Source organism: Topomyia yanbarensis, chromosome 1 (assembly GCF_030247195.1).
Source record: "Topomyia yanbarensis strain Yona2022 chromosome 1, ASM3024719v1, whole genome shotgun sequence".
NCBI classification, from domain to species: domain Eukaryota; kingdom Metazoa; phylum Arthropoda; class Insecta; order Diptera; family Culicidae; genus Topomyia; species Topomyia yanbarensis.
This window is the reverse complement of record NC_080670.1, coordinates 36,764,708-36,836,796: the sequence shown is the minus strand read 5'-3', so window position 1 is coordinate 36,836,796 and position 72,089 is coordinate 36,764,708. Positions and strand designations below refer to the sequence as shown.

At 38.4% G+C, this 72,089-nt stretch overlaps 1 protein-coding gene across 1 annotated transcript; it reads right to left on the bottom strand.

Annotated features, from left to right (window-relative positions):
• Nucleotides 1-45,874: 45,874 nt before the first annotated feature.
• On the bottom strand, nt 45,875-59,740 carry LOC131694870 (uncharacterized). Its single transcript, XM_058983382.1, has 2 exons — nt 59,332-59,740; nt 45,875-46,239 (listed from the first exon to the last, which is right to left on the bottom strand). Exons 1-2 carry the CDS (start codon nt 59,738-59,740, stop codon nt 45,875-45,877), a joined length of 774 nt encoding a protein of 257 aa, XP_058839365.1.
• Nucleotides 59,741-72,089: the final 12,349 nt, after the last annotated feature.

Sequence of the window (72,089 nt, the reverse complement as noted above, 5' to 3'; positions counted from 1 at the left end):
CCTTTCTGTTGCCATAAGTTTTCTTTCGGTTCGGTCATAGTTAATTTAATAGGTTTTTTCGAAGTAAAAAGAGTCCCTAAGTGTTCTAATAGGCAGATCCGAGGTGAAGCTCGGATTTTTCTCACTTTTCATCGTGCGCCAAAGAATCAGGATGCTCGTTCGTTCACTTCAAGGGCCCCGGTCGCCATGCTTAATTTTGCAAGTACTAAACTAATACACTCAAAAGTGTCAAATGTTCCCACCTTTCTCCCATCTTGGGTGCAACCCACGCTGGTTTCAATGTGGTATAAATAGGTATGGTAGATCACACGATTCGCTAACGTTGGTAGTAGGGTTGTGGTACCGGTAATACCAGTACCGAAAATCCCGGGAATACCGACCCATTTTTGGTACCGTAATACCGGTACTAACCAAAGGCCAGTACCGGTATTTTCGGTACTACACAATTTTTTATGACAAATATGTTAACTCTGCAGGAGGATCTGTTTCAAAATATCGGTCTGCAAGATAACGTTTAATTATATTAATTTGCCTTCTAGAGAAATCGTTGAGATAACACCTTTGTGTGGAAATGAGGTGGGGCCATCATAATAGTAGTTCTAGAAGTTAAAGTTTTATTAGCGACATTCTGATTGGTTTCCATTACTCACTGGATGGCGCGTAATAAGACTATGGTCTAAGTCATGTCTGTATTTGGTTTGCTCTTAAACCTTTATCTATAAAAGAACGAACAGCGATTTAGTAGCTTACAGTTCTAGACTTGGTGAACTGCTTCAAATGGGGCGATTTGTAATTATTGGTGATCGGAAAATTCAGCCTCCATGGTTTACAGGAAAGCAAGGAGCCTTGATATGCATTAGAGAATAGTAGGCAAACGACATAAAGGTCGAAACCAATTTTCAGAAAAGCAAGAGAGGAAGTGCGATTAACCTGCTCGGATTTACTACCATTCTCGCTTTGATTTACTGTTGTTAATAGGGTTTCATACATTTACCATCTGTTCAAATCGACGAAAGTCGCACCACTTAGCAGTTATTGATTTCAAAATGGCCTAGATTTCGAAATAAAAGAAATATATATGAAAAATATCTTCTGTGAAATAAGTCTTGCCATTCCGAAGCAATTAAAAACAATAAACATGTTTTTTGATCAGCACAAATCAATCATCTGAGAATAAGATTACCAGTTTGAGCATTCAATTTCAGTTTGAAGCTTTTTTCGAAATTTTTAAAAAAAATATTCGAGTACCGGTACTTTACCGGTACTACCGGTACTGAGGGCTTCAGTACCGTAATACCGGTTCTCGCCAAAAAGGGTCGGTACTGCGAACCCTAGTTGGTAGCCACAAATCTTAAGGCTTTTTTCAATAAGACATCTACAATGAGTGACTCCCATTATTTAATTTTTCTTCTGTTAATAATTCGGTCGCTTTAACAACGCTCCCTCTATATAGTCCACTCTTGCAAATCTCATCTGAATCATAGAAGACACAAAACATACGCCATCCCGCGACGAAAAAGCATTCTAATCAATCATTTTTAGCTTACCTGCGTTTAGCGTGTACTGTGAAATACTCTGTCAAAATGAAATCGATTACAGGGATGCCAGGTGCACAGATTCTGTATTACACAGATTTTCAATGTGCTGCACAGATTTTTAAAACTGCTTGGAATTGTTATTATAGCGCACTTCCCGCCAAACTGCTACTGAAAACTGCGAGCTGTCAAAACAAATACGGCCAATTTCTTTACTCGGATGAAAACCGGTTTTCGTTGAAAACCGGTTTTCGGCTAATTGGTAACCAGCAACCCGAAAACTGGTTTTCAGCGAAAACCGATTTTCACCCAGTGAAGAAATTGACGTTTGAATTGGGAGGAAAACAAATCGTTTACACGGCAAATTGGGAGGAAAACAGGAGAAATTTTTTCAATAATAATCGTGGTCATGTTAGACGGTTCTATTTGAGTTGATGGTTGCAAGGAGATTTCTTTCAAATACCTGGAACCGCATGATCCATCAGACTTTCATTCACTTCCATTTCATATGCAACGTTAAATTCGTCTTCGAAGCAGATGCTATTCTCGTTTTCCATAAGATGAACATCATTGGTTGCACATTCGGGTGCAGAGTGTTTCAAATTCGTGAAATCAATATGAATTAAGGCTTACCCTTGGGATTTATTTTGTGGATTGAGAAAACCTGAATCCCGGAAATTCAGAGAGCAAATAACACTATTTTTGCTGAGAGAAGAATTGCAACAAAATTTTACCATCTACTTCTCTGTACTTCAAAAATGTTAATCCAGTTTGGTTATCTATGGTAAATGGTTTACTATGATAAATGGTTTTCTACTTTAAATTACCTATTTACAGCATTTATCCGGAAGAATGATTAAGATGACGGGGCATTTCTGGAGCTGGAACAATCAGATACCGCACTCTACAAGTCTCTAGGTCAAATGTGTGTACTTTGCATTATTATTTCCTTTATTTCTACAAAACAATCTTGAGAATGACGTCATGAGGGTTTTTTCCTAATGTTTCCACCTTGTACTATTACACCGTGGATCTATCCCAGTCAAAAAGGGCAAGTTGCTGGCTAAGGGGGGGGGCTATTTGCCAACTCGGATGCGTTAATTGTCCTTCAATTTGCCAGCAAATTGCTGGTAATTGGGGAGTTATTTTAAATGCAACATTTGAGCGATTTGCCGCTGTCATTTTTTGCCGTCCTACCCGCCCTTAAATCGCCCCAAATCGCCCAGAGAACGCGTCATTTAATCGCCCTTAATTGCCTAATATGAAAATTACAAATATTACTTATTTTCGGATTCATTATCTACTCACATAAACTTATCAGTACACTAGGTAATAACCACCAAACCATAGGAAGAATCAATGGTGAAATTGGTATTGCACAACAATACTTACCACAATCTGACAATCATTATGACTTTAGGTCAGAGATCTTGTTACACTATACTTACAAACGATTCCACAATTTCCCACATTCGTTGGCTAAATGACGTGCACTAGACAAAAACAAAATACAAGCGAGAACACGGCAATTGTTTAAAAAAAACAATTTTAAGTTTAAACCAAACATGAACCGCCATGTTTGAAAAACGCAAAAATAACTAAGTTCATTTCAGGCACTAGAAAATTCGTCTAAGTGTTGAAATTGCCTTTAAATCGCATTCGCAAATTGCATTTGTTCCTAGGGGCAATTAGCCCAGGCGAGTTGAGTCAAACGTCAAACTGTTTAAATCGCCTGACCATGTTCGTCCGCCTTTTTTTTCGGGAGAGGAGTGGACCATATTGTTAACTTAAAACATTTTCAAGAATGCTTGCCCGGAAAAAGTAACTGCAATAAAAAACTGTCCTTCTAAAAGACATATAGGGTGAACAACCTAATTTGGACCCCTACATATTTTGAACCATGAAAATATATTTGCCTCCTGCACTGTCAGGTTTCTCTGCATGTGTTTGGTTTGATACAGCAATTACATTCCTTGGGTTGTCTACTGAGTTTCAATATAATTAGTTCATCTCAAATTGTTTAAAATTAAACAGAATCCACAGTTTTAAAAATATCACCGAAAACGTTTCATGCTGAAAAGAAATGTCATTTTCGAGTTTATGTCAATGTATAAAACAACCATTGACAGTTTTCTTTCAAGAATAGTAATTTTGGAGTGCATGTATTGCATAAAAAAATCATAGGCAGGCAAATATTATTGACGTTAACGTAATTTCACTTCCTCTAGGGGTCCAAAATTGGTTGATTCCTAGTTGATTCCCAAATGTGACCATTTGTTTGATTATATTCAATAAGTTCCACTTTCAAATGCTATCAATCAAATGGTAGTCTTATTAACTAGAAAAATTCTACCTTCAAAAATAAAACTGTGTCAGTTATTTGGACCAATCAAGTAAATGAAACGTTGTGAAAATGGAAAGTCTTGCTTGAAGTCAAACGGATGAATGTGGAAGTAACCCAGATATTTCCAAAAAGCAAAATTTCCCAAAAAGGCCTCCCATCAAGAGATAAACTCTCAATTGAATCATAAGTGAAACTTTCGATTTTCACTCCATCAAAAAAAAGAAATCCGTCTTCCTTAAATTAATCAATATTCTATCGGTGATTTGCGACATCCGTGGCGAAAAGCGGAGTGCAAAACATGAGCTTAGTGAAACATTTCACACCCCGTGTCCATCGCTTTAGCTACCGTGCCGTGGAGTTCACCAGGCAGGCCTTTGGCGCAACCTCGCCACGCAATTTGTTGATTGTCTTGTTCGAACTGGGGGAGCTTCAAAATCATGCCCAAATGATGAAGGTGAAACTGGCGCAAACTTTCTTTTCATTGTACAACTTTCGTCATATAACTGGTACTGGACAGAGGGGAGGAAACCTCTCCCGGTGCCACCGCTATTCCACAAATCCGAGTTGGTGTTTTTATTTTATTTCTATTTTGAAAACATTGCCTCACGAATTTCCCCGCCAGTCCGTAGCCACTCGGGACTCTCCCTTTCGATGGATGACCGATTGTCCGTTTTATTCGTATGACTTTGCTCGAGGGATTGTCCGGCACTTGTGGCCGGTAGAATATTAATGGCTTATTATGGTCGATTGCCTGCTGGATACGATTTATTTTTGAAGAATTGATTGTTCATGTAAGCGGCTTTCAGTAGCATGGAATGTGATTTCTTTTAGGCCGAAGCATCTCACCTCTCGTTCGGTTCGTTGTCAAATTTATTCAACACTCGTCCCTTCTTACAAAACAAGAAATCGCTTAGGACTGACTACGTGACCAATAAACAATAATCTGAGATACTCACCGGAATCCGACGCCTATTATCATGAAGTGGAAATGGTGTCCGAAAATGATTCGCCACTCAAGCTGAGCGGCACTGCACCGAGATAGCTCCGGTAAATACCTCTCGGTTGATATGTCGATGAAAGTGAACCGATCCGGAAATTGATGACTCTTCATATAAGGAGCGATATCCGACCGATCAGAAGCAAACCCTCGAAAGAAGAGATTTGTGTTCGAATTATGGCCAGGGAACACCACACGAGAGAATGCAAAACGGCAAACAGGTTTGCTGTCCCGCAATCCCGCACACTATACGCTGGCTGCTGCCTCCCGTTGGGATCGAGAAATTTGTGAATCAAATGAACCACACCTTTCCCCGGATGGATTGGATGGTGGCCGAGACGCAGCAATCGCGTGAATGAAAGGCCATAGAAAATAATTATCCCCACAAAACGGGGACGGCCAGACGTCGAAAAATCCAAGCTCGGACATTCGACAAAACGCTTGACCCACATGTTTGCTGGTTCAGCTTGGACCGAATATTAAAAGACTAATGAACGTCCCAGGTGAAGGCGGTGGTTTACGCCCCAGTATCACCAGTGCCACTTTCTCGGCACCACTTGAGTGTCAAACCGGGCAGCTACGGACCAGGTTCTTGACTATGGGGTCCACGGCAAAGCTTTCGGGTGTTCAAGCTTTCGAGAATGTCAGTTGGACTTTCACTTTTTGCGCTGGCATTTCCTAATGAAATGCTTGTTTGGTGTGCGTTGGTCAGCTAATGGACCGGTGAACTGATGCAGCTTCTGGTGAGGGAAGCAATGCAAATCATTGATGGTACAGTTCAGTGCGGAAACTATAATTTCAGGGATTTTCGAGTGACATCACTGCTGCATGTACATATATGTTAATATTCCTCTTTTTCATCGTTCATATCTTGGAACCACCTTGCGCACTATTCAGTGGGAACAGTGTTCAACTTATTGGCCTCACTTGATTATATACAAAACATTGATCCGAATCGAGTTATACAGTACAGTGCATCGAGTGCATCGCATCATTTCAACTCAGCGATCGCCCCCTAGCTAAATTCCTTCTGAGCTATGAAAAATAGGTATTCCATATGTCTGTTATTCAAAGCGTAAGTAGCATAATTGGAAATAAGATTACATGTAGCAGAATTCAGCAATAAATAAAAAAAAACTAAAATTGTAACCATTCCGTGAACTGTCGTAAATCGAATCAACTCAACAGTTGCCTGCATCTACTGGAATCGTAATTTTCATCTGTATGCAGGGTGGAGCTAGGTCCCTTTCGGAGGCAATGTCTATTAGGAAACCTTATTCGGCACTCAATTAGAGACTTGCCATTCGAATGACTGAAAAGAGAAATTTCATTAGTACCATTTGTACGGAACTCATCCATCAGCAGCTGCGGGACAGCAGTTCGTCTACCGCACTATGGGATTAACATCAATAAAAGACGGTCACAATTTAAATATTATATATTAAGAAAAAAGTGTTGGATGATTTTATTACATATAAGGATGAGTCTAATGGATTTCAATTTGAATTATTGCAGCTCAAAAATGTGTGATATTACAGAACATAGAATCAAAGTAGAAACGTCCGTCTTCGTGCTATAACATAATATATTTATTATTTATTTATTTTGTCAACCAGATGCAGACTACAAAAATGATTTTTCAATGTTTATTTACATGAAGCGAAGCACTTCTGCTGGAAAAATTCCATCTTCCGGGGTTTTTATTTTTGGGCTATAACCGGGTTTTCTCTCAAATCATTTTACCTTTTCATTTTTTATTTGGACTATATGCAGTCACATTTTCTTTTTTACATTTTAAACGACATTCAATTAGCTAGAGATTACTGGATAGGGGAAGTTATGTAAATTTAGAGCCATAGTTACTCAAGTAAGAGCACGGATGTGAAGTATACAGATCTGAAAACTATAGGTCGCAGGGTCATTAGAACAGGCTTAATATCTTACGAGCCTAACTTTTGTCTTCTGCTGGTGGAGGTCGAGCTTAGGCAGCTTAACTATGAATCACTCAAGTCCACCAACATGCCTCCTGGTAAAGACAGACTGTCCCTGTCCCTTTTTCATAACTTTTCCTACCCAGTAGTCTCTAGCTCAGTGGTTTTCAAATTCTTTTTAAATACAACAGATAGGAAGTTACTTTGTTCCGCAAAAATATGAAATTCGACACCGCAAACATCTCGACGAAAAATTCTAAGAATGTAGGAGAATAACTAAAAAAGTTATCATGAAAAATCTAATTTTAAGAGGTCTACCATATAACATGTCCCATAACTCAAAAACTATTAAGGTTTGGTATATAATGTCTTCAGCATTTTTTTATAGTAATATTTTCTACAACTTTGCCGAAGAAACAAAGTTTCTATGTTAATTAGTTCAGGAAATGAATTTCGTATATCACTTATAGGTCAATTAATCACTGAACAATATATTCCTACCATAAAAGCAAGAACTTCTCAGAACAAACAATAGTCCTAAAGTAAACGGTTTAGACGCTATTAATTTTGAGCACGAAACCGACGTTTCAAAACACTATGCTACACCACTGGCCACAGGCGACCTACCCAGCACTCGGGAAATGTGGCGGAGGACCCGTGTTGGATTTTAGGTTCTAGCTTTATTGAGCCATAGGCGACCTCTCCAACACCGGGACGTGTGGCAGAGGGCCCACCCCTGTTGTGGTCGTAGAGGGTATCATATGCTCATATGCTGTCGAATAGGCCGGCACGAAGTTCAGAACGATTTCCTCTCTTACGGGGTCGTTGGCCAAGATTTCCCGAATTGAAGGTGGATTGTTGTATCTAACCCGTAGGTTTTGGAACTTTGGACAGTTTGATAATATATGATCGAGTGACTTTCGGGTTCCGAATGGGGTTCATATGGAGGATTGAGCGTTGGAGACACTATTGGCTGCGAGATCTTGGTGTCCCTAATTCGCAGTCTGGATAGGATCTACTTTTCTTCGGCCGTCGTCGTCGGCACATTTTTTTAAATTTTTGATATTATTGGGAGAACTGCCAGTGGCTTGGGATATTTATGTTTAGGGCTTCTGTGGAGTGTCTGGTGGTGTCCGCAGCTGGGACTAGCTTCGCTAGGGTCCTTCTGGCTCTGCGACCCTGCGCTGCCAGGTAGTCTGCGTCGACGTTTTCTTGGATAGTGCCCGAGGATCTAGTGGTAAGTGGTTCGACGTCCAGTTCCATTGATCGGACAAACGGGTGTCGGAATTGGCCAGCTTCGAGTGCGCGGAGTACCGAGTGAGAGTTATATCCGTTGGTTCCATCGTTTAGTATTTTGTTGCTTTCGGATAATACTTAGGAGGAAAATTAAATAGAATTGTATAAGAGGTGGGCCCAACTCCGGTCTCTTTCACTATCAGGCGTCCTTTTCTGTAGTTCTGTAGTTAGCATACATTCTGTGGGCCATTGTTTTAATCCTTGGGCCGATGACCCTAATCGCAAAGGAGGGTCCCCTCTCAATAATAACGATTGCGGTTAGCCGCGGTCACACCGATGCTTGCCAAGGAGGGAAGACATCTGCCTGCATCCAAACCAGCAACGCCCGCTAATCCGTCCACCTACTATCTACATCACCATCGTACCGTTCTGTATCCTCGTATCCCTTGATTTGGTAGCTGACCCAGCAATAACAGCAATAGATACGCTTCTACCGTTACTGCCATCTGCATCGTGTCACCTATTTCGCTATTTCCCGGCAACGACGGAAATTGCAGTTTGCATATACAGCTTACCCGTCGCTGTTTTTCGGAGTTTTCGAATCTGTCCTGTGGTGAATGTTGGGCTCCCATTGTTCATAATTATTACTCCGATATCTTGTACTATCTTCATAATGTTGTTCCCACGGCGGTTGGGTCGCTGTGCTTCCAAGGCAGGGTGGTGGGCATTCATGTCGCTTCGCCTATTATGAGGCATGGAAACGGGATTTGACGGATCGGGTTTTCTAGTTTCGTACCCACCCTTCTGACCTCTTTCGGTGTGTAGACGTATATTAAGGTTCAAGGGGTGTATTGTATTCGTATTCTCCGCGCGACTGCCAGAATTTAGGCATTCAGTTAAATGTTTTCCCCGTGAATATTTGATCGGATGGCCAGGCCAATCGTTTGGAAAATATTTCCTCAAGTACATACTTCCCAGACTTGTCGGTTTCCAAGCCAGGCGGAAATGTATCTGTTTTCCGGAACATGCATAATTGCGTATTTTTGAACATATATTTACTCAACAATAAAAAAATGTGAATGTCAAAATATAATTAAAATGGCGGTCTCATAATTAATCTCTAGCAGCAGCTTGCCGCGGACAACCCAAACTCCATGCATTCAGTTCGTAGTTTACACCTGTGGGAAAAAGTGGAATACCTACTACCTCATTTGGAAGGTTTGTCTGCACTGACTACTATGGTGATTGTAAGGTGAAATTTTAGGATATATTTGACATTTTCTAAAAAAAGTGCTCGATTTTTCGATGTTTTTAAGCTGTAAGTGCGTTAATAACATTGTAAAATGTGATTTTTTTATAGATTATAGACAGATTTTATAGATTTTTTGTAATCGTGTACGGAGTTGTGAAAAACATAGTTTTCATAAAATGGGTTTTAATATACACCCAAAACGTACCCGGTAAGATTCGCTTACATTAATTCAATAAATACGAGCGAAAATTGCAAGCGTTCTGGTAATGTGCGAAAATTGCAAGAAACTTCCTTGCATGCAATGCAAGAAACAGAAAAACCGAATTTTGCCTATGTATTAGCGATGTATGTGTATTGGTGACCAATATGCGTTAGAAAAAAAGACTGTTGGCATTGAAAAATGAACCCCGCACAAACAGATCGCTAAGCAATACTTTATCCACCCAACCATACTACCAGATAGTAATAAGTGGATAAAAGTCATATATAAACAGATGATTTCACGATTAATGAAAAAAGTAAAACACGCAGCCAGGTTTGAACTCAGGCCCTTGCGCATCATAGCGCTAACTATAAGCACTGTTCTGTCCTTACACATAAGAACAGGACGTTCAAACTCGTACAATTGTCACATCCGCAATTTGATACCGTCTCGTGTGTAATGAATAAACCACAAAACTGTGTTTGATGATGTTGGTGAGGAATAAATAAAAAGTAGACGGAAAATAAAAACTCGCCGTGCGTTGCTATACCAACCAGCATAGGCATGTGAATGTGGTGGTAATCCTTTGACAGTGTGTTGAAGAAACGTATGTACGTATAGCGAGAGATGAAGTGATTTTATACGCTTGCAACAATTGCAAGCGGCTTTAACTGCAAAATTGCAAGCGATGCTAACATTATTTGCAAGTGATTGTCGCTTGCAATCATTGCAAGAGATTTTTGTTTTGGGTGTAGAAAGAAAGAAACCAATTTACGGAAAATTTAGGGGCATGAAATGTTAACCAGCTATACTGTCCATAAAAGCATAAGATTCCCATATGGAAATGAGTTATCTGTTGGATTGTATTCTGTATCACCACTGAATCACTTTGCACAAATAAGATTACCAGGTTTGTTTAGAAAATATCGAAAAAAAAACATACCAAAACATGGTTGTCCCATCCATAAGGCTCAATGAATGTGCAAATCTTGAACAGCGTTTTTCTCGGCTTGCTGTTTTTCAATATGGGACTCTTATGCGTTTATGGGCTTTATACCCTGAAACTTTGAAAAAAGATAATAATTCATACGACTGAAGCAAAGAAAAAATCTATTTTTTGAAGCCTACTGATGAGGGACACCTTGTTTATTTTTAGACATAGCAATAAATTTCTAATTCATTTCTCTAATTCCAATGTAATCTTCTATTGCTTATTACGTAGGAAAAAAATACTGCATTTTTAAAAAAATGTATTTGCCCCATTTTTGAGGATCTGTCTCAGTGTGCCTCCTCGTTGCCAATTAATGCATGGAATATCCCATTCCAGCAGCCATCTTCCTTCCTTGCGGGCTCGTCACATTGGAAGAAGTTAAAACAGAGCTGGGTTAAATCTTTGACTATTACTTTCGATAAGCAAATTCCAATCAGATGTGGTTTGATAATAGTGATGTGAGTCGCTGATCACCCAAAGCAATAGTTTGACCTGTTCGCTAATAATTGACTGCACAGTCTGTCTAAATATAATATCAATTGAGATCAAGGGATGTAGGTACCAATTGTTTTCGTGCACTCCAGTTAGACCGCAATAACTCAACCTTTATAATGCCAATCATTTTGAGCTGATAAATCTGACACCGTTTTGACCAGCCACAAGTCCCAGTGTGTACGGGTGTGGCAAGTCAAGACATTAAATTTCTCCCATTAGCTATCCGGGAAACGACCTTGAACTGAGGCGCTTCGGGCAGGCGTAAAATTAACTGCCCCCATCGGAAAGAGGACAATCTCGAAAGGAATTTCGATGACGACGACGACGACGGCTGACGCTGTACCGCCAGGAGAGAGTTTTGTGGCTACGTCGCGCTGCTTTCTTCTCCGCGGTCAATCTCGTCGGCGCCGAAAGTGGGAAGCTCATACGTATGTATGTACGTACGAACGTATTGACCGACTGCCTATGGAGTGCTCGCGAAACAATCAGCATACCCACTCGATTGAAGTGGGATTTTATGATGTTTTCTTAATTTTGCTTGATTGAAAGCGTGTTGTTTCGCCTGTCGCTATTTCGGATGTTGATACACTTGTGGCAGCTGCGGTACGTGACCTGGATAGTTAAGATTACTTTTCATAAGGATTATCGCTGTTGTTCAAGACAACCCTAAGCTCCTTTATTCTATGTTTGCATCGTACTTATCAACCGGCTTATCGTCAAGATAAATGCCCCTTCAAATCAAGTGTAATCAGAGGTAATCATCCTATTTCATGCCGTGCTTGTTCAGGTATGCACTTGTAACGAGCAGCTATTGGAAAAAGAACTAATTGCACTTCGGTCGGCAATCAGTTTATTGCAGTCAGCAGCCGCCATCAAATCCAAATCCCACTCAAACACTCCAGCCTCACATGGCTAGCTTCGGGGGATAAGACTGTGACCACACTTTCATCAGATAACTGCATAGCAAAAACCATCGGTTACGGCTTTAAACGCGACCAAGTCACGTTCAGCGGCCATTGCCTCAATCTAAAGTCGGCCTTTGGGACTGTGTAAAAATAGTTAACCATTTCACTTCCCGCCCCACACCCAGTGATCGATCGGTCCAGCGAAGAATAATTTAATATCTGGTGATTTATTTATATGGAACTAATTTAGTTAAGACTTGGCGTGCGCGGTTGCGGAAAATTGATGGGCAGTCGTTTTGTCGCATTTACTGGAACACGGGCACTTCCTAGCTAACCACAAACCGGTAGGACGTGACCGGTCCGCTTGCGAAAAGTACAGCCGTGGGCAATAACATACATATGTGGTTCAAACACGTGACTAAGTGTCCAATTATCTACAGAAGCTGATTGTTTTAACTGTTAAAAGATGCTGCGCCGTCCCTGGCCTAAACTCTATTGGGAGTATAGAAAACTCCACAGATCCGCTTCATAGTTTATTTGCTGAATGTTCATGAATTAAAAATTAATTGCGGTGACTTCTCTGATCACCGGTGTTTCAGATTTTGTGGATGTAAACAAAAATATTATTGTATGTTTATAAAATGCTTATTAAAAATTAAATCCCCTTTTTACAAGGAATAATTCTCCCTTTAAGGTTGAACAGAGAAGACGCAACAATCGAAAACTAAAAAAGCAGTTTTTTCCACACCGTGTGTTAGATCTTCATAAAAATCAATCAGCAGTACTGTAACAACATTCTACATAAGCTGATTGATTTTTATGAAGATCTAAGACACGATGTGGAAGAAAACTGCTTTTTTAGTTTTCGATTGTTGCGTCTTCTCTGTCCAACCTTAAACAAATGATCATCTCCGTATGCCCTCTTCATTCCTATTCAGTGGTTATGTATCTAATTTGTAATGAAAAAACAAACCATTTTGTCTTAATTTTGTTCTTTCATTTCGGTTCAACGGACCACAACGTCAGATGGAGACAAATTAATTTCAATTTGGTTTGATTGACCCTCTTTATAATAAAGAAATAGTCTCCCACCAAAAACAAGTTAGTACCAAACAATGTTCTGAATAAAAGCGCTCCTCTTTCACCGGTAACCCAATATTCTAAAAAAAGAAAGAAAATTAAATGCTTGATTACTTTCCAATGCATTCTCCCGAGCTGCGTTCGCTCACTGCTGCTTTCATCCGGTGTTGCATTTCTACCCTCTGCCGGTCTGGCCTGACACCACCATAATCACTTTCGCGAATGTAGGTGAAATGCAAATGCATCGCCGTTTAGTGATACAAAATAACAATATTTCCCAGATTGGACCATTACCGCGGGTAAATTGCCCCCCTCGCGACCGAAACTGAAGTAAGCAATGCCGGAAAGCCGAGCGATAGCAGTGCAGTTCCCATGCCGAAAAAAAAAATTAAAAGTGAACACCTCATTGCGGAACTTGACTGCAAAAAAATATTTTTGCGCTCACCGGAGTCATTGACTCCCATCTTCGCTATCTCATTGGCCGGACAGTGAGAGTATAGGCAGAGTGCGCCGTATAGTGTTGCCAAAAGTTTGGATTCTTCAAAGACGATAAATAAGACTGAAATGAATTCTCTTGTGGAATAGATTATTTCTCGACAAACATATGATTACGGCTTAAAATCCAACTGTCAAAATTCTCTTTGAAAGAAAATTCCGGAAATACCGTTACTGGCTAATCACAGTTTGCAGCAGTTAATGAAAGAGAACACTTTTCTCTTTTGTTTACTACCAATTTTGACAGTTGGCTTTTAAGCCGTAATCATATGTTTGTCGAGATTTTGAAGTGTATAGGAATAACTGTTTTCAAAAGCAAATATTAGCATTTTTCAATTTTCATTGTAATCCAATAATTCAGATAATTGTTTTCTAACATTTTCAGGTAAATGTTTGTTTTGGTTTGGATGTCAAAGATTAGCGTTTCAGAAAAAAGTAAAATGGTTAGATTCATAATGAAAACGAAACTGATCGATTTGAAAAAAAAATATAAAGAATAATTTGCTGTGTATGAAATGTGTAAAAATAAACGTAGAATAATACGTATTTGAGAAACTAAGTTGTATAAAATTACCAGTATTTCAAATGTTACGCAACCGATGTGTGCAGAATCGTCATTTGAATGGTACAATTCTCGGCCAAAAGCCAACTGTCAAAATATATTTTAAGGAGAAATTGTTACTTGTCGAGCACTGTTCACAGCCGGCGAAGAAAGAGAAAACTACTCTTTTTTCTGCTATCATCAGTTGTTCTTGGTGAGTAACGGCTCGTCTGGAATCTTCTCTCCTTAGTCCAACATTATTGCGGATCAGATTGCCACGAAAATAAAAACGACCGGGTAGTATTTTTTAGCTCAAGCAACAGATGCACATGTGGCAACACTGACTCACTTCGCGAATGCATTATTTTGCTCGCGGTAGAAAAGCACTTTGCCGCGGAATTCATATGCGACCAAATATGGAAAATTTGCGCGCTTATGCTGCGGCTGACAACGAAAGTTCCGGTTATGCTATAACTGTGGTTTGTGGCAGTGGACGCAACATTGAACTGGTTAGGAGACTTTCAATATTTCACATACATTATAGATTTTACAAATTTAGCATATTTCATGTGTATTTCACAGATTTCATAATTTTGACAGATGCTACTGATATCGTAGATTTCAGACATTCCAAAGATTTTACAAATTTCACCGATTTCACGAATTTTACAGGCCGTTCCAATTCAAGTTGACCTATATGAATACTAAGTTGATTCCTCACTAGATACGACTGGAACTAACGAACGAGTAATCCGTTGATTCCTCGTTTGACTAATTTGGCACTAATCTGGATGTCGTAATTGATTTTGTCAAATGCGGTGACAGATCGATGTGAATCGTATCGGGTTACAAACCATGCTCGATTACTTCAGAGTCGAGGGATGTATAACCATACCAGTCAACACAGATTGACAAGGTAAATAAATAAATTATTGGGGCATTTGTTACTTAAAATTTTACTTTGATTTATTGATATTGAAATAAGAAGAATTGAAAAAGTGGAAATTAAGAAAGTACCTTGAAATACTCGTTTTTGAACAAAACGAAAATTCGAATCGAGTGCCACGATTTTCGCTATACTATTCCTTAAATGAAAACTACATTAACTTAAAACGAGCATTTGAAACAATTGATCGCCGTAAACTGATTTGTGTTTTGGAGAAATATGGTGTCAGAGGAAATTCTCTTGAGTGGTTTCGCAGTTACTTAGAAAGGCGTACGCAAGTTACAAGGCATAACCGCGCTTCATCATCGGAAGCCGAAATTAACCTTGGTGTTCCACAGGGTAGTGTACTAGGTCCACTTTTGTTTATCCAATACACTAACGATATGAGAAACATTTTGTAAAAATCCTGTTTGCCGATGACACAGTTTTGTTTATCATCGGTAATAGTTTCGATGAGTGCAACAGGCTAATGAACCTTGAGCTGACGAAGTTTAGTGATTGGTTGAAGTGGAAAAAACTCAAACTGAACATTTCCAAGACCAAATATATGATTGTAACTACGCGGCAGATAAATGAAAGTACAACAGCAACAGTTGAAATAGATGGAGAGATAGTTGAACGAGTTGCAACTTTCAAATATCTTTGGGTCACATTGGACGAAAAACTAAGTTTTAATGAGCACGTGAACTGTACAATCCGGAAAGCTGCCAGAAAGTTTGGCGTTCTTTGTAGGATTAATAGGTTTCTGACATTTGACTCAAAGATAACTGTTTACAAGACCATAATAGCTCCCCATTTTGATTACTGTGCTTCTATTCTGTTCTTAGCATCCAAGAAACAGCGTAAGCGAATGCAGATCTTACAAAACAAAGTAATGCGACTGTTACAACGATGTGACAGACTAACTCCGCGACATTTGATGCTCAATTGTTTACAATGGATGTCAGCTCAGCAACGTATTGAATATAACACACTTGTTTTCATCTTCAGAGTAATATAGCGCATTGCGCACATAATAAGTGCGACTAAAAGTGCGGAAACGTAAATAAAACTGCGCTTTTACATTGAATTCTCCTGGTGTCTATTACGTATTATGTATTATCCAACGAGGAAAAAGTGCGCCTCATACATTAAAACGATACAATGTAAAAGCGCACTTTTATAAGAAAAATCGCACTTTTATGGAGTCCAGTTTTAAATGCCATCAATAATAAATGGAATGACGCCGCATTGCTTGTGTAGCACTTTCGTGAACAGCGTTGCCAATATTCCAGATTTATCTGGAATCTTCCAGATTTTTCCTAACTGAACAGACATTTGTTGAAGCCAGACATTTTGCCAGATTTTTTAAATTTTGACAGATTTTTCCCGATATTCTGAATTCTACGTTACACTCCAGAGGGAATGCCATTATGCCAGATTTACCTGGCACAGCTAGAGTTTTTTTAAGCTTCTAGCGAAAAGATAAACCTCTTATTGTACCAGATTTTCAAATTATAGAGATTGTTACACACATTTTTTGGAAATCTGGGTCATATTTTTCAAAACAAAAATCGATTAATGTTCTATGAAGACCAAAATGTAAGCCAAATCTCGATGACTTTGAGGTCGCTGTCAAATGACAGATTTTTCCAGACATTTTTATTTGAACTGGAAGTTTTTCTTTGAAAAATACTGGCAACCCTAGTTGTGTTCGGAAGAGATGTGCACCGGTATGAAACCAGACAAGCCAGCAATCTGAGATTGTTGAGCGCTAAGAAACCTTGTACGCAGAACTCCTTATTTTATAAAGACTACAATTTATTCAACCCATTACCAGAATACGCCAAGCGGACTAATAACCTAAGAGAATTTAAGCAGGCCTGCAAGATATTTGTGAAGCAGAGGCTTTTGGATTTATAAGAGAGAAGGATGGGCATACACGGAAGTGAAGTAAGATTGAAAATATCTGCTCGTAAACCTTCCACACTACAAACGATGTGTATGAGGTGGGCCATCCCAAGAAAAAAAAATAAAAATAAATAAACTGTTCTTGGTTTTAAAAATTCACGAAAATTTGCTCAAATAGAATATGCATCATGGATGTTAAAAGATATCGATTAATAATCTTAAGCTTTGTGGTGATGTAATGAATGTTTGTGTGCGAGTTCGGTTGAAGGTTTTCTATCGTTTTTTTGAAGCCACCATTAAACAAAACCTATGATGGTAAAATTGTGTAAATTTCAGTGGTTTTAAAGTGGTTGTTGCATATGTACGAAATCGGTAAACATGCAGAAAACCAACAAAATTCTATCAGTTGACCTCGAAGCCATAGAAATTTGACATATATTTTAGTCGTCATAGAACGTGCATCAATTGTGATTTATGTTGAATTTGGGAAAATATAATTAAAATTTCCATAAAGTACCGTCGTTTTAGCATAGAGAACAGACCTATAAGCTAGAACAAATTTTCCTGAAAACCTTCAAATGAAAATCATCATCGCATATAGGTCCGCATGCATGAATCACCATTGTATGCAAGTTTGCACGCAACGCCCGTATAGCGTTTGCTGGTCGATCGCAGCGGCGGCTGCGTGGCAAGTTGCTACTTGCTGGTTGCATTTCAAAACGACAGTTTTATTTCTTACACACGTTGAAAACATAACTTGTATGTCAGTTCTCAATGGTTTTAGTGACAGTATAATTTGTATGTAGTGTGAATGTACCAATAGTCGCATTCTTAAGGAAAACTTTTGCTAAAAAATTGATGAATAGACATATGGGCAATATTAATCAGACTTCCTAAATGAACATCGTACACAATGTTTGCTCCGGTTCTGTGCTCATATTCAACCCACACTTCGTGAATGAACTCATACACGCTATTTCTTACACAAAACACGTGCACATGTTCGCCTGCACAACCGAACCCCATGTACGTACACGGTGTGCGTACACATAGGTTCGTGGCACCAATTTTCTCTTTCACCCTCTCATCATCACTAGCGTTCACTGGTTACCATATTCACAGATTTTTCTGTAATGTCACAGATTTTTTTCATAATTTTTGATCACCGATTCTTTTTCACAGATGGCAGATTTGTGGCTTTTTAATGAAAATTTCACAGATTTTTGAAAATACACTCAGGTTTTTTTAGGCAGATTTCGAAATTTACGCGGATTTTTTTTAAATTTACGCGGTATCCATTAACGAGGTTCCCATTAACGCGGATTCTCAAATTTACACGGTCTTTATTTACGCGGATTTTAAAATTTATGTGGTTTTCATTTACGCGGATTTTGAAATTTACGCGGTTTTCATTTACGCGGATTTTAAAATTTACGCGGTTTTCATTTACGCGGCCTGTATACTCCGCGTATAAAAAACCTGAGTATATTGTGATTTTTCACAGATTTTTTGGAAATTTCCGCAGATTTTTTTCCTTTTTTAGTCATCACAGATGGTGAAAACATTTTTTTTACCGAAACACAGATTTCAATATGCATCCCTGCCCGGTGTACGTACACGGATGTTTGAACTAGCGTCTGTACATCGTCCGCTTGGGTTTGATGTTCGAGGCGAACCTGTACATCGAGACGAAACATGTTTGAGGTTGAACGCGTGCACGAAATTTTGCACACAGATTCAAACTTGTCGATGTTCATGGTAAATCTGATATTAATACATTAATCAAAAGCTTTCAATGCCTACTTCATAGGAAAAATATAAAGATGGTTTATTAACCAATTTATGCATTCAAAATCGCTTGTACCACTATGGGAACACATGTACAGTGGTGCAATCGCTAATTTCGGTTCCTATTGGTGCAAATCCCATTGATTTCTTATGGGACTTGCAACTATAGGTACATTAGATCGACATAAATCAAAATAAATCTGAACTTGAAAAAGGGAAGTGGCTGTTTATGAGAAAGCAAGATCCAAAACCAGGGATCTATGAAACACAGCACGAGAGCCTAACACGAGCTGAGCGGCCGCTTTGAATGAACCAAAAGCAATAAGCACTAACACCACTCGTGCTAGGTATTCTTCGTGCTCGAGCTGTACGATTTGGAGAGCTCGCACAACGGGTTAGCACGATGAGCTAGGACGGTGCAGTAGAGTAAGCTAATGAACGAAAGAATAGGACAAAGCAAAAAACATACGTTGGTAAATGTGCGACAAGTCGCTGCAAAAAACGATAGAAGCATTGTTACTCATACTAACGCGTTGTATTTTTTTTTCTATTTGCTATAGCTGAGCTACAGCTCGGACCAGCGTGCTAGCTATCACCGTGCTAGCAAAAGCTCTCGCTCATCGGTGCTCGTGCTACTTGCTGGCTCAATGAACTTAGCTATGACACATTATGAGCCAGTGCACAGGAATAGCACACGGTGCAGCAGAATATAATTATAATTGATATTCTGGTTTCAGTTGAAAACAGGAAAATCAAACCATCGATAATCGTATTTTACTCTGGTTCTAAACAATGAAAATACGTCGGAATTAGTGCACATTATTCCTGCAATGATGTGCTATAATGTGCACTACTGCCGACGCCATGGATAAGCACTGAACTAGAGAAAAAACGAATTTCACTGGTTGGATTTTCCACTTTTCAACTGTAATGATAAAATTTATTCCAAACTTGTGAAAATTCGCGCGTCCACAGGTATCGTGTTCAACTAGAATGGCATTCACAGTTCTTTTTGAGTTCAAATTGAAATATTTCAACGATAAAAAATATGATGGCACCTTTTACAACCGATGGTTCAACCACCCCAAACTCGACGAGCGATACCAATTTATTTTCTTTTTTGTATTGAATATTACGTCACCACAAAATGCTGTACATCATCGGTCAACTATCACATTAAACACATTACATTAAAGTTCAGAAATATTTCGACTACAAGTTGACAAAATTGTTCTCACACGCTATGGAACAAAGCATACGACGAAAAAAATCTATTGTAATGCAAAAAAATTTCGGAATGAAAAATAATTCACCATATTGTCTAAATTATTAATTTTGTTTAACTTGAATTTGTTGTTTCTTAACATTGTCGTGTATCGCAGAGCAGAACGCAGCCATACAAATGACAGCATCATTTGGTTTAAGCTTACCAAATATTTTAGGCCGATTTAAAAGTTAATTTGGTTTAAAAACAGTTAGTACGCCTTCGAACTTGCAGCTATAAAAGCATCGGTATTTCATGATTTGATGTTTAAAAAAGTACCCGGGCAGCCTGTCGGTCACATACTGGCAAAATGGACCGAAATTTACCGCTAAAATTGTGGACAAATACAAACGCTTCAATTTATCTGCTCGTAAATGTTCTCTCCACTTCCTGAGTAGATTATTGATACGGCGGCAATTCGGTTCCACCCCGAACACTACGCCGTTGACCGTTTGTCTGGTCAGTACACAGCGCCGGTATCACGTACACAGTTTAATGAGCCGTAAAACAAGACAAACATGAGCTATTAACCGTTTCATACTTTCCTTTTCCAAGTGTGCTGAGTACAGTTAGGATGTAAGTACCTATACGCTCTCGGCAATACTATGACGGAGTACCGTGAACTCAAGGTCGGTTGCGGAAACATTTGCATTAAAGGTTTAATTGAAGGGCTTATTTGATTATTTTGGAAAATAGCATGTTTCCCACGAAACTAAAATAACGAGTAGTTTGTCAAATTTGTCGGAAGCGGAAGTGATTTACAAGAGTCGAAGTGATTTAACGAGAGAGTCGAAATATAAACATAGCATAACATCGTCTTTAACAAAACTTATGTAGAAACGAGGCTTGTGGTGTAGATGCACTCAAGCACTACACATTACGATCTGCTAACGATCCACACTTTGTCGAGGCTCAATTACACACAAATTTACTACATCAAGAGCAACTAGCGGCACCTCATCAAGCTGCTGGGGCATGACAGAGGAAATGACAGCATCATTGAAAATAATTGAATCATTTAGGATGTAATGCAGGGTTATTATAACACCTATTTATTATCGGTATTAATTAATTACACTCGTATTAATCTATAAAGGCTGAGGCTGGGTAGAGCTTACTGGTTACGCATTATTATCCATCGCACGCTGGGTAACTATGGGCTGCCTACAGATGGTCGGAACATTACTCAGTTCACTCACCGACTAAGCTTTATTGGAGGGTGGTTGATTTTCAAATTTGATTTACAACTTGCAATCATATTTTTAATTTATTTTCACAATTTTTTTCGTAGTTTCACCATCAATTTAGTTGATGATCCTTTAGGACAAGTTGTCGAAAAATTCTGAGCTTTTCAGTGGGTGCTTACTGCTTCACGTCACGAGAAAAACAACAACACGTGCTGGCGTAATATTTTCGGACCACTTCCTGCATCGTCCCATGCTTCTCCTTCTTGGGCAAAATCTCAGTTCCAGCCTAAAAAACACTATCCCACTTCAACGGGGAGTGTGCTACGATGCTGGGGGTTTCAGCTTCAAGATTTCGTTTTCGGTAAAGTAACGGAACACTCTTATTTCCGCCCGCTTTCGATGTCTTACTGACTTACAAACGCTTTTCGCTGGCAGCTCACTTGAAATGCGCATTGACCCCGTTTACCTCACGTTGTTTTTTTGTTTTTTTTTACTGTCCGTATGCTTACTCTTCAGTCCGTACCGCGTCGATTGGCACATCCATCGGGATGTTCGGAAGTTCCGTAATGACAACCTGCCCGTACCATCAAGTAACACCCATTATTAGCGAGCGATGATCTTCGAGCATGCTGTAATTATTGAAGCACACGTAGTCTCGTGCTGTCACTCAGCGATTTTATCGGGTTGCTTGATTGATGGCCCACACCGAAATCGACATCGCCGCAACGGCGCTATCGGCTTCCACACACATTAATGGGCTCTTCCTAACCTCGAAATTTACTGTCTTTCCCCGAGAAACGGCAACAGAAGAAAGTTGAAACATTAAAAGAAGAAAAAAATTAAAAGCGAAATCGATACAAGTTGTGTTTTTTTCTCCTGCCTCATTTGGGTATTCATTTCGATCCCAGCATCACGGTGCCGATCATCATTAGTGTGTTGTTTGATTCCAATGATTACGAATTGATTAGTATCGAATAGGCCAGAACTGAACAGGTGCCGGCTGTGGTTGCGGAAACGGGAAAACATCTTGTCTAATTATAGGCCGTCATCGAAAATAATAACTCACATGTTAAGTTTATTGAAAATTGGATTTATAATTTCTTATGTCAAAGTTTACACTAATGGTTTCTATTTTAACAAAATAATCTTAATTTCATATATTTTTAAGATGTTATTTTGTACGACATACAGTCATGTGGTACATTAAAACAGAAATGCAGTAAAATTTATGGACTTTTTTTTCGATAAATTAGTTCAAAAACTGAAAGTTGGCATTGTAAGGGAATACGTAGCCGCCGGTTGATGCCAATCGAGCTGACATTTCTTTAGAACAAGTAAAGTAATTTCTTTGTTTACTTAGTGTTTATTTGACCAGCTAGGGAACTAATCCAATGGGTATTTTATGCGCGTGGGGAATACGTATGGTCTGGACTGAGTGAATGATGACTTTTGAATTATGTGTTTTTATGGAATATTCATTCGTCACGTTGTAGGCGGGTTGAGGATTCACAATTCATATGAAGAATTCAAAGCCTTAGTTTGAAGTCGTTTTCTTTAGAAACCGAGCATTTCAAATTTAATTTAACAATCGATAAATCTATCAGAAATGTTCGGCAACCGGCTGCCTGGAGCAATAAATACATGATAGCACTTCTGAGAGTTGTATAGATCGTATCACTAATAAAGCTGAATCCACATTTGTGCAATTCATTACCCCACCCTATGAACAAAAACTCCGTAGTAAACATGGAGTTGCAGAGGTACACAGTCTCAATAACAACTTTTGTTACACTAACATTCCTTTCCTTCCCCGATGACTGTAAGTACGTGACCGGCGCCGTTATTGGCATTTCAAAGTATAGAAATCTCGGAACGTGCATATTGAGAATGTATAGCTTCTCCCAAGCCCTATTCGTTGATTCTCTGTGAAATTTCGCCTGTTTTGGTCAATCACGGAGTTGCAAAAAAGTGCACGTGGTCCAAAAATGAGTTGTCTTCGATTCCTCAGTTTCGAGTTCGGGACGAAAATGTCAAATTTGAGTACTTTTTACGCTAAGACCAAATATGAAAATAGCCTTTCCGTATTTTCAATAATAGTAACAAATGCATTCATCAGTATCTAAAATTCAACTTACCTGCAAACAGAGCTTAAAAAAATTGATATCCCTGTGTGAACTTGAAAGAAAACAAAATTCAATTCATGCCCACTGCGATGAATGAAATTTTTGGTTCGTTTCCCTCGTCATTCGTTCTCCCGACGCAGCGCATTCAAGTTCGGACATGTTCTGTTTCAGAAGCAAAATGAATTTTGTTTTTATGGTTGCTCCGAAAGGGATTATTGAGCAAAAGTGCACCAGATGCTAACTTCTGCCTTCAAACTGTCCACATCATAACAAATGAATGCTTTGGTTGGTGAATGAATTTATATTTATTCTGCACTCAAGCATTCGACTTTGCATGAAATTTCAATCAGTTGGAAAGTGAATGAATGAGGGAGGCGTTGAATCTGAATGTCGGTTTCGGTAAATGCAAGCAGAAATAGGTAGCTGATTTTGAAATTTCGTAGCACTGCCTGCATCTCTAGAAGTTCAGTCCATTTTCCACTTACATTACTGGTAACTCGAATCTCTTGCTAATGGAGCCACAAAATAATAAAGTATGTTAACATACAACAACAATAATTATTATAAACAACGTGTTGCGGGAAAACTGTGACGACTTTACCCCTCGATATCAAGAGCCAAACTATTGAGCCACCGTGCTGAAGTTTGTACTGTCAGACGAACAAGCAGGTAGAATAAGGTTGAACTCAACATGGCAGTATATGTCAACTAACCTTTAGGCAGAATATTTCAGTTTGTATTCACTCGAAATACTAAACATTAATTTCAGTTCAATTATAAATATACCAATTAGACAGTTCTTGAGCTAGGAGTTCACTCTGTTGGCGAGCATTTGGAATTTAATTAGGAGACTGAATGTGAGTAAATGCTAAATTAATTGCCCACGATTGTTTATAATAAAAATATAATTTCCAGCTTTGAGCTATTACATCAAAATTGGTGTTTTGCTACAGGACCTCCAAAATCATTGCCCCTCGCTAACAGAAACTCAAAGATTCACGGCCAAAATTATGCAAAAATCTTTCGTTCGCCAGACTCGTTCGATGACGAGAGCAGCACGTGAGGTATCTAACCTCCAAATCGAGATCCCACTGGATGATGCAGCATTATTGTTCGAACCATCCACGATCGAGACAGAGCGCGGCGACGAAAATGATTGTGCTGGCTGTGAAAAGCCCAATAATGCGGATCTGTATATGGTCCGATGTGTGAAATGCGAATTATATTACCACTTCTCGTGTGCGAACGTTACCACCGCTACCGTACACAACAAACCCTTTGTGTGTCGTACGTGTATACCTCTGAAACCGAGATCCATTCGTTCCGTCGGTTCACACATTAGCAGTACCCGTTCGGCGAGAATCGCTTTGGAGTTGCAGCAGATGGACGAAGAGTTTAAGCTGCAGGAGGAAATCGCTCAGGAGAAACTGAAGCAACTAGAAAGGAAAAAGCTGTACCTCTCCAAGAAGTACGAATTACTCCAGCAACAGGAGGATAACGATGAGAAGCTGAGTGTCCGTAGCAACAATAGTCAACCATCACCACATAGAGTTGAGAATTGGGTCAAGTCGCAGATACAGATTGAGAGCGCCAGTCTGGGCATCAATAAACAGATGACCGAATCCGCTGATCCCGTCCAACCACTGGTTGAAAACACGGTTGATTTATTGAACGCCAATTTCACATCCACTCCATTGGCAAAAGCAAAAATTTCGAAAATTGTTTCTGAGCAATCGGCAAAAGAACCCGTAGTCAACGCTGCTGATGCTGATCCCAGTCAGGCCATTCCCGAATCTCCCAAAGTCGTTCTAAACGCCTTTTGTGCCAATCCGATTGCTGAGAAAAATTTCGACGGCCCCGTTGTTTAACCAGTTAGCATTGAAAGCATTCTCAACCTGTTGGAAATATCGTTGCCTCAGAATACTTACACCGATGAAAAACTGAAGATTCTTAAAGTGGCGAAGCAAACTAAAGCGGAAGGATCTTGATGTTATTTCGGAAGATAAAAACGAGGATATCAAACACTACGAACAAAGCTTACTGACACGCGTGAAACAGCTGGAAGATCATCACAGCAAGGAGCAGGCATTACAGCGCCAGCGTGAAGAAGAGTTGAAACGCCAACTGCAGCAGCAAGAAGCAGAACAGACGAAGCAGGAAAATGAATTAAAATTGCAACTGCAGAAACAACAAGAAGAACACGCGAAGCAGAAAAGTGAATTAGAACGACTGCGAAAATCGGAGCAGCAACTGACTATTCAGCTGGAGGCAACGCAGCAGGCGCAAAAGCCTGTAATCAGTCAAACAGTGGACGAATGGTACAGCAAGGAGTTGCAAACCCTGCTTCAGTCCCACGAGAAGAACCAATCGTCAGCAGCCATCAACAAAACTAAGGTCAAAGGTAATGCTTCGTCGGATCATAGTCATCCCTCAGTAAGCCCTTCTGAAGCTATGTCCTTAAACGATGAAATGAACGATAACCACTCACGTTTAGCGCACCAAGAATCACACACCGTTGTGGATAGCCCTTTGGGAGGACGTACTCGATCTATGCTCTCTTCGATACCGCCATCAAATGCTCTCTCGGTAGTGTGCCCAACAGAACCATGTCACAGCTTAGATCCATGCCCCCCTACTGTGGTAATACCCCCTCTGGGACCTACTTCTCAGCAAATTGCATCTAGACAGGTGGTGTGCAAGGAGCTACCCGTGTTTGCAGGCGACCCGGCTGATTGGCCGTTGTTTATAAGCAGTTACAACCATTCAACGCTGACGTGTGGGTACACCGATTTTGAAAATCTATTGCGGTTGCAACAATCACTTAAGGGAAGTGCAAAAGAATCAGTGAGTAGCCTACTACTCCATCCGTCGACGGTGCCACAGGTTTTGTCATCATTGAAGCTGTTGTACGGACGACCGGAGCAAATAGTTCATACGATGATTGCCAAAGTTCGAGCCACCCCAGCTCCAAAAGCGGACAAGTTGGACTCTTTGGTGACTTTCGGTTTAGTAGTCCAAAATCTTTGTGGACATTTGAAAGCGGTCGGCATGGAAAAACATCTCTCGAACCCTATTCTACTACACGAGCAGGTGGACAAACTCCCTGCGAACGTTAAGTTTAACTGGGCACTCTATCAGGAGCAAATGTCAGAAGTGGATCTTAATGTGTTCGGCGAGTATATGGCGCAAATTGCATCAGCTACAAGTGGTGTGACCATGTTTGCCGCTGCTTCCCCCAAAACATCGAAGGACGACCCTCGGTTTAGAATGAAGGAGAAAGTGTTTGTTAATACACACGCAACTATCGAGCGAGGTCATCGCAAGGACGACGACGAGTTCAAGGACAAAAACAAGAATCGTACGAGCAAAGATAATAAAGCGTGTCCAGTGTGTGACATTTTCGGTCATCTGGCAGGTAGTTGTTCCAAGTTTATTAACCTATGCCTAGACGATCGTTGGAAGCTAGTGAAGGAGAAAAAGCTTTGCAGGCGCTGTTTGGTCCCCCACTCTCGATGGCCTTGAAGGAGTGAGCCATGTGGAGTTAAGGGATGTCAGAAGAGGCACCATCGCCTGCTTCACTACGAATATCCTGCAGTCGATTCGAAACCCAGCGAGCCTGGCATGAATGCTGTCGTCACCTTGCATCGTGAACCTACGGCACCGACGCTCTTCCGTATGTTGCCAGTTACGTTGTACAGAACGAAAGGAAAAGTGAACACCTTCGCCTTTCTCGATGATGGTTCATCAGTAACACTTTTGGAGCGCACGTTGGCCACAGCTCTGGGTTTAGAAGGAAGGAAAACGTCTCTCTGCATCCACTGGACAACAGGGATCAAGAAGAATTTCGCGGAAACACTGGAAGTTGACCTAGAGATATCCGGTGTTGATCGTCCACAGCGGTTTAAAGCATCAAACGTGTACACGGTGGATAATCTAGGACTGCCAGAGCAAACGATGAACGCCGCAGAAATGGCTGAAGAGTTCAAGTACATGCAGAATCTACCAATTAAAAGTTTGCGATCGGCCGTCCCTGGGATATTGATTGGATTGAGCAATGTTCATCTTCTAGCAACACTGAAGCTGAGAGAAGGAAAGAAGGGAGATCCAATTGCTACGAAAACGCGACTCGGATGGACTGTTTACGGGAGCACAACCGGAGGAATAGCATCGCTTCCACACAGGCAGTTCCATGTTTCCGAAGATTCTGTTGAAGGAGACCTACACGATTACGTGAAAAGTTTCTTTGCAATAGAAAGCCTTGGCATCGTTGCATCACCCAGTTCGGAAAGCGTTGATGACCAGCGAGCCAACAGAATTCTGTTCGAAACAACCAGACGAACCGAAACCGGCAGGTTTGAAACCGGACTACTCTGGAAACATGACTATATTGAGTTCCCAGATAGCAAACCGATGGCGGAAAAACGCATGAAATGTTTAGAGAAGCGTTTAGCGCGAGACCCAGTACTGTACGACCAAGTCCGACAGCAAATTGCAGATTTTCAAATGAAAGGCTATGCACACAAGGCAACTGTGAAAGAGCTGATTAGTTTCGACCCTCGCAGGACCTGGTATCTACCCCTTGGGGTGGTCATCAACCCGAAAAAGCCGGGGAAAATACGGCTCATATGGGACGCGGCAGCAAAGGTTGACGGCGTATCCTTGAACACCATGTTGCTAAAAGGGCCTGACTTGTTAACACCGTTGCTGACGGTGCTATTCCAGTTCCGAGAGAGACAGGTGGCAATCTGCGCAGACATCGAAGTCATGTTCCATCAGGTTGTTCTACTGGAGAGACTCGCCAGATAAAATGTTGGAAACGATGGTGACTGATGTAGCCATATTTGGTGCGACATGTTCCCCTGTCCATTCGCAATACGTTAAAAACCTTAACGCAACTCAAAACGAAACGAGCCACCCTAAGGCAGCTGCAGCAATTCGTAACAAACACTACTTCGATGATTACCTCGACAGTGTCGATACAGCAGACGAGGCGGTGACGATAGCGTTGGAGGTAGCAGAAGTTCACACAAAAGCCGGATTCCACATCCGCAATTGGATTTCGAATGATCAAATGGTGTTGCAGAGAATCGGGACCGTTAGTCCGTCGACAGTAAAAAGCTTCGTGATCGAAAAGGAAAACGGTTTCGAACGACTGCTAGGAATGGTATGGATACCGGAAGAGGTCCCTACGAAAAAGCAGTTGCTGACCATAGTGATGAGCATTTACGATCCGAACGGTTTGGTTTCTGTATTCGTTGTTCATGGAAAGATATTAATCCAGGATGTTTGGCGATCAGGCGTGGGTTGGAACGACCCCATTCCGGACAAACTCTCTGGACGCTGGAAGCAATGGATTGCCCTGCTACATAAGATAGAAATGGTAAAGGTTCCTCGCTGCTACTTCAAGAATTACCATCCGGATAGTCTAAAATCGTTGGAGCTTCACATTTTTGTCGATACCAGTGAGCAAGCATACTCTGCGGTGGCGTACTTCCGTTTGATGGACCGCGAAAATGTACGGTGTGAATTGGTAGCATACAAAACAAAGGTCGCTCCTCTACAACCACTTTCAATTCCACGTCTCGAGCTCCAAGCGGCTGTTATAGGATCCCGTTTGCAGAAAAATATCGTTGACGGCCACTCCCTCTTAATCTCACGGGTTGTTTTCTGGACAGATTCCAAAACAACACTCCAGTGGATAAGATCTTCAGACCTTCGCCGGTATCGACCGTATGTTGCTTTTCGAGTGAACGAGATTCTGACGTTATCGAAAGCAGTGCAATGGAGATATTGCCCATCACAAATGAACGTTGCAGATGAAGCCACTAAATGGGGAAAGAAAGGGCCATCATTTGAGCCAAATGCCCAGTTTTATGTAAGTCATAGGTTCCTATACGACCATGAAGGAGAATGGCCACAAGATTGCGTCGAGACCATAGACTGTACACCGGAGGAACTGCGCCCTGCTTTTGCGTTTTTTCATTTCGTAACGAAACCAGTGGTACAGCTAGAACGGTTTTCAAAATGGGAAATACTTTTACGAACTACTGCCTACGTTCATCGTTTCATCGCTCGCAAACTGCACCGTGAACAGAAACCATGGACAGTTTGTTTAACACGCGCAGAATTGCAGAGAGCAGAAAAAAGTTTATGGCGTTGGGCGCAAGCAGATGCATATCCAGACGAGGTCGCTACACTCACTCAAAACTTGCAGCTACCGGTGAAAGACCGAAAACGGTTGGAGAATTCAAGTAGCATATTGAAGTTGTCTCCAATGATAGATGATAGCAAAGTTTTACGTGTTCGAAGTCGTACGGAGGCCGCCGAGTTCGCTGCATATGACGCTAGATATCCTATCATTCTTCCAAGACATCATCGCATAACAGAGTTGCTTGCGAACTACTACCATCGTCAGTTTCACCATGCTAACAATGAGACGATAGTCAACGAGATAAGACAGAGGTTCAACGTTCCGAGATTACGAGTTCTAGTTCGATCAATTGCGAAACGATGTAGCTGGTGTCATGTCTACAAGGCTGTTCCGGTAGCTCCCATGATGGCACCCCTTCCACGTGCTCGATTGTCTCCTTTCGTGCGCCCATTCACGTTCACGGGCGTAGTTTATTTCGGCCCGTTTCTTATTAAGATTGGACGCAGTTCTGCGAAAAGGTGGGTGGCGCTTTTTACCTGTTTGACGATTCGTGCAGTTCATTTAGAAATCGTCGCAAGTCTCTCAACGGATTCGTGTAAAAAAGCCATTCGCAGATTCGTAGCTCGCAGAGGAGCACCACAGGAGATTTACTCAGACCGGGGAACGAACTTCCAAGGTACCAGCAGAGACTTGTCGCATGAGCTGCACAAGACAATCAACAACGAGCTGAGCAGCACATTCACCGATGCGCACACGCAGTGGCGATTCAATCCACCGGCGACACCACACATGGGAGGTTGCTGGGAGAGGATGGTGAGATCAGTGAAAGCTGCATTGGGCGCAATTCCCGTTGAACGCAAATTGGATGAGGAGTCTCTGGTCACACTATTAACAGAGGCGGAGCATATGGTAAATTCACGACCTCTGACATTCGTTCCATTGGAAAATGCAGATAGTGAGGCTTTGACCCCTAACCATTTCCTGATGCTGAGTTCTAGGGGTGTACAACAACCGGTAAAGGACCCAGTAGGAGCGGAAGCCGCGATGAGATGTAGCTGGAACAGGATTCAGCATACACCGGATGGATTTTGGCGTCGTTGGGTTACAGAATACATGCCCATGATTTCAAGGAGGACAAAGTGGTTTCATGATGTGAAACCAATCAAAGAGGGTGATTTGGTGTTGGTCGTAGATGATGGCATTCGTAATCGTTGGCTTCGAGGGCGCGTATTAAAAACTTACCCAGGCAAGGATGGCAGAGTACGTCGAGTGGATGTACAAACAGCGAATGGGATATTGCGAGAGCGTGCAGTTGTCAAGCTAGCCCTGTTAGATATTGGAGGTGACGCCGAAACAGGACATCGGGCGACACGTGGGGGAGAATGTTGCGGGAAAACTGTGACGACTTTACCCCTCGATATCAAGAGCCAAACTATTGAGCCACCGTGCTGAAGTTTGTACTGTTAGACGAACAAGCAGGTAGAATAAGGTTGAACTCAACATGGCAGTATATGTCAACTAACCTTTAGGCAGAATATTTCAGTTTGTATTCACTCGAAATACTAAACATTAATTTCAGTTCAATTATAAATATACCAATTAGACAGTTCTTGAGCTAGGAGTTCACTCTGTTGGCGAGCATTTGGAATTTAATTAGGAGACTGAATGTGAGTAAATGCTAAATTAATTGCCCACGATTGTTTATAATAAAAATATAATTTCCAGCTTTGAGCTATTACATCAAAATTGGTGTTTTGCTACAGGACCTCCAAAATCATTGCCCCTCGCTAACACAACGCGTGAGAAATTTACCTTTCAGTTTCCTTAATGGCTCTTTTGCTGTTAAATAAACATTTGAATGATTTCCAGTTATTTGTTGACGTCGCACTTCCTGCGCCAGCAAGTTTTTTTACACTCAAATGCTTGATAATTTAAAGTTTACTCAAGAGTTAAGTTAATTCTACTCAAATCGATACTCGTTTTAGACAGTTTGCCCCAGTTTTTTTAAATTGAATAGTGGGAACCCATATTTTGAGTAGCTTTGAATGAGCGTGTAGATGATGCTTATATAGAGACCCAAATTATAAACATATAAGCTAGAACAAACTTTCCTGAAAAACCTGTGTAAGAATTAAATGAAAATACGTTGAAAATCACCATCGCATACAGGTTCGCATGCATGAATCATCTTTGTATCCAAGTTTGCAGGCAACGCCCGTATAGCGCTTGCTTATCGATCGTAGCACCGGCTAGTGGCAAGTTGCTACTTGCTAGTGACATTTCAAAACGACAATTTTATTTCTTACACATATTGAAAACTTGACTTGTATGTCAGTTCTCAGTGATAGAGACGCGTTGACGCAACGGTTCCAAACGAGAAGTGTAAACAAATATGATGGATTTGGGAAGTTATGTGTGGGAAGTATTGAGATTGAAATAAAAAGAATTGCAGTGCAGTCCACTGGATCTAAAAATAGATAACGAGAGAGATTTGGCCGATAGAAGAGAGGGGCGGTGACGTTTTGCTTAAAAGAGATATTTGGGGTCGATTGGGCATTGCAAGATGAAGTCATATGAGTAAAAATGCTCGAAAAAATGACAGTTCAGCGAGCTTGTTTACATGGTGTTAGAATTCGAACCAAGTTTCTTTTACTGGGTGGATTCAAACATTTTTGAACTGTCAGAAAAGTGAGGTTATACATTTTCATGCAATGTTCTATGGGTCCATTAAAACGCTGCTGCAAATTTCGTTAATTGTATCTTTCATATAGCCAAGCAAAACCAAATTATTTAAGTTATATTTGAATCGAATAATTCGACCAACTAAAGCACAACAAAACAACAATCGAAAAGTCACTTTAGGCTTAAGCACAGAGAACAGACATCCATGATCGAACAAAATATTTTAAAAACGTGTGTAAACATTTGAATTGATATACGATAAACACTAGCGCCGCCACATCAGCTTATCCCAACTATCCATCAAATCCATTCTGGAATCGGTTGGAAATCCTGAATGGATTCAGTATGGAATCTTGCTCAAAGAAAACAACCGATTCCGACTCAATCGGTTTATACATTTGAGCTGGAATTCCGAACCGGTTCCGGACTAGTTTGACTGGGTAGAGTAATAACCCCTGTCAATTCAGACGAACTCAGCCACAAAAAAACATGACGACAGTAGCGCACCTGGTTTGAATATCCCAACTAGTTGGCTTAAGCATGATGTTTGCAGAAAATTTCCTTGTTGCCAAAACTTTTATTTTCACGAGTTAACATGACATCACTCTCTTTACATACACTCTGACTTTAGTGTGTGTTGATTTCTTGAAGTTATCCTGATACGAAGAGATAGGTGGAACGAAAAATAGACAAATAATTCATTCCATTATGGTAGACCAGCAGTGCTCCCAAGGAAAGTTTGGTTGGCTTGAGAATTTTGGGTTTATGAAGCACTAGCTACTACCCATCGCGCGTTGCTGCGACTTTCAACGAAATTAAAGAAAAACACAATTTGTTCCGAAGCGCCATCTAGCGGGCAGATAATCCCCAACTAGGGTAACCAACCTAATTTGGACCCCTACATATTTTGAACCCTGTTAATGTATTTGCCTCCTACACTGCCAAGTTTCTCTGCATTTGTTTGGTTTGATGCAGCAATTACATTCCTTGGGTTGTCTATTAAGTTTCAATATCATTAGTTCATCTCTAATTGTTTAAAATTAAACAGAATCCACAGTTTTCAAAAATATCACCGAAAACGTTTCATGTTTCAACGATAGCCAAGGGGAACCGGTGGAAATGATACATTTTCAAATTGGATTTAAATGTGCAAATATAATATTTTTTATCGATTTAATTAGTTTGTCAGATTTGGTATTATGCATTTTACGTGTTTGAAAAGGTTTCTTCGTAATGTTTTATCTAAAAAATCTTAAACAAATGGTGTCCACAATTTGTCTTAAAAATTGATATCAACTTATTTTGGACACCTCTCGATTTTCTTTCTTGACAGCTATTTGTTTATCGAGTTAGAATAATCAAAAAGTGAAAAATTTCGTAACGGTAGGTCGCCTGCTCTTTTTGGTCTAATTATTTAAAAATATTCAAACCAATGGATGTCGAAAACCAAACGATTGAGGAACATTTCATTGAAGACCGTAATATGACCAAAGAGGAGACTTCTGAAATCCATGTTGAAGAACATTTGTAGTTCGAATTTATTGAATTCGACTATATGTTGACAAATCTAAGAGGCATATCACAGCTAAATAATAATAATAAGAGTGTGCGTGCTGAATTCTTAGAATCACCTGAAACACTCACACGAACAGGAACATCACGATTCAAGCGACGTAGTCCTGCTGTTTTAACCCATTCATGCCCATGTTGTTTGTGGACAACAACGTTTTTAAACAGCGATAATTTTTGGTTGAGGCAAGATTTGCTCACAAAAACAAGTAAGGCTAATAAATGTGACTTTTGGCTTTCATTTGAGTATTAACAGTTACAAGGATCAGCTCTAGAACTGAAGTTATTGCAATTAGTCTATTTGAACTCCGATGGAGCAGTGCTGCCAGGGACAGTTTACGTTGACGACGGAAAATGAATTTTTCATATAACTTCGTTATGATGCAATATTAGTAAAAACTGATAAAACTTACCAATTTAGACTATTTTTAGCTACAATTTCCAAACCATTGGAGCATTGGAAGGTAAAAATTTCGCAGCTTCTAGCACTGCAAGAGAAGCACCTACCTTTATGAAAAAAGTTTTTTCGAGTTTCTTGACCCCCCCCCCCCCAGCGTTTTCAATAAAAAATAGTTTTGAAACCCTACATGCACTAGAGAAAAGTTGGGCATGAAAGGGTTAACATTGCGCCGAACAGTTGAATACCACAAGGCGTAAACTGAAGAAAAAAGAAAAGTAAAGGAAACAAAGAAAAACTGAGCTTAGAAAGAATAACAAGAAACCACCTCGTAAAAATTAAATTAAATAATTAAAAATAATATTTTGTCGAGCGGGAGCAAATTTCGATTTTCGAAGATTCCTGACGAACTTTGAACCTTGATTTATCATCCACTTGAGGATGTTACTCCATAATACTGCTGCTGATGAGTTGTTACACGTAATATATTATTGGTAACTCTATTGCATAACATTTAATGCTACTGTGTTAAGTCTGCAGTAACCTAATCGTTCCGAAAGTTTTTCTATTTCTCAAAATTATAGAACTAAAAAAATACTTCATGCAGTCAGCCTTCCATATAAAGATTAATGTACCATATTTGATTGGCAGTCACTGATTTGCTTATGTTTTTCTTTCATGCATTAAATATACTGCAAAGAGAACGAGTCAGTAGGTCAGTTTAGTAGAAAAAAAACTTCACTGTTTCCAAAATATATTCAGTCACATTCAGTGTGTCCAAAATATGCTTGGAACACTGTTCAAATTAGTGTGGAAGGGTCCGTAAGTGAAAAATTCATGCTGTGAAGAAATGTCATTTTCGAGTTTATGTCAAGGTATAAAACATCCATTGACAGTTTTCTTTCAAGAACAGTAATTTTGGAGCAGACTCGTGCATGTATTGCATTAAAAAACATAGGCAAGCAAATATTTTTTGACGTTCACGTAATTTTTCTTCCTCTAGGGGTCCACAATGGGTTGGTTACCCTAATAGCACACAAACAAGCTCCATAACAAATGTCTATTACGTATAGTTTGACGGTAATCGGTTAAGCCGTTTGGGAGTCCATAAATCATATACATACAAACATTGACTTTTGTATATATAGATAGACAGATAGAAGTGCCAAAACCTTAAGATATTTAGTGGTATCCAACGGAAAAACAGATCGAAGCATAATTTAAATGGAAGCAATTAGGCAATCTATGTGAGAATTCTGATCAGCTGATTATTGTTTATTTCTTCGGATGTCACCCGGGTGGGCGCAATATCCGACAAACGAATCGGACCAACGAAAGATGTTCGTTGGACGAGATTTTCTGCTCGCGGGAGCTGAAAAAAATAATATCGTAAAACCCACCGCTCGATTGTCTGAAAAAGGTTTTGTTGATTGCCTAATTATGCGAAAACGTTATTTTTTATATTATTGCTTCCGTTTAACTCAATATCAATTTGCTTTTTTTTCCTTTTCACGACATCGTAAAAAAATTTGGTGACTGCAGTGCTCATGAGCAAAAGATCTGTGAACCAAAAGTAGTGAAAATCCAATATTTTTCCAAGTGAACTAATTTACGATCTGTCATGATCGTAGATCTTTGTCCGTAGCTCATTTGTTGCTCTATCATGAAGTACGCCTAAATGCATACTTTACCGAAAGTGTCTATCTCTATATGAAAGCTTTCGTTGAATCGAAAGCTTTTTTTAAGAAAAAAATACAAACGCTGGTTTTTCTCATCGCCTTTGAGCAGTGTTTATTACAAAACAATTTCCATTAAATGACACGTTCATCCTTGTTACCTGCCTGATTTCTTTAGGTATCGCAGATTGATTGCGTCAGTCATAATTCGTTCCGGGTGATGAAAGTGCCGTTGAAAGTAATGGTTATGGTCGTCGTCGCTCGTGACGGAAGCAATCGCCGTCAATCAACGAAATTTGCTCCCGCTCGACAAAATACGTTCAGTGACACAGAAAATCAATTACCATCCGCTCTCTTTAGAATGATTACGCACCCTGTCATAAATGCAACACTCTCCCACCCCTTCAAAAGTAGGGGCATTGCCTCGCGTCCGTCGGGGCAGTCAAGTCAGCTTCGCGCGTTTTCGCAGAGTGAAATTACTACCATTTCTCTTTCCGGTTTCACTCGCTGTACAACGACAAGGTTTCGACAAATTAGTTGTGATACGTTACGGGCTATCAGGATAATCAACTCATCTGTCGTTGCCTTCGGTTGGTGTATCGTGCCATTGAGGAAACATTCATAAATGACGTAACGCAAGAGCTACTCAAAATTTACTCCCCTCTCGATCATGTAAAAATTGTCACAAATTACTTAATCTGTTCCTGCTGTAGTACGTAACGGATGTTAAAAAAGATTCTTTTTTCTTCAGTGAAAACATGTTACGTAACGTTCTGACTTATTACCTCTCCACAATATGTCACATTTTGTCATAGTGTAACGTAATGTATGAATCGTCCACAATGGCTTCTGACAGTATCCAAAATTTCCTTTCGAAGCATCGAATGAATCGATTATTTAATATGGTTGGAAATTGTTCATTTGTAAATAATTGTCAAAAATCTATAAATTCTATACGAGAACATACGAAAGCTAAAAATGGCAATGATTAGTTTCATGTCAAACATTGCATTTTCACGTGCTGCATGTGAAAATAAATTCTCTGCAATCAGCAATCAGTTCTTAGCTTAATTAATTACAATGAATTTTCTAGTTCATGTTTTAGTTGGGCCGCACTGACAATTCTATGCTGTGTCCTGAGTGTGCAGAAATGCCGTTTTAATTGTGGCAGTGTAATTAGGGATGTCCGATTAGTTCTCGATTAATCGAACTAATAAACAGGCATTCCAAACGACCAAAGGCGTAGCTAGAGATTTGGTCTGCGATGGTGGAGGGGTTGTGGTGAAAAAAATCATTGATTTTTCGAAAATATCTTAATTTTGTGAAAGATTGAATTATTGAAAATTCAGAAACAAAATTAGACTAACAGATGATTTTTATAATTTATTTTATATTATGTCAATTAAGTCACAGTATGAAAATACTAAGAGAACCTTTAAAGTAGAATTCGAAAAATTTTCTAACGGTCAAGATCACATAATTTCGTAAGTATCAACTTTGGAGTTTTAACAATTTTAAAGAAGCATTCTACATAAAAAGCGTATGTAATAATTTTGGCGATTAAATCTCGTAGAAGTAATTATGAAGAACTAGCTAATACCCACCGCGCGTTGCTGCGACTTTTAACGAAATAGGAGGAAAACACAATTTGTTCCGAAGCGCCATCTGGTGGGCAGATAATTCCTAACCAATAGCACACAAACACGCTCCATAACAAATGCCTACTATGTATAAATTTTTACGACAATCGGTTAAGCCGTTTGGGAGTCCATAAATCATATACTTACGAACATTTATCTATATATATATATATATATATATATATATATATATATATATATATATATATATATATATATATATATATATATATATATATATATATATATATATATATATATATATATATATATATATATATATATATATATATATATATATATATATATATATATATATATATATATATATATATATATATATATATATATATATATATATATATATATATATATATATATATATATATATATATATATATATATATATATATATATATATATATATATATATATATATATATAGATAGATAGATAGATAGATAGATTAACTCTTCAAAAAACCCTGAGTACGCCACTGAAAACGACATTCGATAAAAATTCTCATTTCGTTGTTGTTTTGATTTTCATTATAGACACTCATTCTCGACAGTGCGAATCAAGCTCAGACTAAACCAGTACCCAGCGCGAATACCCATGGACGGTCTCCCACCCTGTGGTGGGATAAAGAGTGCTCAGAGCTGTACGCGGAAAAGTCAACTGCATATAAGACCTTCCGGGAAGACGGGTTACCCGCTAGCTATGAACAGTACGCGTCGTTAGAAAGGCGAATGAAGAGTCTAATGAAAGCCAAAAAGCGCAGTTATTTGCGCCGGTTCGTCGACGGGTTAACGAGAGAAACTGCGATGAGCACTCTTTGGGGTACGGCTCGACGTATGCGTAACCGAAACAGTACCAACGAGAACGTGGAATATTCAAACCGTAGGATATTCGCTTTCGCCAAGAAGATCTGTCCGGACTCTGTCCCGGTACAGAAAACGTGCCGCGCCGCGTCTCCTTACGATACCGCGAACGAAACACCTTTTTCGATGGTGGAGTTCTCACTTGCTCTCTTGTCACGCAACAATAACGCCCCAGGGTTAGACAGAATCAAATTCAACTTGCTGAAGAATCTGCCTGACACTGCAAAAAGGCGCTTGTTAAATATTCTTGAGGGTAACATTGTCCCTCATAACTGGAGGGAAGTGAAGGTCATCGCCATACAAAAACCAGGAAAACCAGCCTCCGACCACAACTCGTATCGGCCGATTGCAATGCTGTCCTGTATTCAGAAGTTGTTCGAGAAAATGATCTTGTTTCGCCTCGACAATTGGGTTGAAGCAAATGGCTTACTGTCAGATACACAATTTGGCTTCCGCAAAGGCAAAGGGACGAACGATTGCCTTGCGTTGCTTTCTACAGAAATCCAAATGGCCTATGCTAACAAAGAGCAGATGGCATCAGTCTTCTTGGATAATAAGGGGGCTTTTGACTCAGTTTCTATCAACATTCTTTCAGAGAAGCTGCACCAGCATGGTCTTTCACCAATTTTAAATAACTTTTTGCTAAACCTGTTGTCTGAATAGCACATGCACTTTTCGCATGGCGATTTAACAACATCGCGATTTAGTTACATGGGTCTTCCCCAGGGCTCATGCCTAAGTCCCCTGCTCTACAATTTTTACGTGAATGACATTGATGGTTGTCTTGCCAATTCATGCACACTAAGGCAACTTGCAGACGACGGGGTGGTCTCTGTTACAGAGCCCGAAGCTGCCGACTTGCAAGGACCATTACAAAATACCTTGGATAATTCGTCTGCTTGGGCTCTTCAGCTGGGTATCGAGTTCTCCACGGAGAAAACTGAGTTGGTTGTTTTTTCTAGGAAGCGTGAGCCGGCACAACTCCAGCTTCTATTACTGGGTGCAACGATCAATCAGGTTTTTACATTGAAATACCTCGGGGTCTGGTTCGACTCTAAAGGTACATGGGGATGTCACATTAGGTATCTGAAACAGAAATGCCAACAAAGGATCAATTTTCTCCGAACAATAACTGGAACATGGTGGGGTGCCCACCCAGGAGACCTGATCAGGTTATACCAAACAACGATATTGTCCGTGATGGAGTACGGGTGTTTCTGTTTCCGCTCCGCTGCGAACATACACTTCATCAAACTGGAGAGAATCCAGTATCGTTGCTTGCGCATTGCCTTGGGTTGCATGCACTCGACCCATACGATGAGTCTCGAAGTGCTGGCGGGCGTTCTTCCGCTAAAAAATCGATTTTGGGAACTCTCATATCGATTGCTCATCCGATGCGACATTCTGAACCCGTTGGTGATTGAAATCTTCGAGAGGCTCGACGAGCTTAATTCTCAAACCCGATTTATGGCCTGGTACTTCGACTACATGGCACAGAGCATTAATCCTTCTTCATATACTCCCAACCTTGTTCGTTTCCTAGATACTTCTGATTCTACTGTATTCTTCGACACATCCATGAAGGAAGAGATTCGTGGAATCCCGAACCATATACGCCCGCAAGTGATCCCCAATGTATTTTATAATAAATGCCGAGAAGTCGACTGCGACAAAATGTTCTACACTGACGGATCAAATCTCGATGGGTCCACTGGCTTCGGTATATTCAACAATACTATCACCGCTTCATTCAAGCTCAATGATCCCGGTTCAGTTTACGTCGCAGAGTTAGCTGCAATTCAGTACACTCTTGGGATCATCGACACTCTGCCCACAGATCACTACTTCATCATTTCGGACAGCCTCAGCTCTATTGATGCTCTTCGTTCGATGAAGCTCAAAAAGCAATTCCCATATTTCCTGGGGAAGATACGGGAGTCCTTGTGTACGTTATCTGAAAAATCTTATCAGATTACCTTTGTTTGGGTCCCCTCTCATTGCTCTATCCCGGGCAATGAAAAGGCCGACTCATTAGCAAAGGTGGGCGCCATAAATGATGACATATACGAAAGACCAATCTGCTTCAACGAATTTTTTATTATTTGTCGTCAGAGGACACTCAACAGTTGGCAAATCTTGTGGAGCAATGGTGAACTTGGACGATGGCTACATTCCATTATCCTTAAGGTATCAACGAAGCCTTGGTTCAGGGGGATGGATGTGGGTCGGGATTTTATTCGTGTAATGTCCCGACTTATGTCCAACCACTACACCTTAGATGCGCATTTGCGGCGTATTGGGCTTGCGGAGAGTAGTCTGTACGCTTGTGACGAGGGCTATCACGACATCGAGCACGTTTTCTGGGTATGCGCCGGGTATTTGGACGCCAGGTCTCAGTTAAAGGATTCCCTTCGGGCCCGAGGTAGACCACCCAATGTCCCAGTCCGAGATATGCTGGCAAATCGTGATTTCCCCTATATGTCCCTTATTTATACTTTCATAAAAACGATAAATATCCCAATTTAGCCACCCTCTTTTTATTTCTAGTTTTTAGAAGTTTTCTCCTGCCTTGTGGAACCGATCAGCTCCAGACTGCCACTATGTAACCGCCGTCTCCCTTACCACTACGGAAACTGAAGCGAGAGCGACTCGAGGTCCGATGACTTTTGAAGGATTCCCTCCATCACCTTCTGATGATTTCAAAAGAGTTGTATCATACTGTGGCAGAAATGGGTTTCCTCTCATAATCGGCAGAATTCCCACCACATAATTTGGGGCAGCTCTGATATCAATTTGAGAGGCACCGAATTGATGGAATACTTAAGTAGTACATATCTGCACATTCTTAATGCAGGAAACCGCCCAACTTTTGCACGAGCTGGCAGAGAAGAGGTGTTAGATGTAACTCTCTGCTCTGACAGCATTACTCATGAGTTGACAAACTGGCTCGTACCAAACCAAACGAGACCAAACTGGCTCGTACCAAACGAGCTCGAACCGTCGTTTTCTGATCATAAGTACATCGTCTTTGATCATTTAAACGTCTCGCTAGATATCGTCACCTATCGTAATCCCAAATCTACGAACTGGGACCTCTGCGAAGAGGGCTTGGCGACTAGGTTTCATGGGTATCTTCCGACGATTGAATCTCCAAGTGATTTGGTTGAGGTCGTGGATAAAACAAGCTCACTCATAGTAGCAGCATACCAAGAGGCTTGTCCGCTTCGAGTTATGCGTGCTTCTAGAGGAACACCTTGGTGGAATACCGAACTTGTTCGACTCAAAAAGTTATGTAGGAGAGCTTGGAATCGCAGACGCAGGGACGGGTCGGAGGCATTTAAGTTGGCTCGCAAAGCATACAGAAATACCCTTCGATCCTCTGAGCGAAGTGATTGGAAAAGCCTCTGCACAAATGTCTCAAGTCTCAACGAGACTAGTAGATTAAATAAGTTACTTTCGAAATCGAAAGACTTTCATGTCAGTTCCATTAGAACTGCTAATGGTGAATACTCGTCTGACGAAGATGTAGTACTCAACTGTCTTTTTGACACACATTTTCCAGGTTGTACGAAGCCATCACTGACGACTGCCCCTGAGTTCTTTTCAGGCAGTTCTGATTCTTGGGCATTTGCTCGTAGAATTGTGACAACCGAATCGATCAAATGGGCGATTGAAAGTTTTGCTCCGTGTAAGTCTCCGGGAAAGGACGGAATTATTCCAGTTCTACTACAAAAAGGATATGAACACTTCAAGCATATTTTGAAAAAGGTTCTTACTTGCAGTCTTGCAACAGGATACATTCCATTAGCGTGGCGGGAAATAACTGTCAAATTCATTCCCAAGGCCGCGTCACTTATGAGGAGGTAAAGAGCTTTAGACCGATCAGTCTGACCTCCTTCCTTCTCAAATCAGTGGAACGTTTAATCGACCACTACATTCGGGATGGTAGCTTGGGCGAGCACCCGCTGCATGCAATGCAACATGCATATCAGCGGGGGAAGTTTACTACCACCCTGTTACACAATGTTGTCTACAACATTGAAAAAACTTTTTCACAAAAGCAATCAAGTTTAGGAGTTTTTCTCGATATTGAAGGTGCTTTTGACAACGTGTCTTTCGAATCCATTTTGGAAGCAGCACGAGATCATGGAGTACCTTCATATATCACGAACTGGATACACGCAGTGCTTAGCAACCGACATCTGTGCTCATCGTTAAGACAAGTAGAGATGAGGAAACTGAGTGTCTGCGGATGTCCTCAAGGTGGTGTGCTGTCACCACTTCTATGGAACTTTGTCGCCGATAGCTTGTTGAGAAAACTAAATGAGCTTGGGTTTTCGACGTATGGTTTCGCCGATGATTATCATATAATGATCACCGGTATTTGCATTAACACACTTTTTGATTTGATGCAACAAGCCTTATATGTTGTTGAGCGGTGGTGTCTTCATGTTGGACTATCAGTTAATCCAAATAAAACCTCAATGGTGCTTTTCACGCAACGAAGGATTACAACCGGAGCTCGTCCATTGCAGTTTTTTGACTCTGAAATTATTGTCGAAGATCAAGTTAAGTACGTTGGGGCAATTCTCGACTCAAAACTTAATTGGACAGCTCACATCGATTTCAGGATCAAGAAAGCTTGCATGGCCTTTGGCCAATATAGACGGGCTTTTGGAAAATCTTGGGGACTCAAACCCAAGTACATTCAGTGGATCTACACTACAATTGTTAGAGCAATACTGGCATACGGGTGCCTTGTTTGGTGGCAGAAGGGAGAAGTCATGACAATCCAATCAAAGTTAAACCATCTTCAGAGGATGGTCTTGATGGCGATGACTGGTGCGTTCTCGACAACACCTACTGCTGCTCTCGAGGCACTCTTGAACATAAAACCACTACATGTGTTTCTGAAACAAGAAGCACTTTCTTGTGCATACCGTCTTAAGGTTACTCGGCTCTGGAACAGTAACCCAATAGATCGTGTAACTAGCCACACAAGACTGTGGCCCCAAATGGTTACTTGGGATGAATATACACTTGCTCCCAGTGACCTTACACTCACATGTAGTTTTCCTTCTAAAACTTTCAATGTGAGAATTCCTCTTCGTGAGGAATGGCTGTCTGGCTGGATGGAGCGACAACTTGAAGAATACGTAGTTTGTTATACGGACGGTTCTTTGTTGGAGGGCCGCGCCGGTGCTGGTGTCTATTGTCATGAGATGAGATTAAACCAATCTCACTCGCTTGGTAGATACTGTACCGTATTCCAAGCAGAAAGCTTTGCGATTCTGTGTGGCGTACAATCCGCACTTCAACAGGGAATTTGCGGTAAAAGAATCTATTTTTGCTCTGACAGTCAGGCTGCCCTGAAAGCACTTAGTTCGGCAGATTCGAGATCGAAATTAGTAATCGCAACTCAAATCGAAAAACTTAGCATTTCAAATGCTATCTACCTTCTATGGGTACCCGGTCATTCCGGTATTACTGGAAATGAATGGGCGGACGAATTGGCTAGAGCTGGCGCTGCGACTGATTTCGTTGGTCCAGAACCAGTTCTACCACTGTCAATAAGTTGGATAAAGCACAAGATTCGCTCTTGGGCTGCATTCGAACATGCCAACCATTGGCGTAGCTTGCAAACTTGCGTTCAAACAAAGGCTTTTCTGCCGGATGTGAGTCCGAAAATGTCAAGAAATTTGTTGCATTTTTCCAAGCACAACTGCAGTATTCTGGTCAGGGCACAGACTCACAGACTGGACATCGCAAACCCAATTATCACATGGCTACTATTCAGCGCGCTGAGTATTATTCATGTGATCTTTGTGAATCCGATTACGGATACATTTGATATGCAATTGCCCTGTATTAATGCAATTGCGCATCCGGATTTTTGGTTCTCCATACATAGATGAACCTATGTAAAAAAATATTTCAACATTGTAACCTCCTAGTTTTAAAATATCCAAAATGAAAAAACAAAAGAACTTGGCACCGCCAAGCTAACGCATTTGTACCTATAAAATTAACGAAATGAATAAAAAAAAGAACAAGTATTGCGATTTTATTTAAAAATATATTTTGTTATTCACATAGGCTTCACTTTTCATGTCCGTATTATTATTTTACAATGTCATTTAGAAATATATTTATTGCTCTTTTTCATCAATTTTGTGTTTTTTTCAGAAATTTGATATTTTTTGCTTTTTTTATTCCTTGTTGCTCAGTATCAAATGTATAATTTTTTTTTATTCATATATTCAACCTCTTGAAAAATTATTTTGATAAAAACAGATGATCGAATTTTTGGGTGATGCCAGTTTAAAATGCTTAATTTTCTAGTTGCCAGTTTTGCGGTTTTTGCATCCGCGAGTCTATTACTATGAGTGTTTATAATTTTCATGACACTGATGCTGGCTCTACAGAAAGGCCTTCCATGACAGGGAGATTGCTCTACCGCTATAATGGGCACAATCGCGAGCTAATTTTATCCAGTTCCAGTCTCAATATTGAATCAGTTCCTAATTGGTTTGTTTTGTCAACGAAGAGCTTCACAAGAAGGTCGCTTGATCATCGCATTTCATTTTATCTTCCGTCTTGAGTTCAGTTATACCCGTGAAAATTATTTGATATTGGCCGGAAATTGTTACGAATCGTTTTGTTTAGTGTATGTTCGAACTATAGTTTAATTAAACCGACACACAGAGTTAAAAAAAAACAGTTAAAGTTTATTCGTCTGTTGCTCATTGACGGTTCCACCATTGTTCGTCTTATCGAAGCTAAGCTATATAGCAAACACAATGGGCTACCCAAAGTGTTCTCAAGCAATCGATGATACTGATTTGTTCACGGTGTATGGAGGAGCCTATAATAAAACGTTCCACGCAGATTGTGCAGGAATAACACGTCTCTTATTAAAGAAAGGTACAGAAACTCTTAAATTTTACAGTTTTTCTTCGAGAACTGGAGGGTTGAGTCTTCGAGGGCGAGTAAAGGCGCTATAACTTTGGCTCATTAACCAGGACAGGGTTAATAACCTTTGCCCTATCCCAGGTACCTAGGGCCAAAGAAGTGACATTAACATTAAAAAGATCGGTCCACTAGGTCCAATAGTTTTTTCCGTGATATAATTTGATCCTTCACTAACTAGATCCAGCCAGAATTCCAACTCATCTTCCGGCTGAACTTTTTTGGATTTGACAGAATCACAGCAACTACTTACAGTATGCATGACTCTTTAAATTATACTCTTGTAAGTTGGTTGTAAATAATAAACACTAAAAAGCGTGAGCGTAGCATATCCAAATAGCGATAGATAACAATCAAATAGATCATTGAAATGAATGGAAGAAATGCAGTTACAGAAATTTGAACTGCAATTGAAAGTATCCACGAAAACTTATCCAGAAAGGAAAGAGATAAAAGGAGAAAAAACTACGAGTAGTCGAGCTGACACACAGATAAAAACAACTGCTTCCATACATCATTGGTCTCAAATACTTCAAACGAAATGATCCAAAATAAAAAATTCAGGATATGAATGGAAATTTCTTTTGTTCTATCGCGAGAGCACGTATCTAACATCGTTCGTGTGTAGCAATTTACTGTGGTAAAATAAATTAACAGCTTGGAAAGTCCAAAATACGAATTACTAGGAGGTATGTACGAATATCTAACTACTGCACCATTTCAGTCCAACCTCGATAGGCCCAATTTTCGGGTGACATTTTCGGTGACCGTCGTCGTCGCCGCCGCCGACGCATCACATCTGCCGATTCATCGTATCCGAACTGATAGCCGTTCGGCTCATCGGAAGCAATGCGCACATCCACCTGACTCTGGCGGCCCTTTTGGTCACCGCTTTCGCTCAGCTTCTTGAGTCCGATAATCGACGACAGCAGCAGGGCCATCATCGACACACCGAGCGCTTTCATCGCTAGCATCGCGACACTGCCGATTCCAAGGGCGCCCATCATTTTGCTCATCATGACACCCATCATCATGATCATACCGAGGCCACCCTTGTCCTTCTTGCGGGCTTCTGTAAGGGAAAGGAAGAGAGCGAGGTGTGGGTTTAGTTTTTATCATTAAGCTACGTGAAGATGGTGTTGGAAAACATTGGAACAACGATTAAATAGTAGACACATACTGGAAAATAGTTCATTGTAGGCGTATTTGGTTCTAACACGAGGGATTCGCAAATATTGATGAGACCTAAGACTACGACGGTGGACGTCAAAATCCACAAGGAGATCTGGGCAATCAGTTCTCGATTAAAGTATATCAGCAAAGAACTGTCTTTAATCCATTCATGCCCATGTTGTTTGTGGACAACAACGTTTTTAAACAGCTATAACTTTTGATTGAGGCAAGATTTGCTCATAAAAACAAGTAAGGCTAATAAATGCGACTTTTGGCTTTCATTTGAGTATTAACAGTTACAAGGATCAGCTCTAGAACTGAAGTTATTGCAATTAGTCTATTTGAACTCCGATGGAGCAGTGCTGCCAGGGTCCGTTTACGTTGACGACGGAAAATGAATTTTTCATATATCTTCGTTATTTTGCAATATTAGTGAAAACTGATAAAACTTATCAATTTAGACGGTTTTTGGCTACGTTTTCCACGCAGTTGGACTATTGTAAGTAATCTAGGAAAATTGTAGTGAGCATTGAAAGGTAAAAATTGAGCTGCTTCTAGCACTGCAAAAAAAGCACCTACCTTTATTAAAAAAGGTTTTTCGAGTTTCTTGACCCCACCGTTTCAATGGAAAAAAAGTTTTGAAACCCTACATGCACTAGAAAAAAGTTGGGCATGAAAGGGTTAAAACATCTCGACGAACTGACAGCAGATCGAGATCGATAAGTAGACAGCGGTCCTGATAGCTTGGGAGGTATAGCGGGCTCCTCCATGGTGAATTACGAAGGGCAAAGCGAACAAATTTACGCTGAATAGCACAATACAGCGCCTTTAAGCAATGGACATCGATGAAATTTTTAGTAACGGAAAAAATGAATCCTAAAAGCTTTGAGGCCTTGGAGAAATTACATATTCTATATGATCCCTTAAGCTGAGTTAACCCCTTACAGAAATTTCTCGATTGAGAACAGTTTGCCATTTTTTTTTTAATTTCAATTATAGAGGTTTTAACCTATAGGCCATTTGCCTCTTCGGGTTAGAAAAATCTCTTAAGGAAAAATTTCTAACCCTATGTGCGGGGTTGGAAATCGAACCCAGGTGAGTTGCGTACAAGGCAATCAATTTACCAACTACGCTATGCCCGTCCCCATGCAAAATGTTGTAGTTATATGTAATTAGTTTAAATCGTTAAGATAGAACAGAAATATAAAAGGTCCTAGATGACTGCCCTGAAGAACTCCAGAGCTGACTGCGAAAGGAGATGTAGTAAGGTCTCCAATTTTTACTGTTGTTTCACGACCAGTCTAATATGACTGAAGCCAATTCCAAAAAGCACCACTGAATCTGAGTCTATTCACTTTTGCTACAGTTATTTGATGGTTAATTTTATCGAAGGCTGCGGTGAAATCAGTGTAGATAAGGTCGACCTGTTAACGTGTTTGTAATTATTGAAAAACTAAAGATGTGCACGATACTAGATTCTTGGAAGATTACACATACAGCCGTGTTGAGTTTTTTGTTATGCAGTTCGAGAAATTATATGCACATATTCCTTGTCTTGCCGTGAGTCTTTGTTTTTTTCATTTTCCAAGGTTTTTTTGAACGTGTCCACTGGAAAACAGACAGAGAATTGTGATTGTGACCACCGCCACAGCCTCCAATACCTTCTAATTGCCCTATCGACCCCCAATGTTTCCTATAAGCAATTATATGCGATAAAATCGAGAACTATTAACTCAAACAGCACGTAATCTAGCTATTCCGCTGTAATTCGAGATGTCGAATTTGGTCCCCTTTTTGAAGATTGGGAATATATACGATTTTTGCCACAAAATTGGGAAAGTTCCTGACTGTAGAGAGGTATTGGAAAGCACTGCTAATGGTACGAAAATACTATTTGGGCAGTTTTTCAGTACTACGAATGGACTTCAATCAGGTCCAGCATTCGACGATGACTTAAGCTTGGAACATGCAGTGTTGATCATGGTAGTTGTGATTGGAGGGTGAGAGCCAATAGGAGAACGGAGAGGAACGTAGTTGACACCCGCAGAAAACCAGTTCCTTGGTTAAGGTTTCATCGGACAGAGCACTGCTGAAGTGTATTCGGAACAAGTTGCATATATCGGGCAAGGGTGATGATTAGACTGCCCAGAAAAATGATGAATTTTTGAAAACTCAATCGGCCCTCCCCTGAGTCGATTCCTAGTCCCACCAGGAGTACTTGCACCAAATTTGAAGCAAATCAGACAAGTCTTACTACCGGACCAACGTACCTGAAGTTTGTATGGAATTTTTCAACAATTTACATGGAGAAAACTCCCTAGTTCGTATTTTCGCCACTAGGTGGCACTGTATGCGTCGTATTATCACTGTAAGTGAAAATAAGAAAGATAATTTAATTGTCTACAACTTTGTTGAAGACTGCTAGTAAATCCGGCTTTGTTAAAAGAAGTTATTAAACTTTTAACGAAGTGATGTCTGAGTCAGTTTTGCATGGGGCCTAGATTATTTCACAAAAATGTTTAGTTCGTGTGACTCGAGTACTGATCAGAGTTAAAAATATTCGAATTCATTGAATGAAAATTGATCATATTCAGCCGCATTCACTTTCAATATTCAGTGACGCAGCTGAAAATGTCAAACGAACAAGCCGCCCATTCATCCATGCAGATTTTCATTCGTCTCCGATTATTGCACGAAGCGACCATGCGGCAACGAATCAAATGCATCAAAGTAGGCCCTGGCGCAATGTAAGCGATGATGATTGTTGTTTCATATGCTTTACCGGCATTTGAAAACATTTTCCTAGATAATTAATGAAATGAATATATTGTACGATATTCAACTGAATGAATAACATGGATATTTGAATGAATATTTTTTCTATTCACCGTGAGTCACATCAGGTTCATTTTCAGCCGTCAAAAAAGAGCTTCGATTATTTTTAACTCTGGTACTGATACACAACCATGCACTGTTAGGCCCCATGCAAAACTGACTCAGACATCACTTCGTTAAAAGTTTAATAACTTCTTTTAACAAAGCCGGATTTACTAGCAGTCTTCGACAAAGTTGTAGACAATTAAATTATCTTTCTTATTTTCACTTACTGTGATAATACGATGCATACAGTGCTACCTAGCGGCGAAAATCCGAACTAGTGGGTTTTCTCCATGTAAATTGTTGAAAATTCCCATACAAACTTCAGCCACGTTGGTCCGGTAGTTAGACTTGTTCGATTTGCTTCAAATTTGGTGCAAGTACTCTTGGTGGGACTAGGAATCGACTCAGAGGTGGGCCGATAGGGGTCATTTTTTTCCTGTCACTCTAGATGATTCTACTCCTTCGAGTGACATGGGAATAGGCAGTCCAGTTTCCTTTCTCTTTTCATTGACGTGCACACCAAAAAAATCTGAATTTTATCGTTGACGTAATTTCAAACTTGCCACAATCTAAAAAACCATAACTGACGAAATGACGAAATATAAACGTGTTCTGTTTAATTTTACAGGAAAGATGTACTTTCCACGCGCAGTGCCATAATATTACACCCTTCAACATTTTAATCAAACGCCATATGTGGAGTAAAATTACGTGACTCGCAAAATTCAACGACATGTAAAATTAAAACCAAACGTAAAACTATGTCGTTTTTGATGCTCGTATATGTCATGGTCAGGAGACGTAAATTTACACGATTTTTTCTAGGTGTGTGGTTCCAGAAGCTTTCGGGGTCGGTTCTAAGATTATTCCATCGCCACTGTTGTTTTGTTCGTTTCTATCCTACCTAAATACAGAATAAGATCTTCCTAAAATCTGTTTAGATGACGAATTTCTGTTCAGCCAAGTTTCTCTAAACACGTACATATCGTACTCACAGTCTGAACAAGCCAGGAGATACTCAGAGATGGTACTATTCATGACACCAACGTTCTGATAGTAAATATTTAAACTAGTGTTACCAGAACTTCTCGTTATGTTTGAAAATAATGTGCTGGCAGCATTTTCGAACGGATCTTTCGGGTGCGGCGATAGGTTTGTCGAAATGGCCGTGGTGCGCTGGTGATTGAATGTGACGATTGAACTGGAGTGCTCAAAAACTAAAACAAAGCAGAGTCATGCGCATCGCGGTAAAACTTGCAGCACATTGCTGAATGCGACAACGTTAAATAGTATCCTAGAAAATGCCACAATACCCGAGCAGAAGAAAATAACTTCAGAATACCAAATTCAGGTATACTGAACCCAATACTTGAACACCACAATAAGGTATTGAGGAGCCTTGAATAAGAGGAAAAATACCTGTTATAATAACTGAGACATGTACTACGAATAACTAGCTGATAATGAATCGAGTTATTATAATACCTGAATAATAACAAAACCTTTTCATCCTTCCAATAGCAAAATTCACTGTATGGAGTTATTCAATCAGGTATTGATTTGGAATTTGTAAAACTCACTGGAATACATAAATAATACTAAAATAAAGTATTATACCTCATTGAGGTATTATGCCGGTATTGAAGAATGTTTCTTCAATACTTGCCTAATATCTCAATGAGATATTAAAAATCAATTAATACCAGGTTTTGGTATGGTACCAGAAAATAGTATGTTCGGGTTACCGGCCAGTTATTTTCTCCTGGTCGGGTAGAAGTTCACGTATATGATTTGGCTCCGCGTACTCCGACCTAACCGTGAAGAGGATAAAGTTAAAATCAAGTGCTGGAAAAAATATTCGAAACAAGCTATGTCTCAACTGGTTTCGAGAAGCATGGATTTTACGGAATTGAATGGAAATTTGGATAACAAGGCAGCTGTTCTAACTAACGTGTTAAAAGAGTGTACAAATAGTTTAGTTTCTCAAAAGTTTGTTAATTCAAATAACTCGAACAGCTGGTACTCTTTAGATCTTTTGCGCCTTAAACGTAAAAGGGATAAAAAGTACAAGAAATTTTGCAGAACTAATAGTGAACGTCTTTGGAATGGGTACACACACGCGCGAAATATTTATTCACGGGCCTTGAAGAAGACCAAATGTGAATATATTCAAAGGAAGATCGATCAACATCAAAAAAACAGCAAAGAGTTATGGAAAATCCTAAAGAATTTAATTAAACCTAAACGTAGTTCCTCGCAGTCCATAACTTTTAACGGGATAGAAGAACAATCTGAACAAATAATAGCTGAAAAATTGAACAGTTATTTCGTTAACAGTGTCCAACTGATCAATCAAAGTATTGAGCTGGTCAGTGAACCTGTGGAAATAACACAGCCGATTAATACTAACTGTAGATTTGACGGATTTCACCCAATCACTTTTGAACAATTGAAAAATATTTGTTTTTCTTTGGGAAAATCGGCTGGTATCGATAATGTCAATGCAAAAGTGATACAGGATTGCTTTCATGTCATCGGACACGATCTGCTGGATCTTGTAAATGAATCGCTACAAACTGGGCACGTGCCGACAGTTTGGAAGGAGTCACTTGTGATTCCTATTCCCAAGGTTACTGGGACGGATAAAGCCGAAGAGTACCGCCCCATTAACATGTTGCACACATTAGAGAAAATTTTAGAACTTGTTGTTAAGGGCCAGCTGATGAGTTATTTGAATAATAATAATTTGCTAATTCCGGAGCAATCGGGATACCGAGAGGGGCACTCTTGCGAAACCGCTTTGAATCTAGTGTTAGCAAAATGGAAAGAGAAAATCGAGGTTAAAGAGACTATATTTGCTGTATTTTTGGATCTGAAACGCGCTTTTGAGACAATTTCGAGACCTTTACTTTTGAAAACTTTAGAGCGATTTGGTATCGGAGGGATAGCACATAAGTGGTTTGAAAACTATCTATGTGATAGAACTCAGAAAACTAGTTTTAACGATTTTGTATCTAGTCCTCTCGGCAATTCTCTTGGAGTGCCGCAAGGTAGTGTCTTGGGTCCTATTTTATTTATTATGTATATAAATGACATTAGGCGAGTTTTACGATTTTGTGATTTAAATTTGTTTGCTGATGACACTGTTCTGTTCATTGCAGCTAAGGATATAAATGAAGCCGTGGCGCATTTGAACGAAGATTTGCATTCCCTTGCTCGTTGGTTAAAATTTAAACAATTAAAGTTAAATGTTGCTAAAACTAAATATATGATTATCTCTTCGGCTAATACTAGGCCTGACGTTAACGTTGAAATAAATGGTGAGACTATTGATCGCGTTAGTGAATTAAAATATCTTGGAATAATCATTGATGATAGATTAACCTTTAAGTCTCACATCGACAATGTCATCAAAAAGATTGCTAAAAAGTATGGTATATTGTGTCGTCTGAAAAATGATTTAACAATTAGTAGTAAAATTTTATTATATAAATCTATTGTTTCACCACATATTGACTTCTGCCCGTCCATTTTGTTTCTTGCCAATCAAACACAAATATTGAGGTTACAGCGATTGCAAAATAGAATCATGCGATTAATTTTAAAATGTAACAGATACACTTCCTCTAGTTTCATGCTAAGCGCATTACAATGGCTCTCTGTGAAGCAAAGAATTTATTACTTAACAATGGTGTTCATTTTTAAAATTATTAATGGAATGCTACCTCGATATTTGTGTGATCGAATTGAAAGAGGAAGTGATGTGCATAGGTACAACACTAGAAACGCGTCTGATGCAAGAACACCTAACTTTTTATTTAGTAGATCACAGAACTCCTTGTTGTACAAACGAATAAGTTTTTTCAATTCGATGCCTAGACATATTAAACGTGCGGCAACATTAGCGGAGTTCAAAACACTATGTATTTCACACGTAAAATCTGCTTTGTAGACAGATTTTTTGAATTTTTATATTTTGGAGTTATTTGAATAACTATGTAATACCACGAAGATTGTATTTTTTTTCTCTTCTATTATTTGCATTTAGTCACACTAAGTTATTATATTCGCTATGATGATGATGGATTTTTGTTAATTGTTTATTATAGTTTTTAAAAATAATGAGATGTCTACAGAAGTCTGAGCCACGCGCGCGATAAACAGATAGAGACTAACTTGAAATCGAACATGGTGAACAGTGCTAAGAGCTCATCGGGTTGAATTGAAGCTTTTAGACTTTTGTTGTGATCAGGGTCTGATTTGATGATGGAGTTGCTTTGCTGGCTTTGCTCGACAATAGAGTTAATCTCGGTTATTGCTGCCATAGCGGCAATAACGGAGTTGGTTCGTTGAGTGGGGGGCTTGGTGATTTCTTCTGATAAAACAAGATATCGGGTTCAATTCCTGATCAATCCAGGGTATTCCCGGAAAGGAATATCCCTGGATTGCCTTGGGTTAGTGGTACGCAACTTTCAATAAAGGGGCCTGATGTGGATGATATAACTCGATTAGACTCTGCACTGCCACTAGGCTCGTCACTTCTCACCTTAGCAGGTGGTAGTACCGATGTCTTGGTCAGGCGGGAGGAGTCTTACAGAGAATTATCAGAAATGGAAGCTATTGGGTTCAATTCCCGATTCTATCAAGTATCTTCCCGGAATGGAAATTTTCTTGATGGACCCTGGTTGTTGATGGAATATTCGAAATATATCTGGTTACGTTCTTTTGAAGGAAAGGCTATGTCTGTAAATTGAACCAGTCCGTTTTTTTTGTTAACTGGTCTTGTCATGATTTAAAATATTAATTATCTTCTAGATAACTCGTTCAGCTCACACCTTTGTGGGGGTATGAGGTGGGACCATCATCATCATCACCAGCATCTAACTCCTGATGACGTGATTACAAAGATTCAGAGAAATAAACTTAGTTGCAATGATGATACTTGAGGAACTTTTTCTCGGGTTTATCTAACGGTGTTCGTGTTGTAAGAACGCGTCCGATCAAACAACATCCTTCATACATAACCACCTCATTGAAATCAAACGAGGTTGTCCCATATTATTGAACAAAACTTTTCACGTGCCCAGGCCGGATTTCTACCGAGATGTACAAGTGTCCACATATTTTTCTATGTGTTCTTCTGCTGTCACTTTTTTCAAACAAGGAGAAATGAAGGAGAAAACAAAAGCACGTGTTCCTTTGCTTCCTTCTGAGTGGTTAGTGATGTAAACATTTACTCTTTTCCGGTCCCGCTCTCCATACTTATTTTCACCACGTGTTTACAAGCTTCGTTTCGATGTGTTGGTTTGTTGATGATGTGTTCTGTAGTCCCGGACGCCATGATTAATTTCACTAGTAACAAACAAACACACTCAAACATGACGAATGTGAACACGTATACTATAATGCATGTGGCATTTCTACATGCCAGTTCTGCAGGAAGAAACCACACCTAAGAAAACCTTACGCATAAACGCTGTTAAGGAAAATCCGACAAAATTCACTAAAACCAGCACACAGTTATCTTACGCTAAACAACAAACAACTGCAAACCAATAACGCGCCTAGTGTCTCTACGCCAAAGACCAGCCACAACACCTATGAAGCGAATGTCGTAAAGACTGATACACATTAGCGATCCATAATAATAGGGAAAAAACTAAAACATCCGACCGTTAACAGCATTAAAGTAGTACAGATGACCCAGCAAACCATCAATCGTATAACAATGTAGAAAAAGACTCGTAAAGATGTCTACAAAGAGTCAAAATCGTTATGACAGTCGATTTTAGTCTGCAGAAATTGATTAGTAATCGCATATTACTAAATACATGATTTGAATACGACCTTTCATTCGAAATCGCATGGATGTTCTAGTTAAATCGTGTTCGATCGGGGTTGGTCGTAGAGCACTGGCAAACTTATATTCCTATAGCTACAAATATTTAAAGCATGAAAAATTGTATTTTTGCTCACATTTGATCGTATTTTACTTCGATCAATGTCGGATTAAAAACTTAACAAAGTCATTGTGGTCGTTCCTATGTGTAGGAATAGTCAATAAGCAACATAAACATATCTACGACTCCGATATACATCACAATGGCTTCAAAAAGTTGGATACGACTAAAAATATATCACAACATATAAGAAACCCGATTTCGCGAACTTACTTACGACTTTTCTCATATCTTTAAAATGAGATTGCTGCATATATGTTTATCGGAATAGGGTTTCTCTACTTGAAGATAAGATATGATTACGAAATATTGTCACGCTTATAACAATTAAAATAGTTCTGTGTGGTAAGTCCTGTCCTGCAATCCAAATGTCGTAAGTTCGAATCCCACTTTAGCAGAGTATACAGTTTTCGCATTCGTGAACCGAATAAGGCGATATTTCACCTACTTCGACCAGCAATAAAAAAGCAAACATACGATGTAACATTGTTTGCTCTCCAACTTTTCCCGACAAGACAGCATTGGATCTTATCTTTTCGCGGTACAATATGAGATGATATTTTCGCGCTTAATGTAAAACTGCCGAATAACTAATGGTTTCGTAAAAATTCACAAAAATGAGTAGATACAGATCCTTAGAATGAAAATACTGCAATAATGTGGGGAAATAAATTCTATAATGTAATATATTAATGGTTTTTCTTGAACTTAATTTATCACGAGGTTCGAAGCTGCGAAATTATCACGCTTCCATACTGCATTGTCAGCAAATTCTCGCAATTTCTTGAAAGGTGAAAAGTTGGGTCCGTGCCTACTAAGGATAAAAAAGCTGTGCGATAAACTGCTTGTTGTGAGAATGAGCGAATATTTTAACCTCTGCACTTTAGCATGAGAGGGGGAGACCTCAATGGGGGGTTGGGTTTTGGCTCCGATTCACAACCGACATTCGTTTTTTTTTGGAGATGATTTATGTGCCTGTTAACTGTTCCTGGTTTTTGATCTTCTTTACTGACGAATGAGAGTTAATCGTAAATCGTGTTCCGGAATCGTATACTACACCCAAAATCCGACGGGTATGTTTCTATTACTTTTGGGTAAGATTCTATTGTGTTTTCGGTAACAGACCACGCAATTGCGCATTGCGGTATTAAACTCATATTCCCGCAAAGGTAGTAAACGGTGGAATGACGAATTTCGGTTGCTGTTCATGTATGCGCATCACACAATCAAACACTTCTTCAGTATGTGTCAACCTCGGCTCTGTTCGGATATAGGATAATTCGGTCGATTACTATGATAGTATTTGTACCGAGTCAAACCAACCGGAATCCTGGCGGATCTCTGACCAAATTCAGGCTGGAATCTGCCCCAATATTGGCAGAAACCAGCCAGAATTACGGATTTTTTACTGGGTAGGTTGGATAGTGGAATAAAAAGTTTAGGCGGTTTCCGGATCCGGCCTAGCTGCCAGATCCGGACCAGTCCCCAAACCCAGACCTCCCGGATCCAGACACGTGCCTAGATCCGAACCAGCTCCCGGATCTGGACCAGTACCCGGATCCGAACCAGTACCCGGATCCAGCCCATCCCCTTTTCCCCTTACCAAGTCCGGATCTGAACCAGACCCAGACCTGGTGCTTAGATCCAGACAAGTGTCTGGATCCGGACCCTCGGTTCGGATACATGGATCCAATCCATAGGTCTTGCTTCCCGTACATGACGGGAAGGACTGTTCATGTTTTGTGCTGTCGCTACCTTGCTGTTAACGTCCGTGATAGAAAAGAAATTTCAATTTAACACCAGCCGAAATACCCCACCACTATTCCGAGTCGTTTTTTCTGACTGTGCTTTGAAGCTAGCCGAGTGTAAGCCGATCTTCAAATACGGAATGTGTCGTGTACAGAAAATCGAATCTCGTCTTTGTCCACATAGTGTTCACTTCATTTGATGCGCAATACAATGACAAGCGAAGTGCTACACACTTCCAGACAATCCGACGCGATAATATTTATTGAATAAGAATTGATGAAACATGAGTGCGACGCAGAGAAGATTTGAATGTGTTGGTATTGCCGTTTGAGGAATTTTTTGTTGTGACCGTTTTGGCATGAAACGTCTTGCTATTAGAGCATTTTTTTTTCTTATTACCGTAAAGGTATTACGGCCGAGTTTTGGGTGTAGTTATGGATATCGCATATAATGCCAGATTGTTTCGCATATCCAATCTTAAATACATTCTCTAGAATCGCTTTCATACTAGAAATTATCGCGCCTAACGTGTATATTATTGTCATAAATCGTCAATTTCAATAGCTATGTACGTATATCGCCTCCAGTTTGGTACGCATATGCAGATTTTCTGCATTTTATGCGACTTGTTAGTGGGATATAAATACGTATAATTCAGTTGCAACTTGGATATACCATCAAAAAGGCTGGCTGGGGAGGACATGGACGAATACGATAAAGTGAAATAAGATAGACCAAATGGTCCCTAAGACGCGGCAGTTATTGGTTCACCACCAAGGAAAAGGAATATCAATACACAGCATCAACCTGCGTATCAAATAAACAGTTTGAGCTTGTTGAGCTTGTGCGACCACCCCTGGCTGCTACTCCGTTATCGATCTGGACTAGCTGAAGTTGCACAGGGAATCAGTAGGTAATTATGCTTGGGAGTAGCGAAATATCTTTCAATGTGCAACTCCTGGTAATTCTAAAGTGTTTATTGATCAATACCGGCGCCGGCCAGGCCCGAACGTAGATTGCGGAAGGAAAGGGAAGGAATGGTTAGTCCGATACTTGCTTTTGCTAGAGACCGTATATACTACTGCGCACTCCACAAGTATCACGGGAGGAGGAATTTGTTAGTATGTATAGAAGTTGAATTCTACTTCTTCTTTACCGACGCCAGAGAGGTGACTCTACTATTTGGACTAGAATATCGGATCCATCAACTCATGAACCGGGGATCAACAACTTTACTTCCCTTCCGAAGTAAGACGTGACCACAGATTTTTTCACCTCAGACAAATCTCAACGACCTCAGCTGGAATTGAACCCTGGCCAACTGGAATGAGTGGCGGTCACGCTTACCACTCAACCACCGGCGCCGTCATCCTGCGTATCAAATAAACAGACGAAAAAAATGACTTCAATACTAATTGGTCGGTGTTAAGTCAGACCGGACTAAGTCGCAAAACATCAAAAAATGAGATAATTATAGCAATGGATAAAGAATTTCGTCTGCTACATTCGACTCTTGCCAGATTTGAAATATGTAACAATAAACAAGAATTACGGCAAAAATTAATTTCCAATCATAATGTAAAGGATGCTGCGATTCAAACTTTAAACTCGTGTTTCTCGAAATCAATATTTTGTCACTTAGTCCCGTCTGACTTAACACCGACCAATTAATGTATACCCTTGGTGATAATTAGATGTTTGTCTATGGAAACATTTTTGGTCGTTAAGATGTCGATAAGGATAGAGCTGCAATAAACAAAATGACAACAACCTATTCGATTTATAAGAAAAATCGTTATTGGTCTTTTACCCTTTTCTAGTCTAATCCAAGGAGTACAGCCCAAATCCCGCAAATCGCAAGTCACATCAAATCAATAAATTCCAAATCTAATTTATCAATTTAATATGAACAACCAGAAAAGCACCAAAAAAGAGAAAACACGAAAATTGTTGTCCCAATTATCTACAATTTAATTTCTTATTGCCAAGAAAAGCAAGTTAAAGAATCTGAGCGCATGAGTAAAAGGCAAACATATATCACACGTGCGCACCAATTTGTACCGCTAGAGCTCTCATGAAGTGTTGTCGAGCAACATAACAGATTAAACTATGTACCGTCTTCCAGCAACTGGATGATTATTGAATGATCTAAATAAATTTGGAATGCCCCGTAATTTATCCGTTGGAAACTGTTTTCATGCTGGGAGCTGAGCAATTTGTTTGTGTGTGATCTGTTTCATTCATTTTTGATGGAGACGTTTGATATTTTGTACTTTCTTCCGTATTCATTATTTGCGTTAGAACTAGCACTTCGAATGGCTAAGACAAAAGACATTAAAAATATGCGACAAAATTTAACAACACCTTCACCAGGCCACCTCACGAAACCAACCATCCATTACCTTCAAAATTCTCCGTCAGCTCCCGTTGAACCGTTAGCAGCGTCGACCGCACCACATTCTGAATCTCACCCTTCTGTGCCATATTCCCCAAATTAATCTTCAGCTCGTGGCTCGCCAGATATCCTCCGATACGATCCAGCACTCCCTCCCGTTCCTCACCGATCTCGTTGACAGTTCGATCCTGTTCCTCGTCGCTGCGCTCGACTGGTACGATCTCAACACCGGGCATCAGTTTTAGGGATTTTTCCGACGTCAACCGTTTCATCACATTTCGCATTACCCTAGCACCGTAGCAGGCCAGGGTACTATCCACTCCGACGCAGTCTTTGAAGGCAAATGTCACATCCAGGCAACCGGCGAAACTCACCCAGAAAATCACATACACTAACCGAACAGCGGCTTTTCCCATTTCGACACTCGTTCTCAGTGAACGAACGCACAGCAATGTATAGTTTTCGTGGAGGCCACTTTTCGTTAACTACCACCGTTCGGCAACTTCCAACAACCGGTACCACCCGAAAATCTGCTAGCTGATCAGTTTCTCTTCCCAATCGCGCGCAACTGTTCGCTGAAGCGCCGGGAGCAGTGCATTTATACACAACAAAGGGCAACCAGATTCAATACGGATTTCGTTGCACCGGGCTTCAAGAATCAGATCAAAGCAAATTTTCCACCTGAATACCGGTGAAACGAGCGAAAGAAAGGGAAAAACTGGGTTCCGATTGGAAACGGAAAGCGGAAAACCAACCGCAAAGAAACGATTTCAGGCCTTTTAAGCTTGTATTTCTGGCTAGCTTTCCATCGATGGCCGTGCGTGGAAGTGTGGGGGCTTCAGTTTTGTCTTCCGATTGATGCAGATGTTGTCTGCACCCGCCCCTCCCCCTCCTGTTCAACTATTTGCAGAGTAAAGTCAGTGGCATTAGCAGTCCATCAGCAGTGTCAATTATAAATTTGTAGTTGATTGGAAGGTGCAGTTGATACGGAAAATGCACCTGCGTTTGATTGCTGTGATTTGCTAATTTGCATAAGATTTCCGAAAAATTACATGCAACTTTCCAAGAGAATTAAAAAATAGGATTTTATGGTCTTATTAAAAAAAGTAACAAAAAAAAATAACTTTCCAAATATGAAACCAAGCAACTAAAATATTGTAGAAACTTTGGAAAATTTGTATAATTTTGAAAACTTTGGAACAATATTACCACATTTTAAACAATTTAACAAAATTATACAAATTCTCCAAAGATTCTCAAAATCTGGAGATTTGGAAAAATTTCGTGATATTTTGTTGAACTGAGTGAAATTTCGTAAAAATTTTTAAAATAATACAAAATTTTAAATATTGTAAAATTTTGTAAAATTTTGTAAAATTTTGTAAAATTTTGTAAAATTTTGTAAAATTTTGTAAAATTTTGTAAAATTCTACAATCACAAATTTCAAAATTTTACAATTACTAATTTCAAAATTTTAGGAATTTTGTGGAATTTTATGAAATTTTATAAAACTTTGTAAAATTTGAAGACTTTTGATACATTACCTAAAATTTTGCAAAGTTTCAATGTCCTGAACAATTTTTTGTCAAATGATATGAAATTTTTAAAACTTTCGTGATATTTTCCTGGAGATTTTTTAATATTTCTTTATTTTACGAAATTTTTAAACTGTAACAAATAGTTAATGTAAAATTTAGCAAAGTTTGGTAAAATTAGAAAATAATTCATAAAATTAGTTCAAATTTCGTAAAATTACGTCAAATTAAAATAAAATGTTGTAAATAGTTTTATGAAAGTTAATTTCAATAAAATTTCACAGATCCTGTAAAATTCCGCAAAATTCTGAAAATTTCTGCAAAAAATTTGTAAAATTTGTAAAAATTGAAAAATTTAAAAAAAGTTGCCAAAATATTCAATTTGTAAAAACTTATAAAACTGCAAAAAATTGTAAGATTTGCAAAAATTTGTAAATTTGCACAAAATTGTAAAATTTGCAAAAATTTGTAAAACTTGCAAAGATTTGCAAAAAATTGTAAAATATTCAAAATAATGTAAAATTTTCAGATTTGAAAATTTTTCAAAAATTAAAGAAATTTTCAAAAAATAGTAAAACTTCCAAATATTTGTAAAATTTATAAAAATTTGCAAACTTTATAAAAATTTGTAAAATTCTCAAAAAAATTAAAATATGAACAAATTTGGCAAATTTTTAAAGCTTTCAAAAAAATTGTGAAATTTAAAAAACTTTCATAAATTTGAAAAGAATTATAAAATTTGTAAAAATTCGTAAGATTTCTGAAAATTTGTAAAAAATTTCTAATGTTTTCAAAACTATAAAATTTTTGAAGGTTTTTTTTTTTCAATTTTTGCAAATTTTACAAAAATTTTAAAAAAATGCAAAAATTTGTAAAATTTAGAAAATTTGCAAAAATTTGTAAAATTAAGAAAATTTGAAAATATTGCAAAAATTTCAAAAATATGCAAAAATTAGAAAAATTTCCAAAAAATTGGAAAAAAATTTATAAATTTGAAAAATTTTCAATTTTTTTGTTGATATTTAAAAAATATGTGAAATTTTTGAAATCTGTACACTTTTGAATAAATCGAAACATACTGAAAAATTTATCACATTTTTAAAAATATATAAAAATTTAAAAAAAAAATTGTTAAAATTTTGAAGAATTTGAAAAAATTTCTAAAAGTTGAAAAAGTTTCAAAAATTTGGAAAATTTTGAAAAATTTGAGAAATTCTCACAGATTGCCAGCATTTTCAAAAAAATGGTAAAATTTGCATAAATTTGTGAAATTTTCAAAGATTTGCAAAATGAATTTTTTTTTAAATTGTTCAATTTTCAAAAATAAGTAAATTTCTCATAAAATTGTAAAACTCACACATGTGTAAAATTTTCAAAAAAATGTGAAAATCTCAATACGTAGTTTTTAAAAATTTCATAAAATTAGTTCAAATTTCGTAAAATTACGTCAAATTAAAATAAAATGTTGTAAATAGTTTTGGGAAAGTTAATTTCAATAAAATTTCACAGATTCTGTAAAATTCCGCAAAATTCTGAAAATTTATGCAAAAAAATTGTGAAAATTGCAAAATTTTAAAAAGTTGACAAAATATTAAATTTGTAAAAACTTATAAAACTGCAAAAATTTGCAAATTTGCAAAAAATTGCAAAATTTGTAAATCTTGCAAAGATTTGCAAAAAATTGTAAAATATTCAAAATATTGTAAAATTTTCAGATATGTAAAATTTTCAAAAATTAGAGAAATTTTCAAAAAATAGTAAAACTTCCAAAAATTTGTAAAATTTATAAAAATTTACAAACTTTATAAAAATTTGTAAAATTCTCAAAAATTTGTAAAATATGCACACATTTGGCAAATTTTCAAAGCTTTCGAAAAATTTTAAAATTTGTGAAATTTAAAAAACTTTAATTTTCAAAAAATTGAAGAAAATTATAAAATTTGTAAAAATTCGTAAGATTTCTGAAAATTTGCATAAAATTTGTAAAAATTTCAAAACTACAAAATTTTAGAATTTTTTTTTTCGATTTTTGCAAATTTTACAAAAATTTAGAAATTATGCAAAATTTAGAAAATTTGCAAAATTTAGAAAATTTGCAAAAATGTGAAAAATTTGAAAAATTTGCAACAATTTGCAAAATTTTCAAAAAATTGGAAAAAAAATTGATAAAATTGAAAAAATTTCTATTTTTTTGATATTCAAAAAACATGTGAAATTTTTGAAATTTATGCAGTAACATTTTGAAAAATGCAGTAACATTTTGAAAAAATTATCACATTTTTAAAAAGATAAAAATTTAAAAAAATTGTTAAAATTTGGAAGAAAAAATTTCTAAAAGTTGTAAAATTTTGAAAAATTTGGGAAATTCTCAAAAATTGCTAGCATTTTCAAAAAAATTAAAATTAAAAAGAATGAAAAAAGAATTGCATGAATTTGTGAAATTTTCAATGATTTGCAAAATGAAATTTTCAAAAAATTGCTCAATTTTCAAAAACAAGTATATTTCTCATAAAATTGAAAAACTCACACACGTGTAAAATTTTCAAAAAATTGTGAAATTCTCAAATTGTAGTTTTTAAAAATTCGTGAAATTTAAAAAAATGTGTCAAATGTTTATAAAATTCTGAAAACTTCCAACAATTTGTAAAATTAGCAAAAATTTTGCCAAAATTTCAAAAATATGTTTTTAAAACTGTGATAGTCTCAAAAATTTCTAAAAATGTGCAAAACTTTCAAACATTTGCAAAATTTTCAAAAATTTATAAAATATGTAAAATTTTCAAAAATGCGAAAATTTTAAAAATTTTAACGGTTTTGCAAAAATTGTGGAACTTATACATTTATAAATCTGTAAATTTTAAAAATTCTTAGAATTTTCAAAAACTTTGTTAATTTTTCAAAATTTGTAGATTTTTATAATTCACATTTGTGAAATTTTTAAAAGTTGGTAAAATTTTCAAAAATATGTGGAATTTTTAACAATTGGTGTTGTTTTCACAAATTTATAAAATTTGTCAAAATAATGTATTTGTCAAAAATTTGTAAAATTTAAAAAAAATGTGATATTCTCAATATTTATAAAAGTCTGCAACCTTACAACAATTCGTCAAATTTTCAAAAAATTGTCAAAAATATGTATATCAGATTTTTAAAATTGTCATATTCACAAAAATTTGTATAAATCTGTAAATCTTTCAAAAATTTGTAAAATTTTCAAAAAATAAAATTTCAAGAAATATAAAATTTTTAAAATGTTCAAAAATGTGGAAGTATTATTTTCAAAAATTTGTATAATTTGAAAAAAAAATTGTAAAGCTCAAACATTTGTAAAAAAATTTCAAAAATTTGTGAAATTATCAAAAATTTGTAAAATTATCAAAAATTCATCAAATTTTCACCAATTTTCAAAATTTGTAAAAATTTATTAAATTTTGAAAAATTTGTCAAATTTTCAAAAATTTGTAGAATATTCAAAAATTTCGCAGATTTTTCGAAAAATTCTAAATCTTCCAAAATTTTGTGAAATTTTTTAAATTTGTAGATTTGTATAATTTGCAAAATCTTAAAAAAAAATGCAAGATTTTTAAAAATTAAAAAAAAAATTTAAAATTTTCCAAAATTTGTAAAATTTTCAAAAATTTGCGAAATTGTCAAAAAATGCTAAGTTTTTGAATTGTGCATAATTTTCTAAAATTTGTAGAACTCCAAAACTCGTATAATTTTCCAAATCTTTTAAATTTTTGAAAAATTTATAATTTTCTAAAATTGGTTGAATTGTCTAAAATATGTTAAAATTTCTATAATTTAAAAAACTTTAAAATTTGGAAGATTTTGTAAAATTTATAAAATATTCTAAAATTTGCAAAAAATTGAAAAGCATTCAGCAGTTTGTAAAAACTTGCATAAAGATTGGTTAAATTTTCAGAAAACGCAATGATTTGTTAAATGCAAATATTTCAAAAGATGCAAAAACTTCAAAACAATGAGCACTTAAAAAAAATCAAAATTTTTGAAAAAGTAAACAAAGCTGAAAGAAGTTTAAAAACTTTAAAAATACGAAAAATGCAGATTTTTTAGAAAATGTTGAATATTTTAATCCGGGATGATATAAGAAAATAAATATGCGAAAAATTAAAAAAATGGGTGAACTTTAAATTTACACTGGTTGTGAAAACAAAATATTGTAAATTTTAGGAAACGAATTTTTTGAAACATGCAAATTATATGGTAGATGCAATAATTTTGAAAAGGAAAAAAAATTAATAGAGCACAAAAATTAAAAAGAAGAAAACCTTTTGAAAAATGTTAAAACTTTGAACAAGGCACAAATTTAAAAAAATACACAGTAAATTGTAGAAAAAATTTCTAAATCACGGATATTTTGAAAAAATGCAAAAACTTCAAAAAATATCAAAACTTATGAGAAATTTTGAAAATTTTAAAAGAAAAGTGCAATTTTAGATAAACGCAAAAATTTTAAAATTTAAAAAACGGATTTATGCGAAAATTTTGAAAAATGTTTCAATTTTGAACGATGTTAAAATTTTGACAAACGTAGAAGTTAAAAATGCGACCATTTTTAAATGTAAAAATTTTGAACAGAACTAAACATTCTAGAAAATGCAGAAAATTTGAAACATTTAGAAAATTTAAGAAATTGAAATTGAAATAATCAGGGAAATTTAAAAAAAAAATCGAGCAGCTCGAAAAAATTATAAATTTTGAGAAATTTGCAAAATTTAGTAAAATTTCAAACAAATCGGGTTCGTTCAATGCAAAAGATTTAGATGTTATTTTGGAGAAATTGGAGACGTTTTATGCCTCTGACCTCAGCAATACGGATGTTTTCGAAATTGCATTGACGAGGGGTGGCAAAGTCGATTTTGACACCATTTAAAATTCCAAGATGGCGACAGCCTGTTTACCTAAATTCTCTATAACCTAATCAATATAGATATTTTCGAAATAGATCAGCGTGCCGGTTTACGGGGCCGGTGTTTCAGTTTGTTGAACAGTCAAACAACTAATTTTGAGGTTAAGCTGTTAAAAATAATGACTTCATACCAAAAATAAGGATTTCAGCAACTTTTTTTTAAAAATAATTTTTAATAGCTTTGCCAAAACCATGAGCCCTCCAAAAAGAGAATTGTATCACGTTAGTCCGTTCAACATTTCCGTGCTGTGTCTGACATTTCCCATGATTCCGTTGTGTCCGCCAAGAACTGAAGCGTGTAACGTAAATCTTTTTGGGAATCAAGCCTGAATAAATAAATATCCGCAACAAAGTTGTCTTCCAACAACGGCATCATGACTCAGTGCAGTGCATCAACCGCAGGGAAATAAAAGAAGAAAAAAACGAGAGCAAGTTTCAGTTCCATGCACCGCAACGTTGGTGAAACTTTTCACAGTTGACATTCAATGTTCGGCATCGTTTTCGCTTTTCTCCATTTTCGTCCAATCAAATCATCAAAGTGTTCGGTTTCGGTTCCGATTGCCGGTCGAAGAAAAACCATGCAAGCCAGAAAGTTTGGGTAGTTTATCAATTCAATTCCAAACCAATCTTAATTAATTAATGAACTGATTCCAAAAGAAAACCTTGATTGCAGCTCTTAGTTCGTTGAATGAAATTCCCCAAAAATAACGTTGATTTAAAGTTACTGTTATCTCAGAAAATATTTCAGATGCTCGCATTATTCAGTTACGAAACACTGCCAGTCCTGACGGATGTTCACTATTAATCATTCTCCCTTGCTCGAAGCAACAAATTTGCTGTCAACCAACAGATTGCTTAAATTTACACCTCATCCCGCCCAACAGCAGCGAAGCAGAGCTTCCGGTCGGGTATCTATCTTGTTTTATGGCTGCTACTCCGCAAGGTGCCTTAAAGTATACTCTGCCCGCTGTTGGGTGTACTGGCGGCAGCTCTGTATCACGCCTGGCATATAGATCGACAAAGTGCTAGGATTGATGGCAACCTGTGCAAGCAAAAGCTTTCTCATCAGTTGGGTAGTTTTGCTTTCGTTCAATTTCCGAACGGTTTATCGTCGCTTATTCGGAAATGTTCAACTTCAATACACTGCTTTTCAACTTCAATACACTGCTGGCAGGGGATGGGAGCTTTTAACGAAAAACTCCAATGCTTCCACTGTTCCCGTTGTGTTGGTTGGGGGGAGTGAAGCGAGAGGATGTTTGCGGTTGTGCGTTGCAACACCTGAGGCGTTTTGTGGGAAGTCATTAAAAATCGATTTACTTCACTGTTTCTTTGATCTTTTCGTTCTACCATCTTTATCTTTCTTGTTCTGGAACGAAGGCGCTTCCAATATTACTCTGGGCTAAAAGTAATCATCTCTGCAAAAATGGCGTTCAAGTAAATCAATTCAAACAAAAAATAATAAATTATCCCAGCAAGCTCGATGGGATATCACACTGTGTCCTAAGAACGATTCACAGAAATCAATTTTAGAAGCGATTTTATATATTATTCTGTTTAAAAGTTCTCCGCCATTTTGTCTTAATGGAGTCAATAACATTCGCTGAATAGCTCTGAGGCCTGGCTGCTAATGTTTAAGTTCAGCGAAACCCCCCGCAAATAGTGACAGCAACACTTCATTATACTTACGCTGTATTTTGATGGAAATCGAAATGCGTACACATTGACTTATCAGAGTGCTAAAGCTAATCGAACCACTACACGCCAGTACCCACATACCTTGTTCCGAAAGCCATTGATGGGCTGTTAACGGGAGTCTTATTGTTTTTTTTCTACCATACGCGAAATAGGTACACACCTACGCGCATCAGGAATCCCGCCCGCCCGATAGCCGAACTAATCGCACCAGCTGCAGCGAGCCAATTTTGAACCAATTCATAATTCGATGAAAGTGTGGAGTGGTACGGGTGGTCAGCAACCACGATAGTCATTAAACTAAAAACAATTCGAGCTAGTGTGTTCGCATGCAAAGCGATAATGACATAGTAAAATTGTAGTAAAACTAAGCGCAGCTCTGAAGGGGGGAATTAGGAGAAGGTTTCAAGGTAATTGCCCTTTTATATTGCTAGTAAAAATGCATTTTAGTGCATGCATTGATTCAAAAATGCATTGATTGGAAAGCTTCGATAGATTGTAGAGTGTACTAGTTTAAATTTAGATTAGATTACATGCTTCTATTTATTCGAAATTTAATGGCCCGTCTCTAGTCCAGATCTTCTTTTATTTAGTGCCTCTGCGCGTCTCTTTTAGGTTTTACACCAACCGAACATAAACTCAAAAAATGAGCCGGATGAACTTCGCATGACAATTCTCGGTGGTTCATTTACATGGGAGTAACATAAATTCGAATGCAACAGATGGGCTTCCATTGCTTTCGAACTTACTTAACAGACAGAATAATCAAGATGGTATTTTCATAGACAGACTACTCGAACTTACTAATCTAAAAGAAAAAATTAAGTGCGCAGTGCGGGTAGAATCCAGTTTTTAGTGCCACAAGCAATATTTTGTTAGACACAAATCATGGGTAAATTATATTTTGTAACAATTTCAAACATGTTGCCATCGTTGTTATCTAGGGTGACCATACGTCCTGGTTTCCCAGGACATGTCCTGCTTTTGCATTGACTGTCCTGGTGTCCTGGGAAGTCGAGGAAAATGCTTGATTTGTCCTGGTTTTTATACTGTAAGCCTAATATATTTCTATTTATTCAGTCTTCGATTTTCACTATGCTCCAGATCGCAGTTACGACCGACCATAACTATAACTGCATATCCTCAATCGGAATGTGAGACAAACAAAACTTAATACAGTCGAATCTCCCAATTGTACCTTCCGATGTTTTTTTTTAATCTTAAGAGTGCCTCGTCAATATCGATGAAACAATGGTTACCAGCGCGTCTTCTCGGCTTAAATCGTCTTTCAATCCGGGACCCAAAGAATTCCCTTTGGTACCTTTCAAAAGACACATCCGCGTTTTGGTGTTTCTGCTTCTACTGAGTTAATGGCTTTTTTCGTCTTACTGGAAATCCATTACTTAAAAAGCAAAATAACAACTTTCATAGAATAATTTCATTGAGCGCTCTCTCGAGCTGGGGATCATGCAATTAATATAGGGTCGATACCAGTACTTAATCAATCGTTCTGCTTGTTAACAGTGCAGTGAATCAAACGAACGTTTCTACCTAAAGTCTGCTGTCTACATGTACCGTGCCAGTACTATAAACAAGCAAAGCAGTCGAATAATAAAATTCGTCCCAAGCCAGTGTGAACAATAAAGCACCGTTACTTTCATTGGTGCGATACCGATCAGTCATTTCAAGATGTTTGAAACTCAACAGCAAAATTGAACAGCAAATTTGCAAATGTAGTTTAAACTATCGGAAGTCGTCGTTATACAAGCCCATACTCGTTACTGATAACGTTTAAAACTTTGGCCATAACGGAAAGCTACGCTATGGAAGACAACATGCAATACGTCGTTGAGGATGATAATGTTAGGACCAAGGTACCCGTTTATATTGACAATGATAAGATTGATATGCGTCTGCACGATCTACACTTGGGTACTATTAATAAATTTATTACAACCATCATGTCGGAATACGCAATACGTCCTTTAAGTTTGAAACCTGGAGAAAAATTTTCTAGATATTTCCTACGGTGTTTGTTGCGTGAGAATACGAGTGACGGAACCTATTCCTTCATATCTGAACATTCAATTCTAAGCAAAACGCATGACCAAATCTCAAATCACGCAGTGCACGTATGAAGGACAGACTCCTGCGTGCCTTACGTTGTTACACAAGAAGACACACTACGAGGAACCACGTAGACAAACCTCTAACGAAGCAATATCAACTGCAAGCATCACACAGCCCTTCATCAACATCAACTAAATTACAAACCACCGGAGTTGCAGCAACGAATACAGAACCAACGCACAGCGTGAACGATCATTGTGATGCGCCTACTGCTTCCCAATCAACTGCCAGCACCACTGATAATAAAGTAAATAATAAAGAACACGGATACGCGATCGTGGCCCATAGGCCCCACAAACAACTCAAACCAGGTAATCGTGAGAGCCCATACAACATTAACAGCGAGGATAGCAATGAAAACGATAAACCGAGAGAAAGCGGACTAAGTGATCCACAAGCAACAAGAGGCTATGAAGTACATAAATATATCTTCAACAAGAAATAAGATCTTTGCGCAAAGTAACACACGCGTACACAAGATCCGATGGATATACTTTAAAATTCGATTTATTTATTTTTATTTACACATTGATAATATTATAAGACACACGGCTTAGGTAATGCATTGAGGCGTGTCAAATAAATGAAATAGCTAATGAACGATTACCATACCTTCACGCCTGGACATTGAACAGCGACTAACCGCCGAGTCTAGCATCCTACATAACAGGGAGTATGAAATGTCGGGCGCAAACCAGTGCTGCGAAATTTCAAAATCAGTTACTTATTTCTGCTTGTATTTACCGAAACCAAAATTCCATCCCTGATTCATTAACTTCCCAACTGACTAAAACTTCATGCAGAATGGAATGCTTAAGTGCAGAAGAAATCTAAATTCCTTCACCAACAAAAGCATTTATTTGTTTTTATGTGGACAGTTTGTAGGCAGAAACTGGCTTCTTCTACATTTTCGAGCATAAGTGAACTGCATAATCTATATCTGGTGCACATTTGCTCAATAATCCCTCAAATTCTGTTTGATGAGGGAAACGAACCAAACATTTCATTCATCGCGAACTGCATAATCTATATCTGGTGCACATTTGCTCAATAATCCCTCAAATTCTGTTTGATGAGGGAAACGAACCAAACATTTCATGGGCATGAATTGAATTTTGTTTTCTTTCAAGTTCATGCAGGGATGTCAATTTTTTCAAACTCGGGCTCAAACTGATATTATTTACTCCAAACTATCCGCCAGTTTTCATATAACAATCGTTTAAACGGAGATATTTTTGGAAACAATGGTAGGTTTTGCAGCTCTCAAATCGAGAGATAATGGTTGACATTGTAGATTGCCAGGCATAGCGCATGGAAGCTACTTGGGATCGTTGATGTTTCTGATTTACGTCAATGTCGTGTTTTTAGTACTGAAAACTCCTCTCCGGTCCTGCACAGACCATCTCAGCATGAAACGTTTGCTAATGGTGGTGTAGCAAGAACTGCCTTTGTGTAAATCCGAAAAAGGTTATCGGTAATCGAATTCCGATGAAAGACGAGCTCTTCCTTCCAGCCTCCCAGAACTTTTTTACTGTCGAAGCTCTGCCTGCCAGACCCCAGAACTTTTTAACTGCCGAAAACATGCGGAAAAGGCAATGTCGATTGAGAGGCGATGGGGGAAGCAGTACCCTTTCGACTGTCCTGGTTTTTTACTCGTCTGATATGGTCACCCTATGTTATCATTTTGAAATTATTTTTTTTAGACGGCACAATGATGTAATATCCCATACAGTGCGAAACCGCGTACACCATCAGCATATCCCCTGTATTCGAACGCCTACTTTCAGGCCAAGAGTAAAGTTGAAATCAAGTTTTCCAGTAAATTCAAAAAATGCTTCTAGATTAGTCTGCCCCAATTCAAGCCAAGCAGGGCGAATCAGTCCATCGTAATTTGACAGATGCGATCGCATCATTTCGAAACAATCGTTATTTTGTGAGGGACTCTTGTGAAATGCATCTGTACGTCTGTTCGTCGGTGTTGCTTGTGCTAGTAAGCTGGAACCGCTGGCCGCACCGCGGAAAATACCGGAAAATATCTACGAGTCAACGCAATTACCGCATGTGCTGACAAATCCCTGAGAAAAACTCAAAAATGATTTCAAAATCGTCCAACACAGGTAAAATGATGAACGCCTGTTGAACGATCTGTCCGATGTCGCACATCGTTTATCCAACAAAGGACCTGCATTTGGCGCACACAAAGAGAATAGGGAAAGAGACGAAGAGTGAAAATCAGTCAAAACGGCAACACTCCCTTTATGGTGATTTCAACCATAGAATTTTGGCAACCGCTTCCACAGGCAGCACTTTAAATGACTCCTATTATATTTTGAAAAGAAACCGTATGTCGATCGTTGGATTTGTTTTTCAAATGATGTGCATTTTTAAACAAAGAGATGAAACAATTCTAAAGCTTGTTTTTACTAATACATATACTCTAGAATGCACCTTAAAATCATGACTGAACTAAATTC

Excerpts from the sequence above, each read along its gene's own strand:
- LOC131694870 (XM_058983382.1), bottom strand. The coding sequence starts at position 59,740 with ATGGGAAAAGCCGCTGTTCGGTTAGTGTATGTGATTTTCTGGGTGAGT. Across the intron at positions 46,240-59,331 it reads GCTGACGGAGAATTTTGAAG|AAGCCCGCAAGAAGGACAAG; the intron begins GTAATGGATGGT and ends TTTCCCTTACAG.